Source organism: Lolium perenne, chromosome 7 (genome assembly GCF_019359855.2).
Source record: "Lolium perenne isolate Kyuss_39 chromosome 7, Kyuss_2.0, whole genome shotgun sequence".
Lineage (NCBI taxonomy): Eukaryota > Viridiplantae > Streptophyta > Magnoliopsida > Poales > Poaceae > Lolium > Lolium perenne.
The window spans coordinates 219862207-219933120 of NC_067250.2; the positions used below are offsets into that span (position 1 = coordinate 219862207).

General features: G+C 50.4%; 3 protein-coding genes and 1 long non-coding RNA gene across 6 annotated transcripts; 3 read left to right on the forward strand and 1 right to left on the reverse strand.

The window, feature by feature from the left end:
* Positions 1–29052: 29052 nt before the first annotated feature.
* Positions 29053–32157, forward strand: LOC127313565 (uncharacterized). Of its 3 annotated transcripts, none has more exons than XR_007859090.2 (4): positions 29053–30118; positions 30701–30807; positions 31339–31411; positions 31639–32157. It is a non-coding gene; the product is annotated as an uncharacterized lncRNA (long non-coding RNA). The 3 variants fall into 3 exon arrangements; XR_007859088.2 differs by having other exon boundaries at positions 29058–30118; positions 31686–32111; XR_007859089.1 differs by having other exon boundaries at positions 29059–30118; positions 31704–32111.
* Positions 32158–38810: 6653 nt separating this feature from the next.
* On the reverse strand, positions 38811–42491 carry LOC139833854 (uncharacterized). The gene has a single exon (XM_071824210.1). It carries the CDS (start codon positions 42489–42491, stop codon positions 38811–38813), a length of 3681 nt encoding a protein of 1226 aa, XP_071680311.1.
* A 2076-nt stretch (positions 42492–44567) lies between these two features.
* On the forward strand, positions 44568–46877 carry LOC127313566 (uncharacterized). Its single transcript, XM_051344050.1, has 4 exons — positions 44568–44820; positions 45395–45500; positions 46304–46452; positions 46548–46877. Exons 1-4 carry the CDS (start codon positions 44629–44631, stop codon positions 46641–46643), a joined length of 543 nt encoding a protein of 180 aa, XP_051200010.1. The 5' UTR covers positions 44568–44628; the 3' UTR covers positions 46644–46877.
* Positions 46878–67580: 20703 nt separating this feature from the next.
* On the forward strand, positions 67581–69129 carry LOC127313567 (NAC domain-containing protein 105). Its single transcript, XM_051344052.2, has 3 exons — positions 67581–67934; positions 68053–68369; positions 68474–69129. The coding sequence occupies exons 1-3, from the start codon at positions 67769–67771 to the stop codon at positions 68936–68938; spliced, it is 948 nt and encodes a 315-aa protein (XP_051200012.1). The 5' UTR covers positions 67581–67768; the 3' UTR covers positions 68939–69129.
* The last annotated feature ends 1785 nt before the right edge of the window (positions 69130–70914 follow it).

Consider the following 70914-nt stretch of genomic DNA (forward strand, 5'->3'; position numbering starts at 1 on the left):
AATTTAGGTCCGACGTCAGGCCGAGCCAAGGTCGTGCCGGGGTATTTAGTGTCGGGCTTTTTTTGGCCCGACCAGGCCCGAGAAATGCCCTGGTATGCTACAGCTTTTGAACCCTCTTCTCATAAAAACACACATTTTATTTAAACTATTTTTTCATACAACCTTCAAATCACATAATCCACACCTGTAAAAAAAACACATATTCCACAACCACATGTCAGGGTGTGCCATCAATTAGCTATCGTCGAGTCCACGACTTGGATCGAACCACACACACCTCAGCTCGAGTACTTTCTGCTCCCAGCTAGCTCGCCTAGAAGGAACAGTTTATCCACCGTTGCCGTCGCTGATACCATCGTGCCGCCACCCCTGCTGATCTTTCCACTTTTCTTTCCCCGACTTGGCGGACACTGAGGGGCGGCGTCGCAGCATACTTCTGTAAGCGACGAGATCATGTGCATTTTGGAAGATATGGAACGGAGAGGGATGTGATTTGGAGTGTCGTGTGAGTGAGTTCTTGCTGGGGAATGGGAAAAGTCCAACCACAGAAGTGATTTTGTGCTGCTAATTCTGGCTGTAGCCAAACCTGCGAGACCATGCATTGACTTGAGCTGGTGGGAGAGGAAGGAAAAATTCCAGGCAGAAGAACCAACTGATTGTTGTACTTCCTAATTCTGGTGTGATGCAGTAGTGCTACTCCTGTCAAATGGACATGCTCCTCCCTGTCTTGCAAATGTTCAGAGCAAATATCTACCCCAATGGCTCGATTATTGTTGCCTGATGTAATGGTAATGACTAGCTATCAAGTGGTTTCAGTTGTCTTGATGTATCATGGTTCAAACTCAAGATATGAACCCCTGGTTCAGGAGTACATACATGAGCAATCCAAATCTAGGCAGGCTTACGAGAACGAGCAATAGCTCGATGGTTGGTGTTGGCAGTGGCCATCCAACCCATCCCAGGGTCGAGTCCCGTTGTGGCCGAATTTCTTGGGATGTCTCACCGGGGCTCTGGGTCTCAAATAAAATCCCCTCCACACATATGTGCCACAACTACTAGTTCCTAGGGACACCCAAATTATGTGTGCTGTGTGTATAGTTCTAGGGTCTAACTTGTGCACTAGTGGTGTGCGTGTGCGTGTGTGTGGTGTGAGTGTGGTGTTGAGTTAGTGCATAAGTTCAGATACTACAGCTGTAACACAGATCGAGGGGTCTCAAAAAAAAAAAAAAAAAAAAAAAAAAAAAAATCTAGGCAGGCTTACACTACTCCTAACTGACTCGGTCATAAACAAGTGCTCTCTGAATTATGGACTGGGTGACTCACTCGTAGGCTTGTGTCATATATATAGTTTCTTTTAATCAACTATATGAAGGATTCAAACTGCACAATAACTGTATCCATAGTCAGAGCTAGGCATGCTATCCTCCCAGCCAATTTTCTGCCGCCAAAAATGACTTGTTTGATGACGACAGGTCTGCAGTTTTTGGCAAAATCGAGAGACTGGCCCAGTTACAATGCACGATGACGGTTGCATATGGAAAACCGTGCAACACATTTTCTGATGTATGTTACTATGTGTTCTGAAATGAGGTTGCCTAATGGTACACCCAAGTGATTTATTTAGCATGCTGGCAGGGTGCTGGAAATGTCAAACTGTAGAGGGAGCACTGAAGAAGGGACAATAGATGAATAAACAAGCATCTACTCCATAAGAAGATTTCGAAAAATGGCTATGTACCAGATGATGTATCATGTCTGGTGGTATCAAATGCACTCATGAGTTGTAAGCCATGAATCTCTGCTGCTATCTGTGAAGCGGAGATCTGGTCATTCGAGGACATTGAGGACTGTCATTTGGATGGATGCCATCCATACTCGGTTAACCTCTGTTTGCATTGGCATGAAAATACTCCACACGATTCGTCAGAGGAATTTGACGAGCATGAACATGAAGTCTCGTTTGTAACTATGCCACCCAACTGAAATAAGTATGAATATGAAGTCTGTCGCCACTGCCACTGAAGCTGATGACTGACTGGATTCCTAGCATGAGGAGGGCACTTGAATAAAAGCTTCCTATTCCATTGATTTCTGTCTGCACTGGCATGAACAATAATCCACATGGCGGTTGATAAGAGGAATTCGACGAGTATGAATATGAGATCTGGTATCAAGTATAGTACCCTTTTCTGGTACTACTACTAGCCGAGGATACTCTGGTTAATTTGTTCAACTGGCATAAAGTGGCAGCCTTTGCTATCATATGCACTGTTTGTATTACGGAGCTGTGTATTGTTGATCTTTGGTGATAAAAGAGCTGAGTTTTGGCACCTTCCTGATGTGATAAATATCTGCATAATGTCAGTTTTGTTTATTGAGGTGACTTTTTCAAGAGGGGTCACCCACATGTATCTGTTCCTTTGCTGAAAAACTGTCATTTGGAATACTTTAACTACAAAGGCAACTTTTTGTTCGGGAATAGCGTGTCTGTTATTGTTCATGGTAATGCATGGTATTTGGAGGCAAGATGCATCAGTGAAAATAGAGAAACGGATCTAGTGGCAGATGCTTTGCATAAAGCATATTTATAACACTCCTATACACTAAAAGTAAATCCTTTTCATTGATGTATCAACTGTGATCATAATTACCGGACATTAATAATTAATAAACAAATTAAGATCCTCACTCGCACTAGGGGAAAACATGCCAGTGATACTCCTAGTCGACATTGCAACTAAGACTAGCCAAAACACCATGTCCCAACTTCTATATCCTATTCTACCTTCCCTTCCTCTTTCGATCAGCTAAGCAGTAGTAAGACTGCACAACAGTAATCAGTCAAAAAGGTAGATTCTGGACGGTTTCTTCTTCTGCTGATCTGCTCCGATCACGAGCACGTCAATTCCTGGGTTTTCTCACTGATGGCCTCCATGTCACATCGGCCACGGCCAGGCATGGCAATGATTCGAGCTTGGGCGCCCGCTGCCGCTTCGATCAGCCGAGCACACTGCACTTGAGCGCCTCCCTCTCACGTTGACGAGCCGCAGCGACGATTCGAGCTTGGGCATCCCATGCTGCTTCTCGCGCCCCCCTGAGCTGCTGGCTGGACATGGACACGTCCGCCGGATCGATGAACGGGTCGTTGAAGTCCGCCGTCGCCACCATCTGCTCCAGCTGTCGACGGGCCTCCGACCTGCGACGCTCGATCTCGCTCCGCTCGACGGCCCCTTCTGCAGCCTTGGCCAGACGGGCCTTCTCGATGAGCTCGCGCATGCTGCAGCCAGTTGAAGCAGGCTTTGGTTGCGCCGCGGTGCTGTTCGAGCGCGAGTCGGTGGACCGATTCTCGATCACAACGGCGGCGGCGGCGGGGAGTGTCGAGCATTTCTGATCCCTGACGCTGCTCGGACACGGGCGTTTCTTGCTGCTGACGTTGGCGGCGGCCGCCGCGAGAAGGGGCGGGGCGGCGCATACGCGCTTCGCCGGAGGCTCCCCGCTGCAGGTGGATGCGGGCCGCTTCGGTTGCTTGTGGGCGGCGGCACTCGCCATCGCCATACAGGAGGGATTTATGCTTAGGCAGGTAGTGCGAGAGTACAGGTCGGCGATGGCGGCGGTACGGCGCGGGAGCAGAGGCGGCGGGAGCACCGCGGTGGCGCCCATGGTCGCGAGTGAATCGAAAGCGCGAGGGCAGGAACCAGGGGAGCGGGAGCGAGGAAGAAGACGGGATCAGAACTTAGGGCAAGAAATCGAGTCTGCTGGATTGGGATTCAGGATTGGGATTCAGGAAACGGGATGGGCAAGAAAGAAAGAAAGAAACGCGGAGAACAGAGCAGCGGGAACTCGTATTCATGTATGGTGGCCTGGTGGGCCTCTTTTGTCGGTGAGACGTGCCAGAATTTGGCAACTTCTGTCCCGTGTTTATTTTTTCCCTAGTGTTTGCATAATTTTGAGTGGAGTTGTGTAATAGCGTGTGAGGTTCTAATCGTGGGATGGTACAAATGTCATCGTTTTTGCTAGTAATGCTAAGTCGGCTAGGAAGTACTCCCTCCGTCCCGGTTTACAGGTCTTGCACATATCTCTACGTTGCTAATTTTGCCAACGTAATATAAAATATGTACTACAAAAAATATATATCATTAGAAAATTTAGATCTTATATTTTCTAATGGTATAATTTTTATAGTGCAAAATTTATATTATATTGATCAAATTGATGATCTTGGGATACGCGTAGGTCCTCTAAACCGGGACAGAGGTAGTAATTAAATCGATTTTGCTAATTCTCAGTAAATTGAGTGTTGTGGGTATACTTTATGGGTATATCAACGGCATGGCCTAGATCCGGCAAGCCCGGGTGGCCCATAGTTGGTAGTGAGGCATGTGGCCCATCGGGCGGCCCAGTTGCTGTTGATCGTGAAGGATGAAGTCCAGCCCAGGAACGAGGAGCCGGATCTTAACCGACCTACGAAGGAGGCCGGATCCGTGGAGGCCCATATAGTATCCGGATCCAGCACGGCCTAGAAGGAAGGCGGATCCTTGACGTACACGGCAGGATATTGTACCGTAGTTAGGTAACTTGTATTCCGGCTAGGACTCTCCATGTAAACCCTAGATCCGTGCGCCTATATAAGCCGGATCCTGGGAGCCCTAGAGGCAGAACGACAACTCATTGTAACAACGCGAAAGCGCCCAGATAATTCCAGACAAGCAGCAGTAGGCCCTGTCATCGTGCAGGTGTTCCGAAGCTGGGTAAATCGCGTACCACCGTCCCGAGAGCACTCCGCCCTATGGCCCCTACTTCTTCTCCCCCTCGTGAGGATCCCTCCTCCGGGGTACCGTCGATTAGGCAACGACAGTTGGCGCCCACCGTGGGGCCTGTGGCGTCTGGAGGCCGGAACCGGGAGGGTTCCGCCATGGGAAGCTACGATGACACCATCGCTGTGGGGCGCGTCCTCTACGCCGGAAATCTGCCGATCGTCCCTCCGGATGAGTGTTGGATTCCGGCTAGGACAAACCCCGTCAAGCTCTCCATCGTCCCAATTGGCGGCATACACATCTTCATCGGGGAAACCGTCGATTCCGACGGAAACCCACTGGTAAGTAACGCAGACGCGACCGCCGCAGAGCTGGACGCTGTCGCGAAGATCCGATCTGAGATGCAGGAGCTTCCCAAGGAAGATTCCGCCTCGGATCTGGAATTTTCAAAGCCCACCCAATCCGTGAAGGAGATATGCCCTAGAGGCAATAATAAAGTGGTTATTATTTATATCTTTATGTTTATGATAAATGTATATATATCATGCTATAATTGTATTAACCGAAACATTAGTACATGTGTGATATGTAGACAAACAAGAAGTCCCTAGTATGCCTCTTAAACTAGCTTGTTGATTAATGGATGATTAGTTTCATAATCATGAACATTGGATGTTATTAATAACAAGGTTATGTCATTGTATGAATGATGTAATGGACACACCCAATTAAGCGTAGCATAAGATCTCGTCATTAAGTTATTTGCTATAAGCTTTCGATACATAGTTACCTAGTCCTTATGACCATGAGATCATGTAAATCACTTATACCGGAAAGGTACTTTGATTACACCAAACACCACTGCGTAAATGGGTGGCTATAAAGGTGCGATTAAGTATCCGGAAAGTATGAGTTGAGGCATATGGATCAACAGTGGGATTTGTCCATCCCGATGACGGATAGATATACTCTGGGCCCTCTCGGTGGAATGTCGTCTAATGTCTTGCAAGCATATGAATGAGTTCATAAGAGACCACATACCACGGTGATGCAGTAAAGAGTACTTGTCAGGAGACGAGGTTGAACAAGGTATAGAGTGATACCGAAGATCAAACCTCGGACAAGTAAAATATCGCGAGACAAAGGGAATTGGTATTGTATGTGAATGGTTCATTCGATCACTAAATTCATCGTTGAATATGTGGGAGCCATTATGGATCTCCAGATCCCGCTATTGGTTATTGGTCGGAGTGAGTACTCAACCATGTCCGCATAGTTCACGAACCGTAGGGTGACACACTTAAAGTTGGATGTTGAAATGGTAGTACTTGAATATGGAATGGAGTTCGAATATTTGTTCGGAGTCCCGGATGAGATCCCGGACATCACGAAGAGTTCCGAAATGGTCCGGAGAATAAGATTCATATATAGGATGTCATTTTATGTGAAATAAAATGTCGCGGAAGGTTCTATGGAAGGTTCTAGAAGGTTCTAGAAAAGTCCGGAAGAAACCACCAAGGAAGGTGGAGTCCACATGGGACTCCACCTCCATGGCCGGCCAACCCTAGTGGGGGAGGAGTCCCAAGTGGACTCCCCCTTAGGGGGCCGGCCACCCCCCCATATGGGAGGTGGAACTCCCACCTTTGGTGGGAGTCCTAGCTTGGCTAGGTTTCCCCCTCTTATGGAAGGTTTTTGGTTCGGGTCTTATTCGAAGACTTGGACACCAACACTTGGGGATCCACCTATATAATGAGGGGCCAAGGGAGGGGGCCGGCCACCCCAAGACCACAAGCTGGCCGCCCCCCTTGAAGTGGCCGGCCACCCCCTCCCAAACCCTAGCCGCCCCCCTCTCCTCCATATCTCCCGCGTAGCTTAGCGAAGCTCCGCCGGACTTCTCCACCGCCACCGACACCACGCCGTCGTGCTGTCGGATTCAAGAGGAGCTACTACTTCCGCTGCCCGCTGGAACGGGAGGTGGACGTCGTCTTCATCAACAACCGAACGTGTGACCGAGTACGGAGGTGCTGCCCGTTCGTGGCGCCGGAACCGATCGTGATCAAGATCTTCTACGCGCTTTTGCAAGCGGCAAGTGATCGTCTACCGCAGCAACAAGAGCCTCCTCTTGTAGGCTTTGGAATCTCTTCAAGGGTGAGACTCGATACCCCCTCGTTGCTACCGTCTTCTAGATTGCATCTTGGCTTGGATTGCGTGTTCGCGGTAGGAAATTTTTTGTTTTCTATGCAACGTTATCCTACAATCCGCCCCTGAGCAGGAAACAACGGTGGAAGACCAATGCAGATCCGCTTGGGTCTCCCAGGTGTTAGAAAAGCAGAGGTGCCACTTCGTACACTTCTTGGCCCATACCGCCGGAACCGCCCCTCAAGAAGACGGAGCTGGTCCTGAGCAGGTAGAGGCACCGGAAAACGACGTGGATCCGGATGAGGCTGAGCCTGTCGGAGAAAGCGAAACTCTGGTTGAAGAGTCGATTTTGGGCAATCTGAGCCCAATCTCCGGAGATACCCCCTCCATGGATACTGACGAGTTTAACCGCAAGCTAGGGGAGTACGGTTTCAGTGATCAGCCTGAAGTCGACTCCGCCCAGCCTAAGCAGGTTCTCGCAACCGTAGCGTGGCCAGGACAACCTGGATCAGAAGAGGCAACCAACCAATCTGACCCTCAGCCATCCCGCCAAGGATCTCCAATGTCACGGGAGCGACCCCGCAGGGACTCTTCCTCGGAGGAACTCCTGTCACCTGAAGAGATGGTTGCACGAGCAGTTCTTAACAAACCTATAACCTCGGGCGACGCCGCAGATCCGGAGGCTCTAGAGGCCACTAGTAAGGAAATGCTGGCCATAGCCAAGAAGCTCGCCAATACCGCAGCCGCATTAAGGGATGAAAGGGCAGAAGCTGCAAGTTTGATGGACCACTTCGACAGACAAGATCGCGAAATTGCTGACACACTCGAGCATGTCAAGAGCATGAGGCAAGAGTGGGAAGTAAAGATGACTTATGCGCAGGCGGAGGCTGATCGAATCGTTAGAGAAGCAATTCCGCCTCGCAGAATCAACTTCGCCACGCCCGCAGAGCAGCAGCCGCTGGAAACCCCAAAGGACAACATGCTAAACGCTGCGGAGCTATTGAAGAAGAAGGACGAAGAGGTTGATATCAACTACCTCCGCAACTTGTCGCTTCAGCAATGCAGCAGCAAAGCAAGGCAGATACCTCGCGCAGGTTAGAATCCAATCCGGATAACTGTGTATCTACCGTGCAGAAGGACGCTCGCGCCGATCGGCATCCCGACGATGAATCACACACCGGGTCCTCGGAGCGCAGAAGAAAAACCAGGGAACACCCAAATCCGATCCCCGTTCCGTCAAAGACGCCTTCGTCAGATCCAAGAAAGGGAAAGGATGCAATGTACTCTGGACGAGACAAATATCGCAACCCTTCTCCTCCGCCTAATGGTTACCCGCGACCCCCTCGCCGCCGTAGTCCAGCCGGAAACACCAGGCCCCCAGGGCATGGTGGGATTGTTATCCGCGACAACGTGCTGCCAAGAAACAGAAACAGGGAGCGCTCGCCAGAACCTCGCCGGAACCAGAACAACGATCGTGAGCCCGAGCCCAGGAGGAGTCGGAACGAGGAGCGCGACCCAGAGCCTCGCCGGAGCCGCGACCCGGAGCCTCGCCGGAGCCGGAACGACCAGGGCAGCCAGCGCCATGGCGAAGGCAGCCACAGAAGCCGGAGGCAGCACCGGGAAGGCCGAGGAGAATCGGAAGGCGGAAGCAAGAAATCGGACCGACCACCTCGCAGGTCTCCCTCACCACCACCTAGCGGTGGCGGCGGAGGTGGAGGCGGAGGCGACGGCCGGAGATCTCGCTCTCGCTCACAATCTCCTCGCCACGGCCCGCGCGACGCGTGGGAACGCCTTAACGAATACAGAACCGACTACATTGGTCCGAAGTGCTTTGGCAGGAAGCTTCGAGAGGAACCCACGCCAAGGATGAACCTCAAGCTACCCGGAAACCTGAAGCATTATGATGGCACCGAAAGGCCGGATTCCTGGATTGAGGATTACTATAATGCAGTAACCTTTGCCGGAGGAACCCCTAACATCGCCTGCCGCATGCTCCAGTTGTACCTTGTAGGTCCAGCCCGGATCTGGCTCAGTGACCTCGAGAAGAACTCCATCTTTTGCTGGTTCGACCTGAAGACCGCTTTCGAGAAACACTTCAGAGGCACCTACAAAAGACCTGCCACGGCAAGCGACCTGCAAGCCTGCATCCAGAAGAAGGGAGAAACCTCAAGAAACTACCTCACACGATGGTTGGCATGCAGGAACGAGTGCGAAAACGTCGACCACACCACCGCCATGTACGCCTTCATTGGTGGACTGCAGAGGGGAGGATTGCTGAGGCATACGCTCACTCGTTTGGCTAACTCAAACAAGCTGACTTTGGATGAAATGATCTCCATTGCCAGTGATCATACTGTCGCCGATGATGACGCAGGCGGTGATCTCGCAGCTACAGCAATCCCCCTACATCAACAAAAGAAGAACCGTGATAACGGCAATAGCAGCAGCCATAAGCGCAAGAACCACGATGACCGAGAAGAGTGGCGGATCCGAGATGGTCGCCATGGCGTTTCAACGCGGAGGTTCAGGAGGCGGAAGAGGACGCGGCCGTGGAGGCGGAGCCGGCAGGGGTCGGCAGCATGCCACCGAGGTCACACCGGCGGATCCCGCGCCCGCGGACCTACGAGGAGTACAGAGACATGCCCTGCCTGGCCCACCTGGATCCGGTTACAGGGAAGTCAACTCACACCAACCGCAACTGCAAGTGGGTCAATGATCTAAAGAACGACCCGGAGGCAGGGTACAAGCGAGCCCGGAAGCACCGCCCACGCGGCAAGGGAGGCAAGGGCAAGAACAAGGACAAAGAGGAAGATAGTTCCGAGGCGATGGATGAGGATGATAACTCGCCGGATCCCAAGGTAGGATCCGCAGGTAAATCCAACCCATTCGAGAAAAAGAGCGTGGGGGCTTACCACACTTTCCTCGGAACCCCAACGATTCGCTGCCAAGTCAGCTACCCGGATCCTGAACGCCACAGTTCCGGCTGTGTCGCAGTATGTCAGGTGGTCGGAAGTTCCGTGCACATTTGATAGGGAGGATCACCCTGCCATTGTGCCAAAAGAATGCTACGCCTTGGTTGTAAGTCCCCGCATAGACGGGTATGACTTCTCCAAGTGCCTCATGGATGGTGGAGCCAGCCTGAACATCATGTACCTGGAGACTCTAGAGCGGATGAACCTCACCAAGGAACAGCTCAAACACAAAGCAACACCGAGTTTCATGGCGTGGTTCCGGGTAAGAAGGCGAATTCCCTCGGCAGCATCACACTTCCCGTGGCTTTTGGCGATGTTCATAATTTCCGCGAAGAGAAGATCACGTTTGAAGTTGTGCCCTTCAAGAGCTCCTACCACGTCATCTTCGGCAGGCCCACCTACCACAAGTTCCACGCGAGAGCGTGCTACATCTACAACAAGCTCAAGATTCCGGGTCCTAAGGGTATGATTACCGTATCCGGAGACTACAAAAAGGCTCATGAGTGCGAGTTAGGCGAAGCCGCCTTCGCAGAATCTGTGATATCTGGAGAGGAGCTGCAAGGCTACAGAGCCGCGGTGGATCCGACTGAGATGCAGACCACCAAGAAGCAGATCTCCGAACAGAAAACCTCCTTCAAGGCCGCGATAGAAACCAAGAAGCACGACCTCATCAAAGGCGACCCTTCCAAGCAGGTTTCAGTCGGAGCCAACATGGACCCCAAATAGGAAGACGCGCTCGTCGAGTTCCTCCGCGCCAACATGGATATCTTCGCATGGCAACCTTCTGACATGTCCGGAGTACCTAGGGAACTCGCCGAGCACTACCTCAACATAAATCCGGGGGCTAAACCGGTGAAGCAAGCTATGCGACGCTTTGGAGATAAGAAGCGCCGCGCCATAGGAATGGAACTAGCTAAGTTACTAGAGGCAGGTTTTGTAATAGAAGTTATCCACACCGATTGGGTCGCAAATCCCGTCCTTGTACCCAAAAAGAACACTGAAATACTAAGAATGTGCATCGATTACTCCGGCTTGAACAAGCATTGTCCGAAGGATCCGTTCCCCTTGCCGCGCATTGACCAAGTCATTGATTCGACGGTGGGGGCGGAACTTCTGTGTTTTCTTGATGCGTATTCCGGGTATCATCAGATCCGGATGAAGGAATCCGACCAAAAGGCGACTTCATTCATTACCCCGTTTGGTACTTACTGCTATGTTACTATGCCTTTTGGTTTGAAAAACGCAGGTGCCACCTACCAACGTACGATGCAGCGGTGCCTGAAGGACCAAATCGGCCGGAACGTGCACGCTTACGTCGACGACATCGCAGTCATGACCCGGAAAGGATCCGACTTGATCAGCGACCTCACAGAAACCTTCGACAACCTCCGCAGGTACAAGATGATGTTGAATCCGCTGAAGTGCGTCTTTGGCGTGCCAGCCGGAAAACTCCTTGGCTTCATAGTCTCTCATAGAGGCATCGAGGTTAACCCGGAAAAAATCAAGGCAATCCTGTGTATCAAACGGCCAACTTGTCTTAAAGATGTGCAACGACTAACTGGTTGCGTCGCAGCAATCAGTAGGTTTGTTAGCCGTCTTGGCGAGAAGGCGCTACCTTTGTACAAGCTGCTGAAGAAAACAGACAAATTCGTGCAGGACGACGCAGCCGACGCAGCTCTTCGGGGTTGAAGGAAATACTCACCTCCCCACCTATCTTGGCAGCCCAAGCAGTCGAGCCAATGCTCCTTTATCCGGCAGCTACCAACAAAGTCATCAGCCTCGTCATCGTGGTGGAGCGAAAGGAAGTAGGTCATGAATATGACGTCCAAAGACCTGTCTATTACATTAGCAATCTTGTGAGTCAAAGCAAAGATACCCTCACTTTCAGAAGCTAGCTTATGGAGTGTTCCTAGGCAGCCGGAAGCTGAGACATTACTTCCAAGAGCACCCAGTAACAGTTGTGAGCAAGGCTCCGCTGTCAACAATTCTCAACAACGCTGACGCAACAGGACGTACGGCTAAATGGGGCATCGAATTATCCGCCTTCGACATCGCTTACAAGCCTAGGACTGTGGTTAAATCCCAAGTCTTGGCAGATTTCGTCGCAGATTGGACAGAAGCTCCGGATGCAAGTCTGGAGCCGGAACCAGAAACATGGGTCATGCACTTCGATGGATCCAAGCAGCATCAAGGCTCAGGAGCCGGAGTCACCTTGAAGTCCCCTACCGGAGAAGAACTGCAGTATGTTCTGCAGATCCACTTCGAAGCTACAAACAACATGGCGGAATACGAGGCTCTACTACACGGTCTGCGCATCGCTAAGGAAATCGGGATCAAGCACATTATATGCTGTGGAGATTCCGACCTGGTGGCACAACAAGTAGCCGGAACCTGGAACGCCAGAAATTCCGTCATGGCGACCTACAGAGACGAAGTTGATGAGATTGCCAAGTGCTTCCTCGGATACGAAGTCAAGTACGTCAGGAGAGACGATAACACAGCGGCAGACATGCTATCCAAGCTCGGATCCGGCAGGAAGCAAATTCCGCCTGGTATTTTCCTGGAGCACCTACGGATACCCTCGATTAAGGGCGCTAACCCGGAAAACCCAGAGGTGGCAGTATCTCCGGCAAAGGAAGTGATGGTTATCATTCCGGCTTGGACCCAGCCTTTCCTGGACTACCTCATCGATCAGAAGTTGCCAGAGGACGAGGTCCTTGCGCGACAGATCGTCAGGCGAGCAAGATCCTACACAATTGTTGATGGACAGCTCTACAAACGAAGTGCAACAGGGGTATTTCTCAAATGTGTCTCCAATCAAGATGGCATTGAAATCCTCAGAGAGATCCATGCAGGGGACTGCGGGCATCATGCCGCCTCCAGGTCACTCGTTGCAAAAGCTTTTCGGCTAGGTTTTTACTGGTTCTGACTAAAGAAGATCTTGACAAAATAGTCAAGACCTGCCGAGGTTGTCGATACTACGCTACTCAACCAAACGCTCCAGCCCAAGAGCTGAAGACCATACCTATCACCTGGCCATTCGCGGTCTGGGGGCTCGATATGGTTGGTAAGTTAAAAAGATCATCTCCTGGCGGTTTTGAATACCTTCTGGTCGCTGTTGACAAATTCAGCAAGTGGATCGAAGCAAAGCCAGTGAGGAAAGCCGACGGTGCTACGGCACTAAAATTTGTCTACAGCCTCGTAATGAGATTCGGCATCCCACACAGCATAATCACAGATAATGGCACAAACTTCGCTCAAGGAGAGTTGAGGGATTATTGTGAGACAGTAGGGATTCGGCTGGACCTTGCTTCTGTGGCTCACCCACAATCCAATGAGTCGAGTTGAAAGGGCTAACGGCCTAATATTATCAGGAATTAAACCGCGCCTTGAAGAACCGCTGCGATGAGCAGGCTGGAGCTTGGGCTGATGAGTTAGAAGTCTGTTTTGTGGAGTTCTACGAACTACCCTAACAGGTCAACGAGGTTTACCCCATTTTTCCTGGTATACGGATCCAAAGCCGTGCTTCCCTCCGACATCATCCACGATTCACCGCGAGTTTCCGCCTACAATGAAGAAACCGTGACGAGGCTGCACAACTATCTCTGTGGACCTGATCGAGGAAGCTCGGAACCTAGCTGACCAGCGCTCCGCCATCTACCAGCAGAAGCTCCGACGCTATCACAGTCGTCGAGTTCGGAATCGCTCCTTCATGGCAGGAGACCTGGTCCTCCGCCTTCGACAGGTGAAAGACCATAAGCTGCAATCTCCCTGGGAAGGACCCTTCGTCGTTAGCAAAGTGCTTCATAACGGGTCGTACTACCTTGTTGATTTCCGCGAGCTGAAGGATAGACCTGCTAATTGGCACCGGAAACGCAAGCGTGAGGATCCGGATGATATCTACGACGAGACAGATCGCCCTTGGAACATCGCACAGCTACGTCCTTTCTACACTTAGCATATTTTTTCCGAGTTACAAACTCTGTAATAGTTATAGATGATCAATGAAATAAAGCTTATGGTTCACTCTTTGAGTCTTTTACCTCCTTTACTTGTTCATTTTAGATCGTGTATGTTTTTCCGACTAAAACCGCAGAGCTGGATGTTTCCGCCTAGGCGTGTATGAAAGTTGTGATTTTCAAAATCGTCCTTTAGGACGTAAGCATAAAGTTTTCTGGTGGAAAAAATTTTCGTTGCGAACTCGCGGATTCCTGGTAGCGACTTCCGGCACCTAGGCTGGGGGGCTTGTTTCCGCGGTTATGGACGAACGCCATTGGGTTTCGTCACCGCAGGCGAGCGTTTCCGGCCAAAGGTTTTCCGGCTCGTGGAAGGTCAAACGAGTAAGCCGGAAAATTAACAAACCAGCACTTGCTTTTAACAAACGAAACATGCAAATAATTCTAACAGATAGCAGGATAAGTTTTCCGCCCACGCATATTTGTTTCATCCCTAGATACTTAAGAATTACAGTTATATTACAAACCCTCGCTGGGGCCAAAATGATGCATTGTTTTTCCGCAGGACTAAGTTTTTACTTCTCCTCAACCGGAGAAGTTTCCACGTTGGCATCAGCTCCCCCTGCGTAAGTCGGAGTTTCCTTCTCTGCGTCTTTGGCAGGCGAAGAGACATCTTCATCTTCTTCCGCTCCAGCTGCAGTCGGAGAAGCAGCGCCACCTTGGTTCTTTGAGCTTGTCCATGTATACTGGCTTCCGGATTGGGCGGGCCTGTTTTCCGCTTCGCGATCCTCCAAATGCTCAGCTTCGAGAGGTTCGTCAGCAGGAAGAACCACCTTCTCATAAAATTCATCATGGCGGATCCTCCGAGCAATGCGTGTATCATAGCCGCTAACCGCGTCAAGCAGCGCATTGACATCACATTCCGGAGGAACGCCAGAAGTCACCAGGTCCAGGTTCAAACTCGGATTATGCGCTAAGCACATAGCCAAGGACATGGCAGCTGCACCCCGTGCTGAAGAGGATTGCAGGTCCACAACCAGCTCCGGAAGCAAATCCATCCTCTTGATGAGCTTGCGCACATCGCAGATTCGGCTCTTCTTAATGTTGAGGTTGTGACAAATTTTCCTGGAGGCGGAGATGAGATCCTTGCAGTCTTCTCCGGCCAGCTGAAGCAGGTCATCGCGCGGGAACTGGCTCCGACGTTCCTCGTCATATCCGAGTGGATCTGGAAGACGCAAATTTTGTTAAAAACAACAAGCTACACACATGCTGTCGTACAAGTTTCGAGGACGTACCCATGACGTCGGAGTTGAGCAGGTCCCAGCAGCTCTCTGCTGTTTCCATATATTTGCGAAGACCTCCAATTTCTTTTTGCTGCTTCTGGATGATGTCGCTGTCAGTTTGTCTTTTCAGCTCAAACTCACCAGTTTTCCGAATAAGCTCCGAGTTCTTCTCAGAAATTTTCTGCTCTGCCACTGCGAGTTTTGCTTCGAGATTCTTGTGTGCAGCACGTAGAGTCTCCAACTCGGAGGAAGCTGCAGCGAGAGAAGAGGAGGCACGTGCTCATAGTTTTATAAAGCGTCAAAGTCAGAAAGTGCGGGACATAACCAACAATCGTCAGATGATCGGAAACCAACCTTGAGCTTCTGAAAGTTGTTTCTTCAGAGCCGCATTCTCCGCCTGAAAGCATTGGATTTTCTCCGCCTGGCTGATGGTCACACGACGCTGCAGCGCAATGTTTTTGTGCAACTCGTAATGCAGGGCTTTTTGTTCCTGCAAACACAGTCAGAAATGGAGTGAGTTCCGCCATCATGGTTTTGTCGCTGGAAATTTTTTCCGCCATCATGCTTGGGGGCTACCACGACATTTCAAATTTTCATTTCAGATTAAGTTCTCTAAAAGTATTCAGACGCTAACTGATAAAGTTTCCGCCTAAATACTTGGGGGCTACTGGGGAGTTACCTTTTGCTTGCAAACAAGCTTGTCGAAGAATTCGCCAATGTTTTTCTTGACGTCCTGGATCTCCGACGTTTCAACGTCCGGTTTGCCCCAGGCATTGTTCAGCATAGCATTGAGCAAATCTTGCTCCAGCTCCCACTTCTCCGCCTCCGTTAGTTTGTTAAAAAACTTCGTGGCATAGGCTTTCGGGGTGGAAGTAAGATCAGCCGGATCTCCAAAGTTTTTGGGGAAAACGACCATATCACCTGTGGTGGCTTCAGCTTTGCCAGAAGAATTAACTTCTGCATCCCCCTGTTTTCGTCCTTCAGTTTCGTCGTTGATGGGACCCTTGCCGCCGGAACCATCTCCGCTCGCTCTGTCGCTGCTAACCGGAATTACTTCCGGTGGAGTGGGTGCGGCAGGAGTCAGAGATTGGTCCGCGGGAGGAGGAGAAGGCTGCAGGGGGGCTTGTGGAGCGCTCGGCGGAACTGGCGTCGAAGGACCAACGACGGGAGATTTCTTCTGCATATACTTAGTGATATGCTCCTGAACATTGGTCCGCGCGGTGGTAGGGTTCGGATTCCTGTGAGCAAGTAAAAGGAAAGTATACATAACACATCTTACCAAGATAAACAGCGCATGTTACTCGGAAGCTTACGCTGCGCCCGGAATGTTGGGACGTGAGGGTCTCCCTGCTGTCGAAAGCATCTTCAGGCGCTGGCGCTCCGCCTTCCTGGAGTCAAGCGGAGGTGGTTTGACCACCCTGGGTTTCTTGGCGGAAGCCTCACCGCTGCCTCCGGCGTCGGAGCCAGAGACTTTGGCGCGGGGACGCTTTGAAGGTCGAGGAGCAGCCTTTCGGGGCACTCGTTCTTCTTCCTCCTCAGGGTCTTCCGGATCCTCTTCCACCGAGTCACCGCTAACGGGAACTCGGAGTATGGTGCGTAGGTTTTCTTCCGCCAAAGAGTCAAGCTACGAAAAGGGTGAGCAGAACAAGTTAAACACTTAGAAAATTGTGAAAGGATAAAGGAATGCGAAGGATTAAGTGCTTACCGGAGGACATTTGTCGTGTGTGCTAATATCCTTGATCAGTTCCGGGACCTGTTGGCCCCTAGGAATTTTCACCAACGTCTTGGACCTTCTCTTGAGGGAGTCGGCCGGAAGATCGTGGCGAGTGACTCGGAGGAGATCGTCCGCCCAGTGTAAGCGCACATCAGGCGTGCGTTGTAGCGCAGGGGCTGGATCCTCCGGGTAAACCAGCTGAGGGTGAGCTGGGCCCCGGTTAGTCCATCATGAACTAACCAGGAAATCCTCCGCGCGGCCTTCTCCAGTATGGGTGTTTGGGCAAGCGTGGGGATGAAGCTCCAGCTCGCCAATTCTTCTGGAGGCGTGTTGCTGAAAGGCGGGAGTCCATCGTGGACGTTCGGAACTGACGCGTTCTTCACATAAAACCATCCGGCGTTCCAGTACCGGACGGACTCGTGGGAATCGTGAGGCGGATACATACGGCCAGGTCGGAGCATGAAAGTCATGCTCCCGCAGTTCAGCATGGCCTTGTCCTTCGTCTCTTTCTTCACTCGGAAAAAGAACTGCCACAGCTTGACATCAGGTCGGATCCCTAGATGCCCTTCGCAGAGAGTTGCGAAGTTCGAGAGCAGGAGGTAGGAGTTGGGGCAGATGTTGTGGGGCTGGAGCCCGTACGTGTCGAGGACGGAGAGGAAAAACTCCGAGCAAGGGAGTGATAATCCGCGCTCGACCCACGCCTTTGTCATGACGCGTTCGTCCGCGTCGGGATTGGGAATGTCGGAGTCGCGCGTGAAACTCCAATGCTCGGAGATCATGCCTTCGTTTTGAAGCTCCCGGAGCTCCGCGTCAGTTGTCTCGCAGGGCCACCATTGACCCCGCACCCCCTCACGGCTCCGGGCCTTGGAAGCTTTCTTGTTTTCCACCTCTTGTACTTTGGCTGCCATTCTAGCTTGGCCTTGTAGCTCCTCTTCGAGCTCTTGGGCTGTTGGGATCCGGCCTAGTAAAGTACTGGAAGAGGCGGAGAACGGTTGAGCAAGCCTAACGTCGGAAACATATGGTGGTAGATACGCAATGGGATCCGGGCAAAATGGTTCCACGGCATCGGGATCCGGGCTACTCGGAGAACTACCAGTGCAGTGAGGAGAACCGTGAGACATGCTTCCGGCTGCACCCATGCGAGCTAAGTTGAGTAACCGGAAAATCTACGCTACAGCTACTTCTTCTTCTACAAGACCGGTGCACGTACCGGCAATGGCGCGACGGTCCGGCGAAGTTCCGGCGAAGTAGAGGTCGACGAACTGGCGGTTTTGAGCCTCCGATGACCACGAATCGACGGCGGAGTTGATTTCTTGATCAACCGTGGCAATCTTGGTTGGAGGAGAGGCTTGAGGCGGCGGCGCGTGAAGCTCCCGTGCGGAAGGTTCGCCGGAGTTGAGATCCGTCGGGCGGCGCGGCGCGAGGAAGAAGATGAAGTGGTGAGATGCGGTGAAACAATGAAGAATTACCGAGCCGTGGGGTATTTATAGGCCACTCGCGGAGATTCGGGATTCGGATCCAATGGTGGAAACGGAACGGTCGCACCGTGGGATGGATGACACGTGTCTTAGGTCAAGTGCGGTAAAACGACGTGGAGGTAACTTAACCATGCACTCCCGAAAGTTCCGGCTAAAGATTTGCATCTGCGAAAATTTAGCGCGGGAAATAAGGAGGTTGTACGCGGGAAAAGCGGAATCTCCGTTGCAATACCCAATCTGAAGATGAAGGATTTTCGAGTGAATGAACCCGGAATCAAGTAAAAGTTTTGAAGCTCTTCAAGATTCTCTTCGGATCCGAGCTGAATGAAGTCGGAGGAATGATGAATCTCGGAGAACTTCGGGGGCTACTGTTGTGGGTATACTTTATGGGTATATCAACGGCATGGCCTAGATCCGGCAAGCCCGGGTGGCCCATAGTTGGTGGTGAGGCATGTGGCCCATCGGGCGGCCCAGTTGCTGTTGATCGTGAAGGATGAAGTCCAGCCCAGGAACGAGGAGCCGGATCTTAACCGACCTACGAAGGAGGCCGGATCCGTGGAGGCCCATATAGTATCCGGATCCAGCACGGCCTAGAAGGAAGGCGGATCCTTGACGTACACGGCAGGATATTGTACCGTAGTTAGGTAACTTGTATTCCGGCTAGGACTCTCCATGTAAACCCTAGATCCGTGCGCCTATATAAGCCGGATCCTGGGAGCCCTAGAGGCAGAACGACAACTCATTGTAACAACGCGAAAGCGCCCAGATAATTCCAGACAAGCAGCAGTAGGCCCTGTCATCATGCAGGTGTTCCGAAGCTGGGTAAATCGCGTACCACCGTCCCGAGAGCACTCCGCCCTATGGCTCCTACTTCTTCTCCCCCTCGTGAGGATCCCTCCTCCGGGGTACCGTCGATTAGGCAACGACATTGAGATTTACCTTGCATCTGAAAATCTGCGGTCATTGAATCGCGCCAAGATTCGTGCGGTCGTCTTCTACCGTCCACACACCAAGCGGGATGAGGGAGGGAGCGGGGGAACATCCGCTGAGTCGGAGCCGGTGATGGCGCGGCTGGCCGCAGCAGAGACGACGATGACGAGGATGGATCTTAGGGTTTTTGGGTGCTGGTGAGGGGTGCCGGCACCGGGGAAGAAGGGGGCGGAGCTTAGAGGGATGGCGGGGGCGGGGGCGGCGATGGACCGGCGAAGAAGGAGCTTTGACGGGGCAGGGCGGTGAGGCGTCGCGGTCGCGGCAACGCGCCAGCCATGGACGGGAAGGTTGGCAATTCGATCAGCGGTGGCACACCGGCGCTAGAGAAGGAGGCGTCTTTCCAGTTCTAGATCTTCAGACCTACTAGTCACATCTTTGGTGACGGTCTGTGTGTTGGTCATTTTCCCTAGTACTCCCTCCGTATCGGTTTAACAGGCACGCGGTATGCACGTAGTTCAAGAATTTGCTTTGACCATTATTTTGGTCAATAAAATATAAAATATATGTTACAAAAATTATATCGTCGAAAACCTTGTTTGAATATGAATCTAATGGTATATATTTTGTATACATATAATTTATATTTTATTGACCAAATTAGTGGTCAAATTTTGTCTTAAACTGCGTGCGCGCCTATTAAATCGATACGGAGGAAGTAAATAATAGCCCATTAGTAGCCGTTGCATGTTCTTAAGTGATGAGTTCTTGGTGGCTAATGGGAAAGGTTCAATATGCTTGAGGTGCCTCTACATTTGCCTCATCATGTGGCGGTTTCCTCCTCCCTTTTGCACAGCAAATTTCCAACTGCAACCCCAATGGAAGCATCCAGATCTAGTCTTCGTGACAACTTCGCCGTTCACGTATTTTTCTTCCGTGAAGTGTTGCCAGATCTTCGAGGTTTTTTACGCCTCTTAGAGCTGGTGGTGGTGGTGGTGGAGGTGTCAGTAAAGGTGGAAGAATTTCGAGAAGAATTTTTATATATAAGTGTGGGATCACTATATGGGTGTATAGTCGATGTGGTCGTTGTTTCGATTGGGAGGAGCGAAGCAGGGATGCATGCCGCGTGGGGAGGGGGTGCTAGTTCGGACCATCCATGTTGACTGTGTGTCGTGGGCCTACACATTAATGTGTCGTGCCAACCCCTTGATACGTCTCAAACGTATCTATAATTTCTTATGTTCCATGCTAGTTTTATGACAATACCCACATGTTTTATATACACTTTATATCATTTTTATGCATTTTCCGGCACTAACCTATTAACAAGATGCCGAAGCGCCAGTTCTTGTTTTCTGCTGTTTTTGGTTTCAGAAATCCTACACATGAAATATTTTCGGAATTGAACGAAACAAAAACCCACGGTCTTATTTTCCACGGAGTCTTCCAGAACACCGAAGAGGATACGAAGAGGGGCCACGAGGCGGCCACACCATAGGGGGCGCGGCCCCACCCTTGGCCGCGCCGCCATATGGGGTGGGCCCCTCTTCGTATCCTCGGTGTGATGATGACAGTGTGCGCATCGTGTGTGATTCCCTTATTACGTTGTGGAGCTTGTTCTTTTCCTTCACAAAGTGATGAGGTAGTCGAATTCTACTCCGGTTTGAGGTGTGCTTTTGCAGCCCTACACAATGAATATGGTGTTTGTTATCCAACAAGAGAGTGTTTGAGAGTAGCATTTATTTATTCACTTATGTGATCATTGTTGAGAGTGTCCACTAGTGAAAGTATGATCCCTAGGCCTTGCTTCTAAGCATTGAAATACCGTTTCCAACAAGTTCTGCTACATGTTCGCTTGCTGCCATTTTTATTTCAGATTGCAATTACTACTTATAATCATCCATATTACTTGTATTTCACTATCTCTTCGCCGAACTAGTGCACCTATACATCTAACAAGTGTATTAGGTGTGTTGGGGACACAAGAGATTTCTTGTATCTTAATTGCAGGGTTGCTTGAGAGGGATATCTTTGACCTCTACCTCCCTGAGTTCGATAAACCTTGGGTGATTCATTTAAGGGAAACTTGCTGCTGTTCTACAAACCTCTGCTCTTGGAGGCCCAACACTGTCTACAGGAATAGAAGCGTGCGTAGACATCACCCCTCATGCCATGCTGGGACACGAGCGGGCGTGATGGCGTGCTTCAGGCAGCACGCAAAAAGTCTGACCGTAGTTGGGCATGAGCAGCCTGGCACAGTCGGCCCGTCCTAGCTCGGCTAAAAAATTTCGGGCCAGGCTGGGCCTAATAACACGTGCAGGTTGAGCCTCTACCGGAGATTTAAGCCCAACAACTAGGACGAGCATGGGCTTTGCATTTTGGCCATTTAAGGAAGAGGCCTGGCCCGAGGCCCAACGAGATTTTGCCTGCTAGGGCCAGGTTTGGGCTGCAAATTTAGGTCCGACGTCAGGCCGAGCCAAGGTCGTGCCGGGGTATTTAGTGTCGGGCTTTTTTTGGCCCGACCAGGCCCGAGAAATGCCCTGGTATGCTACAGCTTTTGAACCCTCTTCTCATAAAAACACACATTTTATTTAAACTATTTTTTCATACAACCTTCAAATCACATAATCCACACCTGTAAAAAAAACACATATTCCACAACCACATGTCAGGGTGTGCCATCAATTAGCTATCGTCGAGTCCACGACTTGGATCGAACCACACACACCTCAGCTCGAGTACTTTCTGCTCCCAGCTAGCTCGCCTAGAAGGAACAGTTTATCCACCGTTGCCGTCGCTGATACCATCGTGCCGCCACCCCTGCTGATCTTTCCACTTTTCTTTCCCCGACTTGGCGGACACTGAGGGGCGGCGTCGCAGCATACTTCTGTAAGCGACGAGATCATGTGCATTTTGGAAGATATGGAACGGAGAGGGATGTGATTTGGAGTGTCGTGTGAGTGAGTTCTTGCTGGGGAATGGGAAAAGTCCAACCACAGAAGTGATTTTGTGCTGCTAATTCTGGCTGTAGCCAAACCTGCGAGACCATGCATTGACTTGAGCTGGTGGGAGAGGAAGGAAAAATTCCAGGCAGAAGAACCAACTGATTGTTGTACTTCCTAATTCTGGTGTGATGCAGTAGTGCTACTCCTGTCAAATGGACATGCTCCTCCCTGTCTTGCAAATGTTCAGAGCAAATATCTACCCCAATGGCTCGATTATTGTTGCCTGATGTAATGGTAATGACTAGCTATCAAGTGGTTTCAGTTGTCTTGATGTATCATGGTTCAAACTCAAGATATGAACCCCTGGTTCAGGAGTACATACATGAGCAATCCAAATCTAGGCAGGCTTACACTACTCCTAACTGACTCGGTCATAAACAAGTGCTCTCTGAATTATGGACTGGGTGACTCACTCGTAGGCTTGTGTCATATATATAGTTTCTTTTAATCAACTATATGAAGGATTCAAACTGCACAATAACTGTATCCATAGTCAGAGCTAGGCATGCTATCCTCCCAGCCAATTTTCTGCCGCCAAAAATGACTTGTTTGATGACGACAGGTCTGCAGTTTTTGGCAAAATCGAGAGACTGGCCCAGTTACAATGCACGATGACGGTTGCATATGGAAAACCGTGCAACACATTTTCTGATGTATGTTACTATGTGTTCTGAAATGAGGTTGCCTAATGGTACACCCAAGTGATTTATTTAGCATGCTGGCAGGGTGCTGGAAATGTCAAACTGTAGAGGGAGCACTGAAGAAGGGACAATAGATGAATAAACAAGCATCTACTCCATAAGAAGATTTCGAAAAATGGCTATGTACCAGATGATGTATCATGTCTGGTGGTATCAAATGCACTCATGAGTTGTAAGCCATGAATCTCTGCTGCTATCTGTGAAGCGGAGATCTGGTCATTCGAGGACATTGAGGACTGTCATTTGGATGGATGCCATCCATACTCGGTTAACCTCTGTTTGCATTGGCATGAAAATACTCCACACGATTCGTCAGAGGAATTTGACGAGCATGAACATGAAGTCTCGTTTGTAACTATGCCACCCAACTGAAATAAGTATGAATATGAAGTCTGTCGCCACTGCCACTGAAGCTGATGACTGACTGGATTCCTAGCATGAGGAGGGCACTTGAATAAAAGCTTCCTATTCCATTGATTTCTGTCTGCACTGGCATGAACAATAATCCACATGGCGGTTGATAAGAGGAATTCGACGAGTATGAATATGAGATCTGGTATCAAGTATAGTACCCTTTTCTGGTACTACTACTAGCCGAGGATACTCTGGTTAATTTGTTCAACTGGCATAAAGTGGCAGCCTTTGCTATCATATGCACTGTTTGTATTACGGAGCTGTGTATTGTTGATCTTTGGTGATAAAAGAGCTGAGTTTTGGCACCTTCCTGATGTGATAAATATCTGCATAATGTCAGTTTTGTTTATTGAGGTGACTTTTTCAAGAGGGGTCACCCACATGTATCTGTTCCTTTGCTGAAAAACTGTCATTTGGAATACTTTAACTACAAAGGCAACTTTTTGTTCGGGAATAGCGTGTCTGTTATTGTTCATGGTAATGCATGGTATTTGGAGGCAAGATGCATCAGTGAAAATAGAGAAACGGATCTAGTGGCAGATGCTTTGCATAAAGCATATTTATAACACTCCTATACACTAAAAGTAAATCCTTTTCATTGATGTATCAACTGTGATCATAATTACCGGACATTAATAATTAATAAACAAATTAAGATCCTCACTCGCACTAGGGGAAAACATGCCAGTGATACTCCTAGTCGACATTGCAACTAAGACTAGCCAAAACACCATGTCCCAACTTCTATATCCTATTCTACCTTCCCTTCCTCTGTTTCGATCAGCTAAGCAGTAGTAAGACTGCACAACAGTAATCAGTCAAAAAGGTAGATTCTGGACGGTTTCTTCTTCTGCTGATCTGCTCCGATCACGAGCACGTCAATTCCTGGGTTTTCTCACTGATGGCCTCCATGTCACATCGGCCACGGCCAGGCATGGGAATGATTCGAGCTTGGGCGCCCGCTGCCGCTTCGATCAGCCGAGCACACTGCACTTGAGCGCCTCCCTCTCACGTTGACGAGCCGCAGCGACGATTCGAGCTTGGGCATCCCATGCTGCTTCTCGCGCCTCCCTGAGCTGCTGGCTGGACATGAGCACGTCGGCCGGATCGATGAACGGGTCGTTGAAGTCCGCCGTCGCCACCATCTGCTCCAGCTTGCGACGTTCCTCGGACCTGCGACGCTCGATCTCGCTCCGTTCGACGGCCCCTTCGGCAGCCTTGGCCAGACGGGCCTTCTCGATGAGCTCGCGCATGCTGCAGCCAGTCGAAGGCTTTGGCTGCGCCGGCGTGATCTCCGGGAGGTGATTCCGCGACGAGTCGGTGGACTGGTTCTCGATCGCGGCGGCGGCGGCGGCGAGGAGCGTCGAGCATTTCGGATCCCCGCCGCTGCTCGGACACGGGCGCTTCTTGTTGCCGACGACGTTGGCGGCGGCCGCGAGATTGGGCGAGGCGGCGAGGAGCGTCGAGCATTTCGGATCCCTGCCCCTGCTCGGACAAGGGCGTTTCTTGCTGCCGACGTTGGCGGCGGCGGCCGCGAGCACGACATGGGGCGAGGCGGCGCATACGCGCTTCGCCGGAGGCTCCCCGCTGCAGGTGGATGCGGGCCGCTTCGGTTTCTTGGGGGCAGCGGCAGCCGCCATACAGGACGGGTTAACGCTTAGGCAGGGAGTGCGGGAGTACAGATCGGCGATGGCGGCGGTGCGGCGCGGGAGCCGAGGCGGCGGGAGCACCGCGGTGGCGCCCATGGCGGCGCGTGGTCGGAAGCGCGAGAGCAGGAATGGAGCTAGCGGGAGAGCGGGGAAGAAAGATGCGACCAGAATTTAGGGCAAGAAACTGGATCGGGATTCAGGAAGGAAACGGGATGGGCAAGAAAGGAAAGAGGCTCAGGGGAGACAGAACAGCGGGAGCTCGCGAGATTCGGTCCGGATTGAATTCATGTTTGGTGGGTCCCTTATGGCGGTGGGATGTGCCAGGATTTGGTAGGTCCTGTTCCGCGTTTATTTTTCCATAAGCGTGTTGGTTTAATTTTGGGGTATGTCTAGGGCGTAAGAGCATCTCTAACAAATACGGCAAACTCCAAATCCCAAATCCGCATATTCAGGGTACCTAACGTGGATTTCGGGTTCGAAAAACACCAACGCAGTTCAGATACTGCATATAAAACTGCAAATTTGATGAAAAAACGCGCACAAGACGGAAGATCAATTCGTTCGGACAGTTCATACTTATATTGACCCTAAATTCAACTACATTCCATCAAAAGGAACTCGAATTTCCTAAATCCGAGTTGAAATCCACCGTCACTGGACTACATTACAGCAAAATCTGCTCCAGGATACTCACCGGAGCCTATGCCGTGCCAGCGACGCGTCGGAGCGGCCTCCTCACTCCTCGTCGCCGACGAGGTCGATGAAGACGCGCCCCTGCTCCTCGGCGATGTGCTTCCATTCGGCGGCCTTGTCCGCGTCCTGCTGGCTCGAGCGCGCGACGAGGCCGACCACCGTGTCGAGGTCGCGCTCCTCGACGAAGTCGCCCGACGCTAGCCCCGCGTTCACGCCGAGCTGCGGGAGGACGAGCTTCAGCTGCTCGTCATCGAGGTTGTCGCCGGGACGAACTGCGGGAGGCGCGGCAGCTCCGGCTCCGCGTCGACCTCCATCTTCACCACCAACGCCGTCGACGGGCGCTAGCGGGAGCTCGACCTCGGCGACGATGATGCCGCGAAAGGGGAGGAGGCGCGGCCGCGGCGGTAGCTCTCTGACTCGCGCTTGGCGAAGGCGGGCGGCGTCGCGACGTCGTAGTTGTGGTACCTGTAGCTACCGCGGATGCACGCCGCGTCGGAGCAGAGCTTCTCCGCCTCCGTCTTCTCGCCGGCAGGCGGAGTGGTGGTGCTCCCACCGCGCTCGGTGGAGCGTCCGCCACGACCTATCTGGCCGCCCCCGCGTCCGTGCCCTGCCACCATCGTCGCAGGTGGGAGGTGGGGTCGCTCGATCTACAGGACGCCGTGTCGATTGCTTGTCGCAGGGGCATTGATTGCTCTTCGGCGGGAGGCGGAGAGGCGGAGGAGCGGATGGGGTTTGGCCCCCATCCGCCTCGCCGACCGCTATATATGTGGGTGTTTTGGCGATTTGGGTTGCGGCCTGGATACATTTTCCGGGCCAGACCACCGATGCGGGGTCTGGTCTGGCCCAAAAAACAGCCGAAATCCCCATATCGGCCCGCCTCCGCGTATCCATGCTGATATGGGGGATCTGCTAGAGTTTCTCTAACTGAGAGCTAACTTGACTGACTTTTTGTAGATATTTTTCTCCGCCTCTGGCCTCCCCCGCAACCATCGCTGACCGGACTGTCGTCCACCCCGCCCGCGGTTGGCATGCTGCTGCACACCTTGCTATCCCGCCCAGCCCCAAGCTCCCCCCTCATTCGGTCCACCGTTGCGCTGGCCATCCCTGCAAGCCCCACCCCCTTTTTCTCCGGGGCTAGCACCCCGCACCCGCACCCCAAACTCTAAGGTCCATCCTCGCCGTCGCCGTCTTCGCCATGGCCAGCCGCGCTGTCACCGGCTCCGGCTCGGCGGACGTTCCCTTGCCCCCTCCCTCCTCCCGCTTGGTGTGTGCAAGGTAGAAGACGACCACACGAATCTTGCTTGGTGTGTGCAAGGTAGAAGACGACCACACGAATCTTGGCACGATTTCAACGGCTGCAGATTCTAATGAGCTCTAAGATAAATCTCAGTTTAATGAGAATTAGCAAAACTGTTAATTTTTAGTAGAGTTGTGTCATAGCTGAGTTCATGGCAGCTTCAAACGTAAGCTAGTCCTAGTAGAATTACTATGAGTGGTTACTTCGGATGGAATCCCGAAACTGATTGGAGCTGATTTGGCAAGTTCTAGCTAGGCTTGGTCTTTTATACCCTCCCTCCACATTGGTTTATAAGTCCCGCATAGATATCTAGGTCACCAATTCCCCGGGGATCAAATCCCCCTATCCCTGGGTGGAGAGGGCGACACATGTCCTCTCCTTTTAAAAAATTCGCCGAAAAAAGAATGAGAAATCGCTCCTCCCTGCACATGTCGCTGCCATTGTCTTCCCCCATCCCTCCCGTGAGCCACAACCATAACTAGAGTTGTCATGGGCGTCGCCCCGTCGCGGGAACCACCGAAGAACCCCGTCAAGGGCGTCACCGGAAAACCGATGCAACATATTCTCCCGCCGCCACACATCTCCTCTGCCGACCATGGCGAACGTCGGAGAAACCTAACGTGATGCCGCCGGTGAAGCATCTATATTGTTGGCCCTTGGTAGCACCACTCTGGTAGCACCGCCTTCACGCCACCTTGCCATGGGTAGCAACCCGCAAGATCCATGTAGCAAGGCCGATGTGCCAAGGTGGCAATGTCGGGCGCCCCTTGGAGCAAAACCAACCGCCCTTTGTAGCAAGGTCACCCGCCACTTGTATCAATGCCGCCACACCATGGTAGCAGAGTCGTTGCACCATGGTAGCAAAGTCCATCGCCCTTTGTAGCAAGGCTGGCACCCCTTGTAGCAAGCATGTTCGTTGTTGGGAGCAATCTAGTCCTTCGTTAGGAGAAAGGCCCACATCCACCGCCCACCTCGGCAGCATATTCCATGTCGGCGACCGCCTCGGTGAGATGTGTGCGGGTGAGCCCGAGTATGCAGCCCTCGGGCGCTGAGATGCAGGGCAACAGTGATTCCCCGGCGGGCGACCTTTGCATCACCGACCTGGGTTCCATCATCAGTCTCGCGCCGACCACACCGTGCCTCGTAGGAGGCAAGGGCCTAGGTCGACGTGATCGAGCTCCGGGTGGTGCAACTGGCTGTCTCGGGTGGTGAGATGGAGGAGCTCCGGGCGGTGGATGTTGATGAGGCGGAGGAGCTCCGGGAGGTGAAGTTGGGTGAGGCCGAGCCGCTGCGGAGCTCCGCGATGTTAAAAATGGAGGTGGAGGAACGCTTCCTGTGAGAGAAATAAAAGGGTCAAGGAAGAAGACGATAATGTGGGTCCATGAGACACGCGTCGTCGCATGGAGGATGGATGGCACAGATGTCACCCCCGGGTGATCAATAGGGTTTTCCATAATATAAACTATATAACATTAAAATTATTTCACGTAAAAAATATGATCTTTGGTAATAAAGAGTTTTTTATGCCTTCCTGATGCGATAATTAAATTCTGCATAATGAACTGGAATTCCAGAGGGAGCAGACACACATATCTGTTCCTCTCCTCAAAAACATTTTTTCTTTTCTTTCAGAAGCGTGTATCTGTTCTGGTTCATGGTAAGGGGAGACACATCAATGAAAAAGACAAAGAGATCTAATGGCAGATGCCTGCACAAATTATATTTAACACTCTTACATAAAACAATTTCCTTAGATTAATGTGATCAATTGCGATCGTGATTAGCAGACATTATACCCTATATAAAAGCTAAACGGTTTAGACGCCTGATATTGATTTGGCCACTGTAGATTGCGTAATTTCCATCCGTTTTCTTTCATTCCCTAAGCGACGCGTATTCTGTTATTTTTCTTTGCCTTCAACGATTACTTTCCTTCATTTATTTTGGGAGAGCCAATCCACCGGTTACCGGCACGGATGATATTGTACTGTGTATTATTAGCTGCCTCTTCCGGTTTCCTTTCCTTAGTGTTTGATTTAGTTGAGTCAATGCGGTGGTAGACCCCACCACCGAGCAATGGAGACAGTTCTGGATTGGGTCGTGGCAATGAGCAGCAATTGGACTTTTCCCCACCATCTCCGCCTCCATCGGCCTCTCCTTGGAGATTTTCCTGGTCGAGAATTTGGGATCTTCCCCGTGACCACCTCAACGGCGCGCCTCTGGTCGCCACCACACAGCAAGAGGAGGCCGGCTACGCGGGGTAGGAGTAGTGATGCGGAAGATCGGGCGACCGAGCTCTTTCTTCCCCGATACGCACAGCCAGCCCGGGCATCACCTCTGGCCCCGGTTGTTTCTTACGCGCAGCCCATCCTGGCCGCTGCGCGCTGCACCCGTACTTCGCCGCCGGGCTGCCGCGCGAGCTCCGCCCTGCGATTTTGTCACCCAGCCCAGCCGCCCTTGCTCGTGGCCCACGCCGCCTGCGCTGTGGAGCCGACCACGGTGGCGGTAGGCATCCACGGAGATGCCGGTGGGGGGCACCGGCCTCCTATACGGTGGAGGCGCTGGGGGAAGCTACTTCTGCTTCATCTCTTATCTCCGGCAGGTGATCTCCTCGACAGTGGAGGCAGTGGGGAAGGCGGCTGCTACTACTTCATCGAAGGTAGGCACACCGGGGGATCCTACCGCGGTGAATGCTTGGTACAGGGGCGCCTGAGTCCTTTTTTTTCTCTTGCCTTCCTGATCTCTTTCCTCTAATTACTCCTCTGTATTCTCCTCGGCTATCTCCTTTTAGATTATTACCTTACCTTTACCTCTCTGTGTTGTATTGTTCATCTGATTGTTGTGTTTCGACCATGGCATAGAGCATCACTTCCAAACTATTAGACGTGATGCTTGAGAGAAGAGGCTTGATCATTATCTTAATTTAGGACTAGCAAATCTGGAGATAATTAATTTTGTGTGTGTTTTAGCTAACCCTATTTGACATCAAGAACATCTGCACGAGATGGGAGTTCACTGCCATCATCAACACAAGAGGCTGGATGTAACTGTCCATGCAGTGTGCCGTTGAGTTCTTCAAGTTGTCCACCTTATTGAGAATTGCAAAACGAGTGTCAACAAGACTTCTACTGGGAAGGTGAGTACAGATTCATAGATTGTATTTTACTTTTGAGTATAGATTGGATTGGTTAGTACTTTCTACTTTCCTAAATCATTTATATCCATAAATTGTTATTTGACCAAGAGATTAGCCCCTTTGGTGACCATTTGGGTTACTTGATATAACATGGTGACCTTAGTTTACTCTCAGAAACATGGATAATGATAAAGCAAGTAAAATGCTCTAATTTTCATAAGAAATCATCAGAATATGTTGTATGCAATTGGCAAAAAATATAGAAGTACATCGAGTAGAAGTTTTTACTGAAGTTTTATGAATTGTTATTGCCATCAGTGTTTACAGTAGCTTCATCCAATTTCTATTCTATTTAGTTTTCATTTATGGGTGACCTTTGAGTTTTTCTAGGCCGCCTAGAAAAAATGGGTGGAAGATCATGAGTTGTTTTTTGCAACATTTGTATCACATATACTTCAGGTTTCCGCATGCTTTTTGGAGTATAGATGTAATATCTCTTCAAGTGGATGCTCCAGGTCCTGGTTCAGTTCTGATGTCAGTTAATAAATGGAGATGCTTTTCATGTTTGCAATTGTTATGCAGGGTTTAGCCAGTAAACTGGAGTGTCTGTTAACGATTTCAAATGTCCTGAGCCAATGAGTGTTCTTCAGGAGCCGGAATCTACTGATATTTACAGCCGCGCAATATTGGTATGTCCTGCAGTTTTCAGTACTATGACCACTGTATCGACTCCCATAATGTACAAAATCACTCATCTTTCTCTCAAGGGTTATTAATTTATGTGCATCCAAGCATTTAGTTCCATCCATGCAGTTTTTTTAGCAGACAATAGTTTCTATTCTATCTGCTGATAAGAAGAGACATCTAGCTTATTTGTGCACTTAACATCTTGCGAAGTTCATAGAAATGGGAAGACATGTGCTTCTTTTTCATTACAGGTTAATATTCATAGTTACAGGTTTTCACGGTAATGGATATTTACAAAAGTAATGTCTCATTCTGAGGATGAAAAGCTTTAGCAGCCAGTCGATAACAATTATTATCGTAAAATCAGCTTATCCCAAAGTTACACTCATCAACTGGGTAACAAGATGTTTCATTCTTGATTTTGGGAATATTGGCTTATCTTTTATTTTTCCAATTTAGCCGTGCAAATCTGAAAGAAGTGAACCAAAGGTATGGTATTCTGTTCGTGCTGCTGACTAATTTATTTACTTCAGGATGAAGTCAGGACCCTTACTTTTGGCTATGTACACAAATTGAAGATGAGGCTCTGAGCAAGTCCCATTTCAGGTACATATTCTTTTTATAATTTTACATGCTCTCTTTTACATCTAAGGGCAGAATCTGAAGCTATTATGTATGCTGTTGGTGCAAACGAAGAAAACTTCTTGAGTAGCTTTTATCTTCTTTTACTATATGTGCAATAATGCAACATTTACTGCATGTTTATGAATCCATATTAGCCTCTTATCTAGGAGCTTCTTATTTATAACGTGCATCCCATCTGAAATGGGCAGTTAGCGCAAATTCCAATATTAATACCCGGTTATTAATATGGCCCTAGCTCAATCCGAGCTTGCAGTGTTGCCTCGACCACCGCCCATGCAGTAGCCCCAAGGAGAGTGTCACGGATAAACCATGGAAGCTGCGAGCAGTGCGTGGGACAACAGTCAGACGGTTGGTTTCAAGGTTGGCGCCGTCGTCAAGGAGGCTCAAGCAGGCTCTGTTCTCGGTGGCCCTGACGCATGTGCTCTGGCTCACATATGGTTTTGAGGCTGCAATTTGGTTAACAGGTTGTGTATCCATTCGAAATCATTCAGTGATAGAGCATGTTGTTGGGTTTAAGCATGTTTTGGATGTCAGCATTGAGAGAATACACTAAAATTCCTTTTCTAACTTGAAAATTATAAAGTATACTTGATTGCACAAGATGGCACCTTATAGAAAACTGAGCATTGACCAAGTATTTTGGTTGTGCCATATATTGTTATACTATACCTGATGTTCCCTTTCTGAAAATAAGATGGGACAAGTGAGCATTCACTGTATGTTGATATTACCCTGCAGGTTCCTGCAATACATGTTTCTGAAATGACTGAGCTGAAATCTAGAAGTTTGTGTGCACGGTAGCAATCTTTTTCACTTTACCACGAAAAGGCCTGACCTTTTGTCCATCTAGCTTTTTTTTATTATTTTTAGACCTTTTGTCCATCTAGATGATGTACTAAGGTTGACACCCAATATCATCAGCTAGATAGACAATCTGAACTATAGCTATTTTGGCGGCTCAGGAATGATGTAATCGGTTAGATAGTTTGTTTTCTCTCTTTCACTAATGGTTGGCATCACTACATGTGATACATATCGAGTTACAATTCCTTATGTTGTGCAGCAACAGTGTATGTTGAATTTGTATAATTTAAGGCTGACAACTTTCACATAACTACGAACCATTGCCAAATCTGTTCTAGGATATAGGTTGCCTGATACATCTTTTCACTCTGTGGTACTCCTACATGAGCTGTAATGTCAGGCTTCATTTTTATTTGTCACTAAAGGTTCAGATAACCTAGCCTTGCTTTGACATGTGGCAGCAACCTTGGGACGTATATCCCCTAGCAAAGCCTAGCACCGCCAAACTACTCAGGCACCTAAACCTACCAGAATACCTATCTTATGTTCTCTCACATCGATCAAAGCCTCCATAGAAAGAAAGGAAACTCCTCTACCACACATCTCCACCGTCATTCTTCAGGTAAAATGTTCTACACCTATCAGAATCACACTCCAAACTAAAATAGGTAACATGAAGCACTCAAGCAAAATTGGTAGAATCACACTCCAAACTAAAATAGGTAACAAAGCACTCAAGCAAAATTGGTTAACACCACGGGCGCGGCGTGCCGCCGCGCCTATGCTTCCTAGTTAGTAGTAATAAAGAACAAAGCTGAGATTTTCACTGTCACAAGGGGAGAGAACATGCCAGTGAATGATACTCCTAGTCCTAGAAAATTGCAAGTCGCAACCAAGACTAATTACACACAGTTGATAACTTGCAACTCATCGATCGGCTTCTTCTGCTTAGGTCACCCAATTCCTGGGTTTTCGTCACTTGGGAGCGCCTCCACCTGATGTCGGCGAGTCATCCCAGTGATTCGAGCTTGGACAGCTGCTGCCGCTTCTCGAGCTTCCCAGAGCTGCTCACGGGACAAGCACACGTCCGCGGGATCAATGAACGGATCGTTGAACTCCACGGTGGCCACCACCTCATCCAGCTTTCGCCGGGCATCCGTCCTACGCCGCTCGGTCTCCATGGCAAACTCAGCAGCAGGGCGCAACTTGGCCTGAAGAGCCTTCTCGATGAGCTCACGCATGCCGGTCGAACTCGAGGAAGGATCTGGTTGCGCCGCGCTCTCGGGAAGGTGAATCGGCAAGTGGACGGACTGGTTCTTGATCATGGCGGAGCCGAGGCGCTCCGGGCTTTTCATATCCCCGCCGCTCAATGGACAGGGACGATTCGTGTTCCCGATGTTTACGGCGGCCGCGAGATGGGGCCGGCTCGTGCACACTGCGCGCGTACCCGCTTCGCCCGAGGCGAGGCTCTCCGCCTCGAATCGATCCAGGCCGCTTCGGTTTCTCGGGAGCGGCGGGATTCACCATGCAGGTAGCTTTAATGCTTAGGCGGTGAGTGCGGCAATAGAGGTCGGCGACGGCGGCGCTACGGGGTGGTCGCCCATGATCGTGCGCGGTTGCTCTAGGTAGCGATCGAAGCGAGAGAGCAGGAATCGGACGAGCGGGAGCGAGGAAGAAGACGGGTAGAACAGTTTGGGATTAAGAAACGGAGGCAGCAAGAAGAAGAAGAGCCGGCAGAGAGAGGGAGACGACGAGACGGAGCAGCGGCGGACTCCGGGAGAGGTGGTGGCGGCAATGACGCTGGGATTCCATCGGATCGAATCCTTGTTGGGTGGGCCCACAGGTGAAACGTGCTGGGATTTGATTGGTCCTGTGGTTGTTTACCTGGGACGTGTTACCTCGTGTGGAAAAAAATGTCTCATAAAAAGCATCATTTTAGTATACTAGGACAAAGCCCGTGCTTCGCTACGGAGTAAGTATCCGTAAAACCGTCTCCCGGAGAAACAAGTACTCAAACGAATTATATCGTCTGACTCATTGCTCTACACTGATTTTACAGGGTACATTCGTATGCAAGACATTTCCGGGGACAACATATATCCACGCATTGCTGCGGCAGATGAAAATAGATTAAGTTGAAAATAGAAATCAAAAAACAGAAATATTGCTCCTACGTGACTATTGCAACGGAACTGATAAGATAACTTTTTTAGATAAAAGTTGCAATGGAGCTGATAAAACAACTTTAAAAAGCATTTTTTTTAGAACACTTTTAAACGAAAACATCCCACAACCTAAATTTTACCCAAACCGAAATGACCCAAGGCAGCCCACCTAAGCTAAACATTAATTAAACAATTGCTAGTATGTAGATATTGCAAGTACATTATAATTTAGAACAAACTAAACATAAGTTAGCTTTGCTTTTTTTTCTTTCACAAATACATCTAGCAAGCAGCAAAATCATCAACTGGCTTTGATCAATCCTTTTTTGCAAACACATCTAGCAAGCAAGCCATCAAGGGTAGGTAGCAGCAACTATATCGAGCAGCTAGCAGCAATGAATTTGTAGCTGCGCGCTCAGCTCGCACAGAAGAACTCGGAGACCGGCTCCCACGACACGTGAAGACACCCACGATATTTGCAGAGAGAAAAAAAAAAGTAAGGCAGTAGGAACAACATACGTACGGGGATCGAGTCAAAATCCCCAATTTTCTTCTTGCTCTCTGCTTGCTCTGCTGCCGGCCGCCTTCCAACCGCGTTACCTCCGGCCGTCCTCGCCACCTCCGTCCACGCCAGCGCCTCCGTATCCCCGGCTTCCCTCATGCGCCTCTACCACGCCGGCGAGGACCGCCCAACGGCTCCGCCCCTCGCCCAACTGTTGCCTCGCAGGCAGCACGCACGACGCGTCTCGAAGCCCAACGCTTCACGACCTGGCAGTCGAGCCTGCCGTTTTCCTCCGTCGTCGCCGCCAAGCTCGCTTCGGCCGACACCCACTGTCCAGCGAACCTTTTCTCACCTCTGCGCCGCGACCCCATCCGTCTCCGACGCCTCTACCGCACCGGCCACGCCCCCGCGAGGACCCCGGTCGAGGGCCACGGCCATGGGCACCACCGTTCCGGGAGGAGCAGCGCTAGGGATGGAGTCGCTGCTGCGCCACGCGTCGTCCACATCCCTGACGTCCTCCCCGCCAGGATCCCTCTTCGTCAACGCGGTCGCCATGGATCCTCCTGGGCATCCCCACTGACTGATGCTCCGCGTGGTTGTCGCCATGGACGCGACGCGCGACCCTCCTCTCGGGCCTCCCCTCTGATTGTTGCTCATGCGTTTTTAGTGCAGTCGCGATGGACCGTCGGGAAAACTGTCCCGCTCTTGCTTCGGGGGCGGTCTGCGCGACCCTGCCCGTGCACGCCTCCTGGCCAAAGTCCTGGTCTGAGCTCGATGGGTGTTCCTGTGCCGCGCAACGCCTCCCCCTCGCCAGCAACCGAGCCCAGAAGCATGCCTCCGCGCGCGCGCAGAAACCGCCACGGCCTAGTTCCCTTTCCTCCGGCGGCGGAATAACGCCCAATCCACGACTAATCCGCCCGGATTTTCGCCGGCAGTTGCGCCGTGGGGCTCCCCTCTTGAAGCCCCGCCCCGAGCCTTTCCCTAGCTCCTGGCTACTCCTCCACCATCGTGAGGACCTATCCGCGCGAGATCCTCCGTCCCTAGATCTTCTTCCCCCCTGCTGCAATCGATCTAGATTCAATTTGGTTTTCTACGACTTCTACGCGAATCGTATGCAAAGGAGACATGCTACATATGGGTGAATTTTCGTGGGGCGGGGTTCGATTTTGTAAGGATCGGTTCGTGTCCGCGTGTGGCACGGGATGTTTCTGTGCGGGACAGGAGAAAGGGCGAGACGGAGAACTCTCGTTTCTGGTTTAGAACCAACCGTTACATAATGGCATTGTGCAGTAGTATGTGGTTTGGTGGGAGGGTAAAACGGTCTAATAAAAAGTTGGACGAAAATTTTGGCAGAAACCTTAGCTCCTTTATTATTAGATATAGATTTTTGTCTTTTTTACATAGCACATAAATGTCAATTTTTCATGAAATGACTTTGTCCGCACGGTAGGGTTCGAAGATGTACACGTGGATATTTCTTTGGAGTTTTTTGTCATTTTAAAATGTTTTTAAAATGCATTTCAAATAAAAGAAGCATATGCACCCAAGAAGAAAAACATCCCTCTCCAAGGCTTGGTAATTCACTTTAGCTTCTAGTTGTATATGTTTCCTTTGAAGGAAATTTATATTTTAAAATGTTAAAAAACTCCAAAGAAAAAATTTCAAAGTTGCGCGAGAAAAGAATATTTTTATGAGCTATGTAAAAAAGATAAAAAGAAGTAGTATTGTGAAAAGCGTTATTTACCACCCAACTTTATCTTTTTTTACACATAATACATAAGAACTCTATTTTTCGTGGAATGACTATCACGTAGGATGTGAAGATGTACATGCTGATATTTGCTTTTTGGAATGTCTACCATTTCATCATAATTTTAAATTTCATTTCAAATAAAGGAAACGTATGCACCAGAAAGCCAAAATACCGTCTCTCCGGAACACCTATCTTTTTTTCTTCACTAAAAAAAGAAAAAAGCTCAATTCTTTTTGAGGAAAACACCAGGAACTTTATTAATCACTAGCAAAAATTACAATGTTTATGAGATTATTAAAATCATCCCAATTACAAGAATGTTTTATTTGCTTCCCTCAAACAATGCTTGTAGATAACACCTCCAATTCATGATGCTAAAATCCACAAAAGTAGTAAAAACATTTTAGGTGTCTCTGGGCACCAAGTTTCATCCATTGCACTCATTAGTTGTTCCCAATGAATCACCTTCTGTAATGATATTGTTGCATCCCACTCTACTAGCTAGAGATAAACCTTGTCGCGTCGCCATTGTCTCCGCAATGGAAGCTGAAGCAACACGAGGGAGATATCTTCTAGCCGCATCGACGAATAGGCCTTGATAATCAAGAATCATCGCACCAACAAAATCCAACAGAAACATCCTCTGGTCTTACCCATCTAACTTCTGTAGAATTTTGTTGTGGTTTTCTATCTGTAACCGAGTTTGCTGAAATTGAAAAAAATAAACATTGTGCATTTACATGGGGGGGGGGGGGCGGGGGGGGGGGGGGTACTTCCTCGTTATGGATGATTCTTGATTACCGAGATCACCTCCATAAGCCACAGATAGCATCAAGTAACCGAGATCACCTCATTAAGCCCAATGTTATCAAAGTTATGGAGTTCACTATCATCTCGTCGAAGCAACGCTTCTCGGACCACCAATCCTGCATGATCAATTTGGATAGATTTATTTATAATTGCAAATAAACCGAGAGCATTCCACATATCTTGAGCCATCGGGCACTGGAAGAGAAGGTGTTCAATATCTTCCGGTCCTTGACTACACATATAGGACATTCACATGAAGTTTCAACATATCTCTTAGTGATAATACACTTAAGGGGGAGAAAACACTTGTCTTTGGTCAAAATAAATAATGCAAGTTTTAAACAAAAAAATATTACATGTGGAGTTGGGGTGGTGATTCGGTATAATCCAGGAAGCTTCATCGCAACCTGTAATGGTCCTGTTTACTATGTCATAGATGCAAACACCATGGAACCTCAAGATATAGTAGAGGCTTAGCTCTTGGCTCTTCCCTTGCAATGTGGGTCACCCTTTTCCTCTATACATCTGTTCAGCAAAGGGGGCTTGCTATTCTCTGCAATTGAAGGTTGGGCCTACATATCTCTTTTTGTGTGGACCAACCATCCAACCTTTCTTCTTTCTTTCCATAAAAGCGTAGGTAGAATGTGTATAGTAATGGTAGAGCTGATGTATGTCTAAGCAAGGCTGATGGAGCTCTTGGAAAAAAGTCAGCTAACTGAGGATGGATGTTCTCGAATAATAATTCAATCAGATTGAAATACGTCAATCAGGAGATTTCCCGTCGACTGCGGCAACGGCTTTGCTTGATGACATTTACTTCAAGCCTCTATTTTCCTTGCCATGAGTTTAATTTTTATAATAGAAAAGAAAATTGTGAAGCTCACTGTTTATCAAAAGAGACAATTTCACCCCGGTACGTTTGGCTAGATGAATAGCTAGATTTTATAGGACAAGGTGTTTCTCCACCCAGGTGCATATTTATTTAAATTGTATTTTGAACATATTTAAAATGGAAATTCAATTTGGCACTCCGGTGCGTATGCTCTCTCTACAAAAAAATTATATCTCGAAATGTTGAATTTTTTTGACAAAAAGTTTTACATGTACATCTCCACAGCTTGCGAAGTTTTACTTGCAACCATAGAACATGTTCCTCTACATGTGAATTTTTTTTCCTAAACATTTTTAGCTTTTAAAACTATTTTTGTACATACGGGATGTATATACACCTATTTTTGAGAACGGATGTACTCGTGGGATCAGTTTTGAGTTTCGCAACAGCTTCTCTGTTGATTTTTTTTTTTTAGAAGAACAGCTGAAGCTTTATTAAACAGTTACATCAAGAATTACAGGTATACCCAAACCATCAGGGGGGTGCCCAAGCCAAACATATCTACCAGCATCTAAGGTAGTCGTTGATCGCGCAAGACGATGGGCTTCACCATTAGCTTCACGCCGCTCGTGGATGTAAAAGACATCCTGAAAAGAACTTCGTCGAGATAGAATTTCCTTAATCACCATGCAATGAGGTTCACCACTTTGTTTGCTCTGCAGCTCCTTAACAATTGACAAGCAATCTGAAGCGATCAGCACATTATGCACATGTAGATCGGCAGCTAGCGACATAGCCTCCGCACAGGCCATAGCCTCAAGAGTGACCGGGCAAGTGATCCCGTTGATCTTCACAGAGGAGCTTCCCAAGAACCTTCCCTGATCATCCCTACAAACCGCACTGTAGGCTCCGCCTCCTAGAGATCTAGCCACGGCACCGTCAACATTTATCTTAACCATCCCCGGCTGTGGAGGAGCCCACCTAGCCGTTATCGCATGTGCGCCACCCTTAGCCGATTCTTTCTTCCTTCCTGTATACTCCAGCTCGTCCAAATAACGCCTGATAAAAGAATGGGTTGACAGAGGAGAATGAAATTCATCTTCATGGATAACTTTCCTCCTTGCCCACCATATAGCCCATAATGTAACCAAGACTTCGATGAAACTCTCCTGATTCAAAATGTTGCTCAACTGAAACAGCCAGAGTTTAGGATCGGTCGTTTCGTCATCAAAAAGAGGTAGCGTGATATCGTCCTCCTTTAGTGCCCATACAGACCTGGCCATGTTACACTCAAGCAAAGAGTGCCTCCAGCTATCGACCGCCTCATTACAGATAGAGCAAACTGCACTCGTCGCCATGTTCCTCTTGTGCCGAACCTCACCAGTGGGCAACGATGAGCGTGCTAGACGCCATGCAAACGTTCTGAGTTTCGACGGGACTTTAATCTTCCACAACTTCTTCCAATTTTTCTCCTCCTGCTTCGTTCCCGAGGCCTCAGTACGACCCTCTAAAAAGGCCTCCCGCCGGTGTTTTGTAGCCATGATCATCCGATACGCCGATCTGACCGTGAATACCCCGGATTTCTCATAATGCCAAGCCCAAAAATCCTGTTGCCTCACATAGCTAATTGGAATTTGTGTCACCACCTCAACGTCCATAGGTAATAAGTACTTCTCCAGCATCTGTCTATCCCATGTCCTTGTAGCCGAACATATAAATTCCTCCACGTACTCAGGTCTATGTTCTTGGTCCTCAGCTATGCAACAGTACGGCCGCATACACTGATCGCGCGGAATCCAGTTGTCATCCCAGATTTTTGTTGATGCTCCATCCCCAATTCTCCTGATCAGTCCTAATTTGAGCATATCCCTCCCCTCGCATAGTGACCGCCATATCAAAGAAGCTCTAGGCCCCACAGCAGCCGACAAGATATCCGTGTCAGGGAAGTACACCGCCTTCAAAATGCGTGCACTTAGGCTAGTAGGTTCAGTCAAGATCCTCCAGACTTGCCGCGCCAAGAGAGCAAGATTAAATATTTCAATATCACGAAATCCAAGCCCACCTTTATATTTCGGCATTGTCATCGAATCCCATGATACCCAAGCCACCTTCCTTTCTCCCTTCTTACTCCCCCACCAGAACTTCCTCACCATGGACGTAATATGATCGCATAGCCCCCGAGGTAGTTTAAACAATGCCATCGAGTAAGTCGGTATTGCTTGAACCACCGATTTTATCAAAATTTCTTTCCCTCCCATTGACAGCATCATCTCCATCCACCCTTGGAGCCTTTTCCAAATTTGGTCCTTAAGGTAGCTAAAAGCACCATTCCTCGACCGCCCAACATCTGTAGGAAGTCCAAGATACCGATCATTCATTGTCTCATTCTGAACTTGCAGCACTGCTTTAATATCAGTCCTAAGAACATCCGGGCATCCCTTCCCAAAATAAATCGAGGACTTTTCATTTTTAATCCTTTTACCCGATGCCCCACAGTACTTCTCTAGGACTTCACTCATCTTTGTAACATCAGCCACCGCTACTTTACAAAACAATATGCAATCATCCGCAAATAAAAGATGGTTGATACTCGGTGCATTCATAGCCACTTTAATACCAGCCATCTCGCCCATGCTCATTGCGTTTTTCAGTAGGCAGGATAAACCCTCTGCCGCCAAAAGGAAGAGGTAAGGAGAAATAGGGTCTCCCTGCCGAATTCCTCTCGATGGCCTAAACGATTCTGTTGTAGCTCCGTTAAACAACACTGAAAAAGAGACCGACCTGACACCCCTCATAACTGAATCAATGAATCGATGTGAGATTCCCAGTTTCACCATGATCGCTTCAAGATAGCTCCATTGTAGCCTATCATAAGCCTTCCTCATATCCAGTTTTAATGCGCAATGACCATCTTTCTTGCTCTTCTCAGACTTCATAAAGTGAAGACACTCATATGCTGTGATCACGTTATCTGTAATCAAGCGTCCAGGAACAAATGCTGATTGTTCTTTAGAAACTATCTCAGGGAGAATTTTCTTCAGCCGGTTTGCGAGTACTTTGGATGCAATTTTATACACCACATTGCACAAGCTAATAGGGCGGAATTGGGAGAGAGAAGTAGGGTTTTGTACTTTCGGAATGATAACGATGAACGTACTGTTTATTCCCTCCATAGAATCCTCTCCATTGAGTAGTTGAATAACAACCCGTGTGAGCTCCTTTCCACACAGATTCCAGTGCTTTTGAAAGAAATGAGCAGGGAACCCATCAGGCCCCGGTGCCTTAGACGGGAACATTTGAAATAATGCTGTCCTCACTTCTTCCTCCGTATAAGCCGCATTGAGAGTATCATTCATCTCTCCATTAACCTTCCGGGGCACATGAGATAATACCTCCTCTATACCAATAGTATTCTCCGATTTATAGAGATCCTCATAGAAATCATGAGCCATCTGCTCTAGCTCATTCATATTCTCACATACCGATCCATCAGCACGCGTTAGCTTGTCGATTTTATTCTTCTTCCTCCTCATACTCGCCTTATGATGAAAAAACCGAGTATTTTTGTCACCCTCGGTTAACCATTGAATCCTGGCGCGCTGTCTCCACATTATTTCCTCCCGATAGCCCAGCTCCGCTATCCTCTCTTCGACCTTCTTTTCTTCATAAGTAGGGACCGAACGCCCCGGGTCCGTATGCAGCTCCTGCAATTTCTTTCGAAGGCCACGCAGCTCTGAGCGAACCGCACCAAATGACGAGTTGCCCCATCCCTTCAACGCCATGGCCGTGGATAGAAGCTTAGCTTGCAACTCCTCCACATTTCCCGCCCCTGAAGGACCCCAAGCTGCCTCTAGGGTACTTTGGAACTCCTCATGTCTTTCCCGCATTACCTCGTAGCGAAACGGCTTCTCTAGAGCAATTCTCTGATTTTGTGCCTCCATCTCATTCATCAGAAGAATTGTAGAGTGATCAGATTTTACCGCATGCAAATGATGTAAAGTGGCCAACGGGAACATCTCAGACCACTCTGCTGACGCCAAGACACGATCGAGCCGCACGCGGCAGTAATCTCCTCCTTGGATCCGCCGCTCAAAAGTCCAATCTAACCCCACATAACCAATGTCACATAATTGACAAGCATCGACAACCTCACGAAAGAGGTTTATCTGAGCCATCTCTCTTTCATTCGGCCCCATTTGTTCCTCCCTCCTCAAAACTTCATTAAAATCACCAATACAGCAACATGGCAGATCACTATCCGCTTTTAGGTATCTCATCATGTCCCAAGTTTTGTATCGCAGGCTTCTATTCGCCTCTCCATACCAGACAGTCAACCTCCATGGATCCTTCCCTTGTTCCTCCACCACCATATCAATATGATATTTGGAAAAATTCCTCAATGTAAGCTGCATTGGATTCTTCCAAAAAATGCACAAGCCTCCACTCCTTCCAGTACTCCCCACTCCATAAGCACTATCGAAACCTAGTGTGTTAGCCAGCCCTTCAACTCGGTTTTTTGCTATTTGGGTCTCAACAACACACAGGATCGAAGGCGAGTTAATCCGCGCGAGATCGCGCAGCTCATGAACTGTCGACAGATCGCCCAACCCTCGACAGTTCCAGCACATGGTACACATTAGGCCCGGCGGTCCTCCTTCCCGGAGGCCGCCGATTTTGCCAAGCTTTCAGAATCAGCCGAGCTGGCTGATTTACTCCCACCCTCTGTTCCCTTCTTAGGCCTTTTCTTCTCACGAATTGGTGCAGTGTGTGAAGGTGGCGGAGGAGGTACCTCCTCTTTCCCCGCACCACCGTCCTCCCCTCCATCATTGGCCTCCTCATCTTGCTCATCAAAATCAATGCCTCTTGCTACCCCTGCATGGGCTACCTTTTCTGGAATTTTATCCTCCTCCATATCAGCTAAACCAGGGGGTTTGGCTGGGCTTGACGCCGTATCTGCAAGGTCCTCATCAGCAAAAACCTCCCCTGAATTCCTCTTTCTAGCTCCCATGGGGTCGCCATTACCTCTGCCCCTCCCTCCAAACCTCCCCGGGAAGGAGGCCCTAAAATTTGGAACCCCACCAATATTTGCCCTCCTCTTCGCAAGCATCCAATTACCATACTGGATATCCTCCTTATTATGGACACCATCCCCACACTCCTCCATATCATGGCCAAGAACCCCACAAACATCACAGAAGAAACCGATTTTCTCATATTTAACTAGGAGCATCTTCCTTCCCGCTTCTCGCATATTCAGCGGTGCAAAACGGATCAAAGGTTTATTCACATCAATGCTTGCCCTGATTCTCACATAATCCCCTTCAAACCACCTTTTATGTGTCATCTCCATGCTCTTCACATGTCCTATCCTCCTTGCCAGTTGATCCACCACCGATTGATTATGGTATAATTCTGGGATGGAGTGGATCTGCGCCCATACTGCCACATGATTCAATGGCACTTCCGCCGGCGCACATATACCATCATACTCAGCAATTACAACCATCAACTTGCGAAACAACCATGGTCCCTGGTGCATGACCTTATTCCAATCTCCGAGACAGAAAAATTTGAAAGTAAACAGATTGTCATCCACCTCTCTCATCTCCGGATTAACAGCTAAGCTCCAAACATACCTCAGAGTTTCAAACAGAGCTTCTGAACTAAAGCTTTTTCGCGTATGAACACGCGCTACCGCCAACCACCTTGCCTTCTTCTTCATCGTTTCCAATTCTTGATCATCTATGAAGACATCATCCAATTCTCCCTCCCTCAATTCTATATTCTGAAGCGCCCTAGCCAGCGCTTCCTCAGCTTCATCCTTCTTCCCCACGCCCGAAGATCCTCCAGATGTCTCCATGAATTATCCTCCGCTTCAAAACCTCCCTTCGCCCTCCTCCAAAACCCTAACCGCTCAGGAATACCAAGGCCGGGTAGACAGGCTAGCTGTCCCCTTAATCAGCCCGAGTACTCTAGCGAATTCGAGTCAGAGAGGGAATTGGGCGGAGATCGGTACCGGATCGGAAACTCACGGCGGAGAGAATCGCCGCCGGAGTAGTTAAACCCTAGTCGCTAGGTGAACAAACGGCGGCCTTGTTTCTTGCTCGCACGCTTCTCTCTTGATTGGCGATGTATAATTTGTTCTGGGCGCAAGCCCAGCCCAGACAAACGAGAAGCCCGGCCCAATCCGGTCTACCGTTTGATGTCACTGACGCGTGGCCCCAATTTAGGCACAAGGAACCACCTCGCTTGCCTTTGCGTCTCCTGCAGAAAAGAGGAGAGCAGCGCAGAGAGATCAGATCACGCGACGAGATGGCCTCCTCCTCCTCCTCATCGGCGGCTGCGGCGGCGGTTGGGCGCGCGGTGGAGGAGGTGCGGTCGGCGCTCAACGAGCACGCCGACGTGGTGGCGGAGCTCTTCGGCCGCGTCTCCACCGAGCTCCGCGGCGGGTTCGCCCCCGCCGTCGACACCTTCATCGGCTTCTTCCACGCCGTCGACTGGAAGGTGCGTCTCCTTTTTTCCGTTCTTCTTCCCCTTGATTCTCTCGCGTCCACCTCGAACTGGTTCTACCGGGACGTAGCATGCGCGCTGCAACCGCTGGAAGTCAGTGTCCTCGAGCAAATCCAACCGAAGATGTGATTTCATTATCGCAGGGTTTGCCTGGATCTCTCTTGAGATTCAGCAATGGTTCGGGTGGAGTGGCGGATTTCATGTCTTTCCTTTTTAAACTTTCGGATGTACTACTAGCAAGTAAACCAAGCAACAAGTTTCAAAAAAAAAAAAAAAAGTAAACCAAGCAACACCCCGTTGTCTCTGAAAGTAAAGCCCGAATTTGAAATGTAAGGTGTTAGTGCTTGTGATTGCTCCAATGTCGGAGCTTCCAAGATGATGCTTTCCCACATGGAACTCAGTAGCTAGCACCTTTTTCTTTGCAAGGAGTAGCTACTACCGTTGTTTGCTTGATGCGACTGATGTATGTGTGCTCATGTTGGACTGTATCATCAACTTCACCTCATCTGATGGGTGATCGTCGTCTCTGTTCTTACCTTGACCGATCTTTTCCTTTTGTGCTCTTCAGGAACCTTGGTTGATTGGTATGATAAGTTTCCATCTTATTCTGCTGCTGGTAACCATCATATCCAGGAGGAACATCAATTTCCAACTTATGTTGTCAGCCTTGACATGTGAGTGTTATTTTCCTATCGTTGTTCTTTATTTGGCCTTCAGACTCATAGTACCATTGTTTACCGAATGTGCACATCGTTCATGTTATGTGAATTTCGAATGCCATCCTATACCAGCCGTAAGTACCGATATATTTGTGCATTGTTTTTTCTTGAATACATTAAAATAATCATGGGGTGCAGATGTATCAACTTTGGAAATCTTCTCTAATTTGCATCAGCACTGACGTTTTCTTTTCTCCAGTTTCTAGTTCTGTACTGTGCGAGGACCTTCACCATTTTTTAATTCTTTGCATGTTAGTTTACATCAGTGTAAAATTGAACTATATATAAGTAGTTTGGATATTTTAGCAAGTAATAATAAGTAGATGTAAGAGAGAAGTTCTACCATTAAACATGACCTTGAAGTTTTATGTTTCCTTGTTCCATTAAAATGCAAGTTTAGATTCAAAGGCAAAGTGGCAGCTTTTACAATAAGCTAGACTGCCCCCTTGGCCTGCTTCTGACTGGTCCTTTGCTTTTGAGAAATCATGGCTCAAACTTCTGGTATTGGCATGTTGATGACATGGAGTAGAGACTTAACTAGAATAGGTTTGTGAACAGTCGCGGAACCAGGATCTGTGCAAGTCCTGGACCAAAAACTAAGTGCCCATAACTATCCCAACAATAAATCCAGGAAAAAAAGTTAGGCTGATTGCACAATTATTATAGAACTGAACTCATTGCTTAAGTTGAACTTGAATGTCCTTTTCTTGATGTTATTTCGGTTTATGCAGTTTGCTTACTTTCTGTACTTGTTGCAGTTTCTGGTGTATTTCTTGCCGAGAAATTAAACGCATTCTTAGGACAAAACTGGAAGAGCTTCTCAAGCCAGAACTACTTTGATCCCCAAGGTCTCTTCATCTCGGTCATGTGGTCTGGTCCCCTGCTTGTGATTACAATACTTATTCTGGTAAGCGCCTCGCCTGCCATGTCATTCATTGTGTCTGTACGCATCTCTATCTGCTTTTATTATGGGCGACTGTCACTTATGCACTTGTTCTCCAGGTGAACACCCTTGTGACGCTCTGCATGCTGATGGTAAGGTGGAAAAGGGCTGAGCTCAAGCACCGTGCTCGTGAGGCCCGTAGCAAGCAGGAGTGATGTTGCCCTACCCTTGAACCCGCTGATCTGTTGTGCGGTAGGAAATTAAGCTGCTGATCTAACAGAGAAGTTTGATTGGAACAGTAAAGTAAAAGATTAATTAGCATTGGGACTAAAGTGTATGGAGGTGCTAGCCACTGTTCACCAAATTAAGAGATTTATTTGTGTAGAGGGAGCCCTGAACATTTCTGTAGTCTTGGTACCGAAGAGTACATGCATGCTCTGTCATCTGAAGTCTTGCGTCTCTGATACCTCGGTTGAATTTGTTTATGATTAGTTCAGTGTTGTCAATTACTTGAGATGGATACTTAGGTTGGAGCATGTGCAGTAGTTCTCTTTTGTAAAAGACTACAAGTTCCAAGTTTTTCGCATGATATTGGGCAATGTCGTTGCCTAATCGACGGTACCCCGGAGGAGGGATCCTCACGAGGGGGAGAAGAAGTAGGGGCCATAGGGCGGAGTGCACACGGGACGGTGGTACGCGAGTTACCCAGCTTCGGAACACCTGCACGATGACAGGGCCTACTGCTGCTTGTCTGGAATTATCTGGGCGCTTTCGCGTTGTTACAATGAGTTGTGGTTGTGCCTCTAGGGCTCCCGGGATCCGGCTTATAAAGGCGCACGGATCTAGGGTTTACATGGAGAGTCCTAGCCGGATTACAGACAGCCTAGCTACGGTACAATATCTTGCCGTGCACGTCACGGATCCGCCTTCCATACACGTCGTACTGGATCCAGGTTCCTCATGGGCCTCCCTGGATCCGGGTCACTCCTAGGTCGGTACGGATCCGGCCTGCCGATCCTGGGCTGGACTTCTTCCTGCATGATCAACGACAAGAATCGGGCCGCCCGATGGGCCACATGCCTCATCACCGTCTGTGGGCCACCCGGGCTTGCCGGATCTAGGCACTGTCGATGGTACACCCATGAAGTATACCCACAACAGTAGCCCCCAGAGTTCTCCGAGTTTCGCCTGCAGTTTCCGCCATGCTTGTTCCTTAGATTTCCGGCATCATCGGCAACGCGGAGAAACTTGAAGAGCTCAAACTGCATTTTCTTCTTTTTCCAACTTATAGCCGGAAAATGCTCTCATCCTGCGGGACTTCATCCATCGACGTTCCAAAGAACATTTCCGGGTTACTCCCTGCTCACGAACGAGAGCCAACTTATCTTCACGCAATTACCCGGAATCTTAAAAGACTCAAACGGTTCCGCCAATTCTGGCGCCATTTTCGCGCGATTTGCGCGGTAACTTATCTCTAGCCATTCTTACCGCTAGGGTTTGGGACACGTGTCACGCATCCAACGGCGCGACGCTTGCGTTCCGACCACAGGATGCGGAACACGAATCTTATCCCCTCAGCCTATAAATATCAGCCGTCGACCCCTTCTCACCTCATTCACCCCCTTTTTACTTCTCTTCCGAGCGCCGCCCGAGAGCCATTCCTCCGCCGCGCCGGAAACCACCGGAAATTCGCCGGAGCATCGCCGGAGCGAGCCCTCCGCCGCAGTGTTCTTCGTGTTCTTAACTCCGGCGAACCACCGCGCGGAAAAACTCGCCGCCGGCAACTCCGACCACCGCACGCGCCATTACGGTAAAACCTCGAGCTCAAACTTCGCGCCGTAGTTGGTAGGGATAGACTTGGGGAAGACGAAGTGAGATCCGACTAAGGAAAGTTTCCGCCAACCTTTTTCTTCAGATGTCTTCGACGACTCCGCCTCCGAGCTCGGAACCGATCATGGCGACGCCAATTTCCTCCGCCCCTCCTCCCTTTGTCCCCATCAGGCTGGACCCTTCAAAGGATTCCGGCAAGGAGACTGAGGGGACCTCCGCGCACCCGGAGAAAACCTCTGGGGCGGGCCAGTCGGAGCAGCAAATAGAAGAAGCTGCCAAGAAGTCAAAAGCTCGAAAGCGCGATTCCGAAGCTAAGGGGAAGTGGTGGCCCTGCACCACCACCGAGATGGAATTGAAGAATCTCGAGTCGGAGGGCTTCCTGCAACCCGGAAGCTGGAGGACAGTTCCAGATGAACCAGCTCCGGCTCCAAGGGACGACGAGATGGTGCTGACGAAGGCACTGGTGGAGCACGGATTTTCATTTCCGCCTTCGGATTTCTTCCGGGAGATTCTGAAGACGTATGGACTCCAACCCCACAATATATCTCCGAACAGCGTGCTCGCCATCAGCAACCACGTCGCTCTCTGCGAAGGTCACCTCCGGTAACTCCAGAGCTTCCCCTCTTCCAATATTATTTCTCTGTTAAGAAGGAGAAGATCCGCCAAACTTCCGAGCTGGCGACTTGCGGATCTGTCACCTTCATCATCCGCCCGGGCCGCGTCTACCCCCCCACCGACCGCCACGAATCCGCGAGATACTGGTGCAGGGGTTTCTTCTATCGAAGGACGTCTCCGACCCCGCGAGCAACAAGAAACTACCACCTTTCAAGAACTGCCCCGCCACCGAGCTTCCGTCATGGACGCATTGCCCCCACTTCTCCGACTCGCCACAGCTGACCCGCGCTGTCAGGCGGATCTGCAAGCTCACGGAGGAGGGGCTGACAGGGAAAGACCTAACCCTCTCCTGGTTCACGAAGCGGATCCAGCCGCTGCAACATAGAGACCGCCTGATGTTCGAATACACAGGGCGTGACGATCCGATGCGCGCCACCAAGGATAATCTCTCCGCCGACGCCATCGACAAGAGGATCCGGGTCCTCATCAAAATCCCACGTGAACTCCACGTTCACGTATGCAACAAAGACATCCACACGGAGGGATCCGGAACTGCGGTACGTCGTCTTGACTTTGGTTTATCGTTTTTCTTCAAACTTTTGCTAAGTGTAACTTTGAACTAGCTCGAGGCGCTTGAGGAAAATGAGCTCGGAACTCTCCTCCGAGTCCCATCCACCGGCCACGCGGATCCGGAGGCCACGTCAGAGGCGGAAGCTCCTGAAGCTCCACGTCCCGCGAAGAGGAAGAAACCAGCCCCTTCCAGCCCTTACGCGAAACGCCCCCGCGAAACGCTCAGCATCGCGGCTACCCGGAAAGCTGAGGCGGAAAAGAAGCGCCTCGCGCTGATTAATACCAGCAACAAAGGGCAGCCTGCCATCCAGCACTTTTTCAAGCCTTCCGGGTAAGCGTCTTCTTCCGAGACCCAAGTTCTGGTTTAACACTTGCTCTTATATTTGTATGCTTTTCCTGAAGTTCCGGAAGCCAACCTCCCAAGGCCCCAAGGGTCATCAAGAAGAAAGTCAAACCATCTCCGGCTTCCTTCCCTATCACTCCTGAGGTGGAAGTTCCGCCTAAGGCTTCATCTGCCAGCAAGCCAAATCCGAAGGACATCATTGACCTTGATGACCTTCCGGAAGACCCCGCCCACCATGGCGACTCCGCCCGCAGGACCTCCTTACCCATGCCTCCACCAGATCAACCAAGTTCCGCTTTCGCGGGACCTGCGGAGGAGCAAGAGCAAAAGGCCAAGCTCCTCCAAGTTACCAATGCGACCCGCGTCAGCCTCGAGCCAACTCCATCCCTCCAAAAACTTACACTCGCAGAGCGTCACGCGGAAGTTTCCGCCATGCTGAACAAGGTATGGGGGAAGTCGGAAGAAGAGGTGGGTTATCTCGCGGAACTGGAGGACAGCCTGAAGGAATTTTTCGTCAAGCACAAGGAAGTGCGGCAGGTAATACTAGCCCCCAAGCATTGGGTGATATAGTTCCGTGTAACATGTATTAGCCGATGCTTTCTCAAAATGTACTGTTAGGCGGAAATTTGAAATCTTCGCCAAGTCTTCGAAATCTTTGCCAGCCCCCCAGATTTTAATATCCGACTCTCTCTGCTGCTTCTCAGTCCACGCGGAAACTGCACGAAGACTTGCGCATTCACGTGCTGGAGCAAATCAAGGAGATCGAGGGACTGCGCGAACACGCGGAAAATAGCCGAAAGGCTATCCAGCTGCTTGAGACCCGACTTCAAGGTACGAGATCCGGATCTTCACTTTTTGTTTTGCGCTGACAGTTGTTCAGGGTGCATAACATGTTCAATTCTGCTTTCAGAAGAAACTGCCAAGCATTCCTCGCTTGATGAACTATCCGCCAAGGTCAAGGTGCTTGAGGCGGAGAACGAGTCCCTCCAAAACTTCATGAAAGAATCTTCAAGCAAAGAGACTGAGGCGAGGAAGGAGCTCTCCGAGAAGCACGCCCGTGAGAAGGCGGAACTAATCGACAAGCTGGAGAAAAGCCAAGGCCGCGCGCTCTCCCTGATTGCCAAGAACAAAGCCACAGAGCGGAGGCGGAAGCCATTGACAAGCTTATCTTCCGTAAGCATTTTTCCGCGTCGTTGCTCCGACCACCTTGCATGTTTTCTTTGACGGAACTGGACCTCTTTCTTTCACAGCAAGCCTTGGCTTTGAGTGGACAAAGGACTCAAACCTGACGAGGACGGAGGCGTACGATGAAGCGCGGATCTCAATTGAAGCGCTGTTTGGAGCTTGTCGCGGGATTGCCACGGCTCTGCGGCTAAAGAAGGCCAAAACCACAGTCGTCGACACGATGACCAAACTTATGCGACAGGTGCCGGAGTTCATGAAGGATCGGCGTAAGTCTTCGCCGCGCGGAGCCGCCTCCTTAGTCCTGGCCACCTGCAAGGCTTTCTTCCCCTCACTCAACCTGGCGCAAGTTGCACGCGGAGCCCCGAGAGTTCCGACATGAGCGCCCTCCTCGCGGAAATCGAAGGCTATGAAGAGCTGTTTGTCGTGCGAGTGGATCACTCGTTCTGGTACAACAAGCACAATCTGCCCGAAGGTTTTTCCGATGCAGAGGAGGAAGCAGGCGAGCCAGAGTTTTATGGGGAAGGATCCGGATCCAGCAGCGAGCACTCCGGAGAAAACTCTGGAGAAGACTCTGAAGCCGGATCTGGTGGCAGCGACGACGGCTCCAGCTACCAGCAATCTGAAGAGGAGGACTCCGAGTAGAGTTCCTGTTTGAAACATTGAAACAAGTTGCATCATTTTGGCCCCGGAGTGGGTTTGTAATAAGACTAAATTCTTAAGTAGCTAGGAACGAAACGATAATGCATGGGGCGGAAACACTTATCCTGCTATCCGTTAAATATTACGTGCATGTTTCGTTTTATGTCGGAAAGCAAGTGCTGACTTCGTTATTTTCCGGCTTGCTCGCTTGACCTTCCACGAGCCGGAAAACCTTAGCCGGAAACGCTCGCCAGCGGCGACGAAGCCCAATGGCAGTCCGTCCATAACCGCGGAAACAAGCCCCCGAGGCATAGGTGCCGGAAATCGCTACTAGGAATCCACGAGTTTGCAACGAGATAACAACTTAATCGTAAAACTTCAGCTTACGTCCTAAAGGACGATTTTGAAAATCACAACTTTCATACACGCCTAGGGGGAAATATCCAGCTCTGCGGTTTTAGTCGGAAAAAACATACACGATCTAAAATGAACAAGTAAAGGAGGTAAAAGACTCAAAGAGTGAACCAGAAGCTTTATTTCATTGATCATGTATAACTATTACAGAGTTTATAACTCGGAAAATATATGCTAAGTGTAGAAAGGACGTAGCTGTGCGATATTCCAGGGCGATCTGTTTCATCGTAGATGTCATCCGGATCCTCACGCTTGCGTTTCCGGTGCCAGTTAGCAGGTCTATCCCTTAGCTCGCGGAAATCAACAAGGTAGTACGACCCGTTATGAAGCACTTTGCTAACGACGAAGGGTCCTTCCCATGGAGATTGCAGCTTATGGTCTTTCACCTGTCGAAGGCGGAGGACCAGGTCTCCTGCCATGAAGGAGCGTTTCCGAACTCGACGACTGTGATAACGTCGGAGCTTTTGCTGGTAGATGGCGGATCTCTGGTCTGCTAAGTTCCGAGCTTCCTCGATCAGGTCCACGAGATAGCTGTCTGGCCTCGTCACTGTTTCTTCATTGTAGGCGGAAACTTCGCGGTGAATCGTGGATGATGTCGGAGGGAAGCACGGCTTCGGATCCGTATACCAGGAAAAAGGGGTAAACCCCTGTTGATATGTTAGGGGTAGTTCGTAAACTCCACAGAACAGCCTCCAACTCATCAGCCCAAGCTCCGGCTGCTCGTCGCAGCGGTCCTTCAAGGCGTGGTTTAATTCCTGATAATATTAGGCCGTTAGCCCTTTCAACCTGACCATTGGACTGTGGATGAGCCACAGATGCGAGGTCCAGTCGTATCCCCATTGTTTCACAATAATCCCTCAATTCTCCTTGAGCGAAGTTCGTGCCATTATCTGTGATTATGCTGTGTGGGATGCCGAATCTCATCACGAGGCTGCAGACGAATTTTAGTGCCGTAGCACCGTCGGCTTTTCTCACTGGCTTAGCCTCGATCCATTTGCTGAACTTGTCAACAGCGACCAGGAGGTACTCAAAACCGCCAGGAGATGATCTTTTTAACTTACCAACCATATCAAGCCCCCAGACCGCAAATGGCCAGGTGATAGGTATGGTCTTCAGCTCTTGGGCTGGAGCGTTTGGTTGAGTAGCGTAGTACTGACAACCTCGGCAGGTCTTGACTATTTTATCAGCGTCTTCTTTAGCTGTAAGCCAATAGAAACCTAACCGAAAAGCTTTTGCAACGAGTGATCTGGGAGCGGCGTGATGCCCGCAGTCCCCTGCGTGGATCTCTCTGAGGATTTCAATGCCATCTTGATTGGAGACGCATTTAAGAAATACCCCTGCTGCACTTCGTTTGTAGAGCTGTCCATCAACTATTGTGTAGGTTCTTGCTCGTCTGACGATCTGTCGTGTGAGGACCTCGTCCTCTGGCAACTTCTGATCGATGAGGTAGTCCAGGAAAGGCTGGGTCCAAGCCGGAATGATAGCCATCACTTCCCTAGCCGGAGACACTGCCACCTCTGGGTTTTGCGGGTTAGCGCCCTTAACCGAGGGTATCCGGAGATGTTCCAGAAAATGCCGGGCGGAATTGGTTTCTGCCGGATCCGAGCTTGGATAGCATGTCTGCCCGTGTTATCGTCTCGCCTGACGTACTTGACTTCGTATCCGAGGAAGCTCTTGGCGATCTCGTCAACTTCGTCTCTGTAGGCCGCCATGACGGAATTTCTGGCGTTCCAGGTTCCGGCTACTTGTTGTGCCACCAGGTCGGAATCTCCACAGCATATGATGTGTTTGATCCCAATTTCCTTAGCGATGCGCAGACCGTGTAGTAGAGCCTCGTATTCCGCCATGTTGTTTGTGGCTTCGAAGTGGATCTGCAGAACGTACTGCAGTTCTTCTCCGGTAGGGGACTTCAGGGTGACTCCGGCTCCTGAGCCTTGATGCTGCTTGGATCCATCGAAGTGCATGACCCATGTTTCTGGTTCCGGCTCCAGACTTGCATCCGGAGCTTCTGTCCAATCTGCAACGAAATCTGCCAGAACCTGAGATTTTACCGCAGTCCTTGGCTTGTAAGCGATGTCGAAGGCGGATAATTCGATGCCCCATTTAGCCGTACGTCCTGTTGCGTCAGCGTTGTTGAGAATTGTTGACAGCGGAGCCTTGCTCACGACTGTTACTGGATGCTCTTGGAAATAATGCCTCAGCTTCCGGCTGCCTAGGAACACGCCATAAGCTAGCTTCTGAAAGTGAGGATATCTCTGTTTTGATTCCGTCAGCACCTCGCTAATGTAGTAGACAGGTCTCTGGACGTCATATTCATGACCTTCTTCCTTTCGCTCCACCACGATGACGAGGCTGACGACTTTGTTGGTAGCTGCCAGATAAAGGAGCATTGGCTCGACTCTCTTTGGAGCTGCCAAGATAGGTGGGGAGGTGAGTATTTCCTTCAACCCTCGAAGAGCTGCATCATTGCGTCGTCCCAGAGACAAATTTGTCTGTTTTCTTCAGCAGCTTGTACGAGAGGTAGTGCCTTCTCGCCAAGACGGCTAACAAACCTGCGGTGCCGCAACACAACCAGTTAGTCGTTGCACATCTTTGAGACAAGTTGGCCTTTTGATGCACAGGATTGCTTTGATCTTTTCCGGGTTAACCTCAATGCCCCTGTGAGAGACTATGAAGCCAAGGAGTTTTCCGGCTGGCACGCCAAAGATGCACTTCAGCGGATTCAACATCATCTTGTACCTGCGGAGGTTGTCGAAGGTTTCTGTGAGATCGCTGATCAAGTCGGATCCTTTCCGGGTCATGACCGCGATGTCGTCGACGTAAGCGTGCACGTTCCGGCCAATTTGGTCCTTCAGGCACCGCTGCATCGTACGTTGGTAAGTAGCACCTGCATTTTTCAAACCAAAAGGCATAGTAACATAGCAGTAAGTACCAAAGGGGGTAATGAATGAAGTCGCCTTTTGGTCGGATTCCTTCATCCGGATCTGATGATACCCGGAATACGCATCAAGAAAACACAGAAGTTCCGCCCCCGCCGTCGAATCAATGACTTGGTCAATGCGCGGCAAGGGGAACGGATCCTTCGGGCAATGTTTGTTCAAGCCAGAGTAATCGATGCACATTCTTAGTATTTCAGTGTTCTTTTTGGGTACAAGGACGGGATTCGCGACCCAATCGGTATGGATAACTTCTATTACAAAACCTGCTTCTAGTAACTTTGCTAGTTCCATTCCTATGGCGCGGCGCTTCTTATCTCCAAAGCGTCGCATAGCTTGCTTCACTGGTTTGGCCCCTGGATTTATGTTGAGGTAGTGCTCGGCGAGTTCCCTAGGTACTCCGGACATGTCAGAAGGTTGCCATGCGAAGATATCCATGTTAGCGCGGAGGAACTCGACGAGCGCGCTTTCCTATTTGGGGTCCATGTTAGCTCCGACTGAAACCTGCTTGGAAGAGTCACCTGGGATGAGGTCATGCTTCTTGGTTTCTATCGCGGGTTTGAAGGAGGTTTTCTGCTCGGAGATTTGCTTCTTGGTGGTCTGCATTTCAGTCGGATCCACCGCGGCTCTGTAGCCTTTCAGCTCTTCTCCGGATATCACAGACTCTGCGAAGGCGGCTTCGCCTAACTCGCACTCATGAGCCTTTTTGTAGTCTCCGGATACGGTAATCATGCCTTTAGGACCCGGAATCTTGAGCTTGTTGTAGATGTAGCACGCTCTTGCGTGGAACTTGTGGTAGGTGGGCCTGCCGAAGATGACGTGGTAGGAGCTCTTGAAGGGCACAACTTCAAACGTGATCTTTTCTTCGCGGAAATTATGAACATCGCCAAAAGCCACGGGAAGTGTGATGCTGCCGAGGGAGTTCGCCTTCATACCCGGAACCACGCCATGAAACTCAGTAGTGCTGTGTTTGAGCTGTTCCTTGGTGAGGTTCATCCGCTCTAGAGTCTCCAGGTACATGATGTTCAGGCTAGCTCCACCATCCATGAGGCACTTGGAGAAGTCATACCCATCGATGCGGGGACTTACAACCAAGGCGTAGCATTCCTTCGGCACAATTGCGGGATGATCCTTCCGATCAAATGTGCACGGGATTTTCGACCACCTGACGTACTGCGGCACAGCCGGAACTATGGCGTTCAGGATCCGGGTAGCTGACTTGGAGGCGCGTACTGTTGGGGTTCCGAGGAAAGTGTGGTAAGCCCCCACGCTCTTTTTGTCGAATGGGTTGGATTTTCCTGCGGATCCTGCCTTGGGATCCGGCGAGTTATCATCCTCATCCATCGCCTCGGAACTATCGTCCTCCTTGTCCTTGTTCTTGCCCTTGCCACCTTTTCCGCGAGGGCGGTGCTTCCGGGCGCGCTTGTATCCGGCCTCCGGGTCGTTCTTTAGATCATTGACCCACTTGCAGTTGCGGTTGGTATGAGTGGACTTCCCTGTAACCGGATCCAGATGGGCCAGGCAGGGCATGTCTCTGTACTCCTCATAGGTTTGCGGTGCGCGGGATCCGGCAGCAGTGACCTCGGAGGTATGCTGCTGACCCCTGCCGGCTCCGCCTCCGCGTCCGCGTCCTCTTCCGCCTCCTGGACCTCCGCGTTGAAACGCCATGGCGACCATTTCGGATCCGCCACTCTTCTGGTCATCAGGGTTCTTGCGCTTATGGCTGCTGCTGCCGCCGTTGTCACGGTTCTTCTTTTGTTGGTGCAGGGGGATTGCTGTAGCTGCGAGATCACCGCCTGCGTCGTCATCGGCGGCGGTGTGATCGCTAGCGATGGTGATCATGTCATCCAACGTCAGTTGATTTGCATTGACCATGCAGGTTAGCTTGTGACGCAGCAATCCTCCTCGCTGCAAGCCCCCAATGAAGGCGTGCATTGCTGTGCGGTTGTCAACGTTCTCGCACTCGTTTCTGCATGCCAACCATCGGGTGAGGAAATTCCTCGATGTTTCGCCCTTCTTCTGGATGCAGGCCTGCAGGTCGCTTGTTGTGGCAGGTCTCTTGTAGGTGCCCCTGAAGTGTTTCTCAAAAGCGTTCTTCAGGTCGAACCAGCAAAAGATGGAGTTCTTCTCGAGGTCGCTGAGCCAGATCCGGGCTGGACCTACAAGGTACAACTGGAGCATGCGGCAGGCGATGTTAGGGGTTCCTCCGGCGAAGGTTACAGCATTGTAGTAATCCTCAATCCAGGTATCCGGCCTTTCGGTGCCATCATAATGCTTCAGATTTCCGGGTAGCTTGAGGTTCATCCTTGGCTTTGGTTCCTCTCGAATCATCCTGCCAAAGCACTTCGGACCAATGTAGTCGGTTCTGTACTCGTTAAGGCGGTCCCGCGCGTCGCGCGAGCCGTGGCGAGGAGACTTGGAGCGAGAGCGAGATCTCCGGCCATTGCCTCCGCCTCCACCTCCGCCGCCACCGCTAGGTGGTGGTGAGGGAGACCTGCGAGGTGGGCGGTCTGACTTCTTGCTTCCGCCATCTGAATCTCCTCTGCCTTCCTGGTGCTGATTCCGGCTCCTGTGGCTGCCTTCGCCTTGGCGCTGGCTGCCCTGGTCGTTCCGGCGAGGCTCCGGGTCACGGCTCCGACGAGGCTCCGGGTCCCGGCTCCGACGAGGTTCTGGATCGCGGTTCCGGCGAGGCTCTGGACCGCGGTCTTCATTCCGACTCCTCCTGGGCTCGGGCTCATGAACATTGTTCTGATTCCGGCGAGGTTCCGGCGAGCGCTCCCTGTTTCTGTTTCTTGGCAGCACGTTGTCGCGGATAACAAGCGCACCATGCCCTATGGGCCTGGTGTTTCCGGCTGGACTACGGCGGCGAGGGGGTCGCGGGTAACCGTTGGGTGGAGGTGAGGGGTTGCGGTATTTGTCTCTTCCGGAGTACATCGCGTCCTTTCCCTTCCTTGGATCCGACGGAGGCGTCTGTGACGGAACGGGGATCGGATTTGGGTGCTCCCTGGCCCTTCTTCTGCGCTCCGAGGATCCGGTGTGCGATTCATCGTCCTTCTGCGCGGTAGATACACAGTTATCCGGATTGGATTCCAACCTGCGCGAAGTATCTGCCTTGCTCTGCTGCTGCATTGCTGAAGCGACAAGTGTGCGGAGATAGTTGATGTCAACTTCTTCGTCCTTCTTCTTCAGCAATTCCGCTGCTTTCTGTATGTTGTCCTTGGGAGTTTCCAGCGGCTGGTGATCTGCGGGCGTGTTGAAGGGTATTCTGCGAGGCGGAATTGCTTCTCTAACAATTCGATCGGCCTCCGCCTGCGCATAGGTCATCTTTACCTCCCACTCAGCCCTCATGCTCTTGACCTGCTCGAGTGTGGCAGCAATCTCGCGGTCCTGTCTCTCGAAGTTTTCCGTCCAGGCTGCATGATCTGCCCTTCCTATCCTTAACGCAGCTTCGGTATCGGCGAGCCTCTTGGCTGTGGCCAGCATTTCCTTTCTGGCGGTCTCTAGGGCCTCCAGATCTGCGGCGTCGCCCGGGGTTATAGGTGTGTTAAGAACTGCTCGCGCGGCCACCTCCTCTGCTGACAAGATTTCCTCCGAGGGAGAATCCCTTTGGGGTCGCACCCGAGACATTGGAGATCCTTGATGGGATGGTTGGGGGTCAGATTGGCTGACTTGGTCTCCGGATCCAGTTTGTCCCAGCGCTGCTACCGTTGCGAGAACCTGCTTGGGCTGGGCGGAGTCGACTTCAGGCTGATCGCCGTATCCGTACTCCCTTATCTTGCGAACGAAGTCATCAGATTCCATGGACGGGGTGTCGCCGGAAATTGGGCTCAGATTGCCCAAAATCGACTCTTCAACCGGAGCTTCGCTTTCTCCGACAAGCTGAGCCTGATCCGGATCTGCGCCGTTTTCCGGTGCCTCTACCTGCTCAGGACCAGCTCCGTCTTCTTGAGGGGCGGTTCCGGCGGTATGGGCCAAGAAGTGTACGAAGTGGCACCTCTGCTTTTCTAACACCTGGGAAACCCAGGCGGATCTGCATTGGTCTTCCACCTTTGTTTCCTGCTCAGGGGCGGATTGGGTGGGCTTTGAAATTTCCAGATCCAAGGCGGAATCTTCTTTGGGAAGCTCCTGCATCTCAGATCGGATCTTCGCGACAGCGTCCAGCTCTGCGGCGGTCGCGTCTGCGTTACTTACCAGTGGGTTTCCGTCGGAATCGACGGTTTCCCCGATGAAGATGTGTATGCCGCCAATTGGGACGATGGAGAGCTTGACGGGGTTTGTCCTAGCCGGAATCCAGCACTCATCCGGAGGGACGATCGGCAGATTTCCGGCGTAAAGGACGCGCCCCACAGCGATGGTGTCGTCGTAGCTTCCCATGGCGGAACCCTCCCGGTTCCGGCCTCCAGACGCCACAGGCCCCACGGTGGGCGCCAACTGTCATTGCCTAATCGACGGTACCCCGGAGGAGGGATCCTCACGAGGGGGAGAAGAAGTAGGGCCCATAGGGCGGAGTGCACACGGGACGGTGGTACGCGAGTTACCCAGCTTCGGAACACCTGCACGATGACAGGGCCTACTGCTGCTTGTCTGGAATTATCTGGGCGCTTTCGCGTTGTTACAATGAGTTGTGGTTGTACCTCTAGGGCTCCCGGGATCCGGCTTATAAAGGCGCACGGATCTAGGGTTTACATGGAGAGTCCTAGCCGGATTACAGACAGCCTAGCTACGGTACAATATCTTGCCGTGCACGTCACGGATCCGCCTTCCATACACGTCGTACTGGATCCGGGTTCCTCATGGGCCTCCCTGGATCCGGGTCACTCCTAGGTCGGTACGGATCCGGCCTGCCGATCCTGGGCTGGACTTCTTCCTGCATGATCAACAGCAACTGGGCCGCCCGATGGGCCACATGCCTCATCACCGTCTGTGGGCCACCCGGGCTTGCCGGATCTAGGCACTGTCGATGGTACACCCATGAAGTATACCCACAACAGGCAATGTTCGTAAAGTCGGGTGCCAAGAACCATGATCCTGCTTGGTGAACAAAATATAAATGTATCTTTGTTGACTATGTAGTATTTGCTTAATTCAACTGTTTTCACAATACCAGATCTGCTTCTATAATATATTGGCTGATGGAGTACCCCTAATCGATGTGTTCTGCTTTCGAACAGAGTAACTTGATTTTGTGGTAAATCCATGTAAGGTAGGAGGGCTTCAGTTACGTGTTCTTGTAGCCGTGGATTCTCATCTTCCTTTCACTTATATATTTAGTCTGTTATCATTGCTGATTTTATGGGTACTTTTTTTTACAAATTCCTGCCCAATTTGTGCAAACGTCTTGCAACATTCTTATGTCTGGCATTCGGATCAAGCATCACGATGGAGTCATAAGTAACTACTCATAGGCGATAAGTAGCTAGTTCTTTAGGACAGGCATGCCACACTCCTCTTAGGGCATCTCCAACGGGGCGACCCATCCGGACGCGCGACGTCCGGATGGGTCCAACCAGATAAAAACGCGGCCCAGCGCGCGGACTCATCCCTAAAACGGATGGCCGCGGGGTCCGGGACCAAATCTGGGACGAGTTTGCGTGGCCGCGGATGCCGAAGGCTGGTCGCTCGCGTCCTCCCCTTGTCCGCCCCTGGCCCGCCTGTCTGTCTCCCAAAACAGAATCCCCTAGCACACATCTCCCGCCGCTCCCCCGCCAGCCAAGGACCGGTGATTTGGGAGTGGCGTCCACGCCGGCCACCGTCGTCGAGACGCCGGCAAGCGGGGCGGAAGCATAGGTCGCGGCCCTGCGCTGATTTTGCCGCGTCGTAGCGGAGTCGGAGGACGCCGTCACCGTCGTTGTTGTCCTCTCACCGTCGCGAGACCTCCCGCCGTTCGCAGGTGCGCCGTTGCTGCCGGAGGTGAGCTCTCCTGGACCGTGTTTCCAGACCGCAAGTCGGCCGAGACGGCCATGGCCTGCAGGTCCCTACGGACGCATTGGATGGCCTCCGCCTGCGATGTGTTCGACGAAATGGGGTACTAAAATTTGTCCCTTTTCATCTGTAGATCATGGTGGACAGCGACGATGACTACTTCTTCAAGAACTTCATCGACACGGCGTCAGACGAGGAGTCCGACGATGAATTTTTCAAGGAGGCTGCGCTGATCATCCACGAGCACATTGTCTCGCAGATCCCCGTGCACCGGGAGTCCTTGCCGGGGCGCACGGTCGCCTTGGACCGCAAAAGAGAACGTGGCCACGACCAGCTCTTCACCGACTACTTCCAACCCAAGGCATTGTTCACGCCGGCCATGTTTCGCCGTCGTTTACGGATGTCCAGACCGTTGTTCCGCCGGATAATGGATGGCGTCAAGCTCTACGACGACTACTTCTGCGCGAAAGTGGATGCAATTGACAAGGTAGGCCTCTCTTCGTACCAGAAATGCACGGCAGCGAATAGGATGCTCGCATATGGCGTTGCCGGTGATTTCGTAGATGAGTACACGCGCATGAGTGAGTCTACCGGCTTGGAAGCGATGTACAGGTTCTGCAGAGCAGTCATCGGTTCGTTCGGAGAACAGTACCTCCGGCAACCTAATGCAGAGGACACAGCTCGTCTGTTGTCAATCAACGCTTCCAGGGTTTTCCTAGGATGCTTGGCAGCATAGACTGCATGCACTAGGAGTGGAAGAACTGCCCCTTTGGTTGGCATGGGGCATACAAAGGTCATTCTGATGGGTGCACAATAATTCTTGAAGCTGTTGCTTCACAGGATACATGGATTTGACACTCATTCTTCAGAATGGCTGGCTCGCACAATGACATCAATGTGCTGCAGCGCTCTCCGGTGTTTGATAGGCTAGCGTACGGACAGTCCCCTGATGTGGATTTTGAGATCAATGGCCACCACTACACCAAGGGGTAGTACCTTGCTGATGGTATCTATCCACCTTGGGCTACACTCGTGAAGACAATCCGAAAACCCAACTCAGAGCAGGAGGCAAGGTTTGCTAAAGAGCAAGAGGCAGCCCGGAAAGATGTCGAGCGGGTGTTTGGCATCCTCCAAGCTCGTTGGGCTATCGTCAGATATCCTGCCAGAGCCTGCGATGTGCAAACTCGGTGGGAGGTGATGACCGCTTGTGTAATCATGCATAACATGATTGTTGAGATAGAGCGGGATGATTCACTCTTTGATAATGACTGGGAGGGCCAGGGAGAGTTGGTTACTCCTCAAGATGGTCCGGCATCATTCCAGGACATTCTTCATGCACACCATGAAATTCGAGATCTAGCTGTACACAACCAGCTCCAGGCTGATTTGATCGAGCACGTGTGGTAGCATGTAGGCAACAATGCTGCAAACAACAATGATGATGGAAATCCCGAAGCCTAAAGCATTTGTAACGTTTTTACATTTTATTTGAATAATACTTTATCATTGATTACGTGGACAATATACCGTGTATTAAATTTTGAGCATTTGAACTATTTTATATATTTTCTATAATTTATTTGACATTTATAGTCAATTTACGTGCAAAAAACGTACAATGGATGCCGCGACCCATTTCTGCAGCGTTGGGCGCACCGCACGACCCAAACGGATACGCGGACGCGTTGCTCCGTCCGCGCGTCCGTCGGCCACCCAAACGGCCCAAAACGGACGGCCCAGCGCGTCCGTTTGGGTCGCTCGATTGGAAATGCCCTTAGTCCAGTGTTTGGTTTTTTGCCTCATTTGTGGTGTGACCCAATTTCTTAGCACCCTACCCCACATGTTACACAAATGATTTCTTGCCACAGGTGTGGCGAGCAATTTCTTGCCACTGAAAGTGAAGGAGCTTGACTCGATGTTAAGCAGGGGAATTTAGATATCGTTTTGTGTAAAAAATAAATACACCTCGTGTCGATTTATTGGTAACAGCTGATTCACAACTTGATCCACCCTAGTCCCATATCTCCACCCACATCTTGAGTGAGTGATGAGATGGATAATAAATATTCCTCGAATCTCATAACGTTCTTCCTAAAACGCATCACCCACATCTTAGGTGACGAGGTATTGATATATGTTGGTTCCTTTCCTTGTAGTGTGTACTCGAGCACATGAATGCATTCGTACATGTATACACACACCAATTCAACAATTAATATAAGCACGCTCTTTTCAACTTGAAAAAAGATCGACAAATTCTGAAAGTGAGAGGATGAACCGGCACATGATGATGAACTCTATCCACACTAAGCCTTGGACAAGAAGCAAAAGTACAGAAGAAGGGTTACTTTGGAGATGGCTGCCAGCCGATTGGTTGGTCGGTGTTAGTGGGGCTACCTGCTGGCTACCAGGAGGTATCTAATTAGATTACAGTAGGAGTATAGCAGGTTCATTGTTCCTTCCAGAATCTGGATTAACTCCATTAATCCCCCACACTAAGGATTTCATGTGCCTTATATGGAGAGCAGTCACTGTCTGATCACTGGAGTAGAAGCATGACGTTCACCAATTCAGACAGCGACAACCATTGGACGTCCGGCAAATTAGAAGCAACTGAATTACATCGAATAGGAAACATTGAGAAACATGAAGATGGGCCGGTGACATGTTTTTTGCGAAACACATTAGATGCTCAAAAATACGTGCATACACTCAATTCTATGAACTCACGCACACACAATCTACCTTCTCCCGCACCCCCGCCCCCTAACCTCCTCCCGCACCCGTGCGGCGGTGCTGCGCCGGGGGGCCACCGTTCCTTCCTCCCTCAACCTCACCTCCCTCGACCTCCTCTCCCGCTGCCCAGGGCGTCGCCAGGCAAAGCCTGGGTGGCACGGCGGCGGCGGTCTTCCTCTCTCGCAGATCGGGGGGTGCGGCGGCGACCGACCCTTCTTTCCTCGCGACGGTGAGGCGGGGTAGCGGCGGCTGGGGCAGAGCTTTGGCGGCTCGCGGCGGCAGCTGTGGGTGTCACAAGTTTGTCTCCGATCTGGGTTCGTTTGGGCCTGGACGGGCAGGCTTGTCTCCCTCTTTCTCCGTCGGCGGCGCGGAGTTTCCCCATGGCTACCTCTGCATCACTGAGGACAGATGGGTTCTGAAGTGGCGGTGTCCATCTCCTCCGCCGGAGGTGGTCGGCCTGAGGCATGAGAAATCCATGGCGGTGGTGGTTTCCTCTTTCGCCGGAGGGGATCGACTAGTTTGTGGCTATTTTGGCGGGTCTTGCGATCCGTCATCTAGTGCTCGACGGCGAGGCGTGGCTGCCGGTGAAATCCGGCCTTGACTTTGGCCATGCGGACGATGGCGATGCCTGTTCGTCGCTACCTTGTTAAAGACATTGTCTCTGCAGTCTATGTTTTCTGCTCGCATGGGCTGCTACGAGGGAAACTCTAGATCCAAGTGTCCCGGATCGGACGATGGCGGCGCGCATCGTCGTTCTATCTGTTGGGTGGACGGTGGTGGTGCTGAGGTGGAGCGGTGTGTTTCTGCTGTGTCGGCGTCGTCGAGTATCGACGACATGGTGCAACGGAGTCTCGGAGACAGACGTAGTGTGATGGACGCGCGCAGGATGGTAGTGTCGTTTGGCAGCGTGGTGACGTCGATGGCTGGCCTGACAAGGTCAATGCGTTGATCTCTCTTGGAGATGGGTTCGCGGAATACGGTGATTGCGATTCTATTGCGTATGCAATGGTGTGCGCTGAGGGTCTGCTAAACTGATTGTGCTTCTCACCCGCCAATGGCCGGCTTGGGCAGACACTCGGTTTTTAGATGATATGCGTTGGTGTGAGGTCAGGGTACTGGCTCTGTTCTTGGACACCCCCTTCAGCGTTCGTATAGGTTTAGCAAGTTGTCGCTAGGAAGGTGACTTCGAACTGATCTTTGTATTCCTCTTGTAATGTTTTGTGAATAATCATATAAACAAAAGTTGTGCGTATTCTTTGGATGCAAAGGCTGGCGCAATGCTCCCTCTCTATCAACAGAAACGTCGCCTGCTCTAGCTAGTTACAACACATACGGAGTAGGTTTTGTGTTCTCTGAGGTTAATATCTGGTCCCATACTATATTGACACAATGTTACTTTCTTTTTTACTCGGGGACACGTTCGAATACATGCAATACGAAGGTGTGCGCCTGCTACGCGAGAAATCATAACATGTCGTTGAGCACTCTACTTCGTATCTCAAAGAATTACTAGCGCGCGTGAGTATGCTGCATGCATGAGTCTGTGCTTGCCGATCGAGGATGATCATTTCATCATCTGGACGCATGTACGTATTACAGTATTAATCATCACCAGTGGGTCCGCAAGAGATCTTCCATTAAGTACCAGACTAATGGGCTCCACACGTACACGTCATACATGCACTTTTTTGCCGCCAAAACAAATCATATGGGTGATGTAACAACCTAGCGTCCATTCCAAGCACAAAAGGCCTAGCTTAAGACGCAATATAACGGCGGGAAAAAGGTCGACTGGAATGTTGGCTTACAACCATTAGCAATGCATCTTCTAGCTACAAAGTGGATTATTTAAAATAATCAAGAATAAGGAGTTGAGAAAAGAATGAAAGTCATTACATTGTGCCCTAAAATTATGGCACGGCAGAATCGCCCCACTTTTTTCTTCCTTTGTTCACTCCCTTTGTCTTATCTTTGACCGTTTGATAACGTTTCATTGTCATCCCCTACCCTTCCCCTCTCTCTTTGTCGCTTGTGTCATTTATCACTCCGGAAGCACAATTTACGTCGATTATGTCATAGTAGAAACATAAGGGGGTAAGGCGAACAAGAATCCCGCGTACTAACTTTGAGTAAATCGAGATGAGAGAGACATTGTTTACCCAAGTTCAGGTCTGACCCCAATGCAGGTAACATCTATACAAGCTTTTTTTATGGCGATTGTGGCTATAGGATAAACCCTAGGTTTCCTAGAGATTCAAGGGTGTTTTGTGGCTTTAGAATTATCTGTTCGCTATGGCCTCTGAACCTTGTCTTGGCCTCCAAGTCAATATCAATCCGATCCAGCTTGAAAATCCAACGAAGCCAATGAAGGATATCTATTGGCCGGTTCAAATCTCATATTCTACATTATTCTGTGCTTATCCCAGCACAAGTCATTCCTCCACACAATAGGAGGTAGGATATTCCAGAAGAATCACTCATACTCGTACTTGGACACATCATCATATCTGTGTACATATACGGTGTTCATACGAATACGTATATATTCGTTGATACTACCCCCTCCCCTTGTCCTTTCATTATCTCTTTCTCCTCTATATATCAAGACCTGATCATTATCCGTTTGGATGCTAAGTGTGCCACCACCTCGTTTCGTCTTTGATAGTGCCGCTATTATTGGCACTCTAGCACCCCATTTGTGTCCGCCGTTGATCTTACCACCTCGCCGGCTAGCCACGCTCCCCATTCCTACTCTTCTAGCCCCCTCCTCCTTGGGCCTTTTTTTTTCTTTCACATTCCCATTCTTTGTACTCCCCGAGCCTACTCTGGCGCGCATCTCCCCCTATCAAGCATCATGCATGTCATTCCTTAACCCCCAATAATAAAATTTCATTTGATCCGTAGTATTTGCGACATAGAAAAGGAAAGGGAAAACAATTATCAATCGCATATGCATATTCTTTGTTGAAAATAATTTCTGCAATTTGATCTTAGGTCTCAACTTGGAAACTGTATGTCACTTTCACAGTCAGTGGTGGTGGTGGTGGTCACTTGTTGATGACTTATAAACCGACCAAGCAAGCTTCTTTCTCTGCGGTCGATCTCTGTCTCTGGATCTCTAGGTAGATTCCACACGCTCTAGCTAGCTAGTTGCAGATCTCCACTCCCACGCGCACTACCCTATAACACTTGTAGCCCTCATCTTTGCATCAGCTTCAGGTTCTAGTAGCTAGCCATCGAACGTGGCATGAACTTATCATATATTGTTGTTGTGTACAAATAGGTCACAAGCTCCTCTAGCTAACAGCGACCCTATATATTCTGGCATCAACGATCCATCATCAAGCTCTTAATTAGTTTGGTGAGTTTTTATATGTACCCAAGTACATATATATGCCTTGTGTTGTTATAGCCATCGATATGGTCGTTTGTTGCAACATTTGTCATAATCATATCGGCCATATAATAGTACATATATAGTTCTTTTTTGTTGTATATGTATTATTATGTGGTACAGTCCTGAAGGCTGTAGGGGTGACAGAGAAGGAACTAGTACTATAGTATACGGATGGTGGATGTGAGTGAGAGATGAGCCCTGAAGTGCACTCCAAGCTAGGAGACCCTCTCTACCTTCCAAAAAAAGGTTCACTACACACCATCCAGAAAACTAGTACTACATCGGATCCATCATTGGATACATTCATTCCTACTTTGGTATGTCACAAGCTGATGGAGCTAGTCCTAATTAACCGATCAGTCCATGTCTGAAACCAAAATAGTAGCAGTAGCCTAGCCCTTAAGTACAATATACGGTTGTCTAGCTAGATTTTCTCATACAAATTATAATATTCCAATCCAACACAATGATGTCTGTATGTGTGTATATATGTATGAGTCTACGCTCCTTTAGGTATGGTATATGGTGCAACAACCAATTAGGTCGGTCATCTCGATTTGCATGAGTGCAGTGCATGCCTTCCTATATTTGTAGGAGCTTTTCTTCCTTCCTGGCCCAGCCAGATACACATGCACATGCCTGCTCTGAGTTGTGAGACTAAAGCTGATAGCCTTTGCATGCTCTAGCGCGCAGAACATCATCTGATCGATCGGGCCATACATCATTCAGCTGCTACCTAGAGGTGGCCTGGCAATGGAGGAGTCTTCCTGCAACACGGTGCCCCCAGGGTTCAGGTTCCACCCCACGGAAGAGGAGCTCGTCGGCTACTACCTCGCCAGGAAGGTGACCTCCCACAAGATCGACCTCGACATCATCCAGGAGGTCGACCTCTACCGGATCGAGCCATGGGATCTCCAAGGTAAATCAAAATATGCAGAGGCTACTTCTTGTTCATGCATATTTGCACTGATGAACTAGCTTGGAATGGTAAATGGAGACTGATGATCGAGCTGTGTATGTTCAATTCTTAATTGCAGAGAAGTGCGGCAAGTATGGTGGTGGCGGCGGCGGAGGAGGGCAGGAGGATCCGACGACGGAGTACTACTTCTTCAGTTACAAGGACCGCAAGTACCCAAGCGGCACGCGCACCAACCGCGCCACCGCCGCCGGCTTCTGGAAGGCCACCGGGAGGGACAAGCCGGTGCTGTCATCATCCTCGTCGTCGTCGCCGGCGGCCGTGATCGGGATGAGGAAGACGCTCGTCTTCTACCGCGGCCGCGCTCCCAACGGCCGCAAGACCGACTGGATCATCCACGAGTATCGCCTCCAGTCCAACGAGCACGCGCCCACACAGGCATGGCATGCAAAATTTAACATCCAATCCTCTGTACTCTGCATATAATTCAGTTAATTGAGTTCTTGGCCTGATTAGTTTTCATCTACAATTCGATCGGTCAGGAGGAAGGGTGGGTGGTGTGCCGTGCGTTCGTGAAGCCGGTGCCCAACCAGCAACACAGGCTATCCTACGGCAGCGGCGGCGGGTACCCGATGATGAACAGCAGCTACAGCTCCGCCTCCAATTACTACTACTACGACAACCCTAACGCGCGGCTGATGGTCGCCGGCGGCGCTCCTGCACACGATCACCATAACCTGGCGGCAGAGTCAAAGCAGCAGGTGCAGCTGTTCTCCTCCGACATGCCGCCGCCGCTCCAGAGCCCGACAACGCTCGACGACGGCGACATTTCGCAGACTAACGGTGCCCCCTGTACCGTTGATCAGCAGCTGGCGGCTGCTGCTGGGACGATCGACTGGAACTTGTGGAGCAGCCTGCTGCCTTCAACGACGCCGCAGCTCTTCCACGAGCAGACAATGACGCCACAGGCAGCAAATTCGAGCTCCTCCAAGAACAACGATATTTGATCCGGAGGATGCGGGGATTCATTCTTGACTGATTAATAGTTGACACTTGACAGTTTGGTCATACTGGAGCATATATACTTTGACGACTACTTGACATATTTTACATGGGGCTTACTAGTTTCCACTGTAATTCTAGATCAATTGTATACAAATACACATATACATCACGTTTGAATTGTTTGCATTTCGCTTTTTAACAAAAAAAATAACAATTTTATTGATCTCCTGGTGTATCTGCATGTATAGTGATTGTGTGGACGACGTGGGCATAGAACATCTCCGGTCGCGTCCCCCAAACCGTCCCCCAAAGCGCGCCGGATTAAGCGTTTGGGGACGTGTTTCGTTCGTGCCGCGTTTGGGGGACGTCGCTCCCCAGTCACGTCCCCCAAACGCCGCCCCCAAGCATTAAAAATAATTTAAATAGATAGAATAAAACTCTTTACTAATATTCAAATCGGTTCAACATAAACAAATTACATATAAAACTTCGAAAAAACATAATTAAATTACATATAAATTATTTTAAACTACTTCTTCTACTTCTTCTTCGATGATGGCCCCGTCTCGCCGTCGTCATCGCGGTGGCGCTTCCTGCTCGTCACCTCTTCCGAAGAGGCGTTGTCGGCCGACGCGTCGGAGTCCTCCCCGTCGTCACCGGTGCTCGCCGGCTGCGCCTTGGCCTTGGCGGCCTTGGCCTTGGCCTTCGCGTCCACCTCCGCCTTCGCACGGGCCACCGCTACCTCCTCTTACCCTTCTTCCTTCGCGTCCTCCTCAACGCCCAGCCATTCCTCCGCGCTGTCAAGTGGCGGCAGGGAATCGTCGCCGCTGCTGGGCATCCGGGCTTTGTCCCACCAATGGTGCCATCCAGTAGGCTTTCCCTCGCTGGAGGTGTCGGACGGGAGCTCGGGGATGTAGCTCATCATCGCTGGAGGTGTCGGATGCGGCCGGTGAAGATCCAAAAGCGCCGACGTATGGGTCTTATTGAGCGCGGATGAACGGCGGCGCAGAAGTCGAAGAGAGCGGCGGTTTCTCTTCCGAGGAGTCCCGCTCCATTCCGGCGGTTGCCGCGTCGTCGACGCGGTTGCCAATGCGACGGTTCCGCTTCCCGGCAACTGCACCGTCGCTACATAGGCGGCGGTTGAGCGTCCGAGCCGCTGACGCGTCGGTCCCGCGTCGCTTCGCCTCGCTTTTCCTTGTGTTCGGCGTGCCCGGTGCGTCCCCTGTGGGGCAGGATGGGCTCGGGACGCCGGACACCGTATTGGGCCGCGCCGGACAAAAAAGCCTTTGGGGCTCGCGGCTGCGAACGTCTTTTTGTCCGGCCTGCCCCAAATCGCTTTGGGGGACGGTTTGGGGACGCGACTGGAGATGCTATTAGCCCAGTGGTTGGGGTCGCAGTGGCGCACCCTAACAACCGGAGTTCGATTCCCGTCAGGGACGAATTTCGGAATTGTCACGTCAAGTCCCGGTTCTACTATATTAAAAAGTGTTTACATCCTCCTAGACACTGTTTTTTTTTTTGTATAGTGATTGTGTGCACCCTCCAGCGTAGAGGGTTGTGTTGGGGAAACTGATACCGATCTTGGGAGGTAGCACACACTTAACACGGCAAAGAAAAAGTATAATATTCGCACCACTTGTATACAAATTCACATATTGTTGCTCTACACGGAAAGAAACATATGCAAGAAAAGGCAAAAGAAAACCGAAACCGCGAGCGCAGGGCGAAACCCTAGCCTTCCCCAACTCCAGCCCCTCCTCCCCCCGTCCCTCCCTCGCCGCCGCCAGAGGGCGTCGCCGGGCAAAGCCCCGGGGCGCCGGCGGCGGCGGGGCTTCTCTCCCCCGCGTGGTTGTGGTCGCGCGGACTGGCGCGGTCGGCGGGGGCGCCGTGCTTGACGTCTGGCGCGGTGGCCTGACCACGGTGTCGTTGCCTATTCGACGGTACCTCGGAGGAGGGATCCTCACGAGGGGGAGAAGAA

What these genes read in the sequence shown, in the direction of transcription:
- LOC127313567 (XM_051344052.2), top strand. Translation starts at nt 67,769, where the DNA reads ATGGAGGAGTCTTCCTGCAACACGGTGCCCCCAGGGTTCAGGTTCCAC. An exon ending in CGAGCCATGGGATCTCCAAG is followed by an intron (nt 67,935 to 68,052) that starts GTAAATCAAAAT and finishes TCTTAATTGCAG; the next exon opens with AGAAGTGCGGCAAGTATGGT. An exon ending in ACGAGCACGCGCCCACACAG is followed by an intron (nt 68,370 to 68,473) that starts GCATGGCATGCA and finishes TCGATCGGTCAG; the next exon opens with GAGGAAGGGTGGGTGGTGTG.
- LOC139833854 (XM_071824210.1), bottom strand. Translation starts at nt 42,491, where the DNA reads ATGGCTCAGATAAACCTCTTTCGTGAGGTTGTCGATGCTTGTCAATTA.
- LOC127313566 (XM_051344050.1), top strand. Translation starts at nt 44,629, where the DNA reads ATGGCCTCCTCCTCCTCCTCATCGGCGGCTGCGGCGGCGGTTGGGCGC. An exon ending in TATGTTGTCAGCCTTGACAT is followed by an intron (nt 45,501 to 46,303) that starts GTGAGTGTTATT and finishes TACTTGTTGCAG; the next exon opens with TTTCTGGTGTATTTCTTGCC. An exon ending in TGATTACAATACTTATTCTG is followed by an intron (nt 46,453 to 46,547) that starts GTAAGCGCCTCG and finishes CTTGTTCTCCAG; the next exon opens with GTGAACACCCTTGTGACGCT.